The sequence below is a fragment of the Excalfactoria chinensis genome, chromosome 4, assembly GCF_039878825.1.
Source record: "Excalfactoria chinensis isolate bCotChi1 chromosome 4, bCotChi1.hap2, whole genome shotgun sequence".
NCBI classification, from domain to species: Eukaryota; Metazoa; Chordata; class Aves; order Galliformes; family Phasianidae; genus Excalfactoria; species Excalfactoria chinensis.
In genome coordinates, this window is record NC_092828.1 from 66203475 (window position 1) to 66275563 (window position 72089).

Here is a 72089-nt window from a genome sequence, read left to right on the forward strand (position 1 = left end):
AGCGTAGTTGTGTTTTTCTGTTTGCAGCATGCGAAGCCACCTAAGGTAGGTGCAAAACAAGGGGGTTACTTGATCTGCTCCTGAACAGCAGCCACAAGCACTTATACAGCTGTAGATGCTCTGGAGCCTTCCTGGCTTTATCTTCCCAGGAAAAGAAGAGCTGTAAGTCCAGAGAAAACAAGCAAGTACTTTAATTTTGGCTGTGGAGGGCCAATGCAACCATCTGCTACTATTATGTATGTGTGTCTTTCCACTTAAGAAAGTTTTTGTGTTTTTTTTTTTAATAATTTTTCCCTTCAGTGAGTCAACTAGAATATATGAAGTATTAGCAGATAAAGATTAAAGCTTAATTCTATGAAGCTGATTACAGTTCACGGTGGATGCTGTATGCTATTTGCATTTTATTGAGAAGAAAATGGCTTCTGCAGTCACCTGACCCTGAAACCCCTCCAGAAGGTTTAGCAACACAAAAAGTGCTGCAGCTGAGTAGAACATGTCAGCAGCACAAGCAGGTAGCTTTATCCAAATCAGAAACTGATATCGGATTGGTCCTGGTCAAAGACATCAGCCTTTACAGCCAGCTCCTGCCAGCATCATGCCTTTGAAATAGCCAGTCTGTTAATTAATGTTTCCCAATGTGACAGCCTTTGGGAGTCAAAGAAACAAACAAATGAATCTGAAAAAAGGAGCCTGCTTGACACGCTGATAAATCTGTTGTGACAACGTAGGGCTTATTAAACACTGAGAAATATATTTCCCAAGCCTCTGGGTCAAAATCAAGTTTGAAGGTTAATCAACATTTTTAAAAAGTCACATGAGCTACTTTTCCTGTATATTCTGCTTTGGACAAGAAACTCATGATCCAATACATTGAACTAGAAAATACAATGCATGCAGTGAGTTTTTACCCAAATAACACAACATTACATAATATTAGTTAAAGGGACATAGCTAAAATGACACGATGCAGCTGGCATTAAAATTTGAAAACCCAGGAAGCTTCTTGTCATCTGTCACCACTGAACTGTTCTTGAGCATCAGTTGGTGTGCTTTCATGGGCTCCATCAGGTTGACATGCAGATCATGTCATCATGAGATGCTGGTGGGACAGCAGAAGCATCTTGGTGAGGAAATAATGCTGGCTTGCTGAAAGGAAAACCTCGCAGAACAAAAAAGCTAAATGGTGCTGTTGATTATCACGATGCATGCTGCAGAGAAAGAAGAAACAAGGGGCTGCCTACACAAAGCTTTTCCTCTCAGTGGCAGCAGTTTCAGCAGGGATTCTTCCTGTCATTTGTACCATTAGGGGAGGATCTGTCCTAGTTAGACGGTCTTGCTGGAGGGCAGTGGAACAGCAGCTTGACCTGCTATACTCAAGAGGATTTCTTGGGCCCAAGAACCTCTTGACTTTGCTTTCCTAAGTGAAAAATGATTCCTTCTATGATGTTTATGGAGAGAAACAGGAATGCACAGATGCATATGAAAATAACTGATCTACTCCCACAGCCTGAAGGACTTAATCAGGTGGAAAACAGTTATCCATAACCCTATTCTTTCTATCTCACAGTTTTCATGCTTCCTTCTTTCAAAGCACATTATGTGGCTTATTGCCAGCTGGGGTTCATCAGGCTCAGCACTGCCACCAAGCAAAGAAAGGGACTGTCCCTTCTGCTCAGTGCTGTGCAGACTCACCTTGATCACCGTGTGCAGGTCTGGGTGCCCCAACATAAGGAGGACATAAAAATATTAGAAAGCATTCAAAGGAGGACTAAGAAGATGGAGAAAGATCTAGAGGGCAAGACAGATAAGGAGCAACTGAGGTCCTGTTGTTTTTTTCATCGCAGGGCAGAGGAGGTCAAGGGGAGGCCTGATGGTGGCTACAGCTCCTTACAGGGAGAGGACAGGCATGGAACAGGCTGCCCAGAGCAGTGGGAACAGACCCAAGCTGCTGGTGTTCATGGAGTATTTGAATACCACTTTCAGACACATGGTTTGGATTTTGGGTGGTCTGTGTGGAGCTGGGGGTTGGACTCTATGACCACTGGGGGTCCCTCCATCTTGGGATATTTTGTGATACTATGATTTTACGGTTATGATCCAACCATCATTACCAGTGTCAGTGCTATAAACAGAATGGATAGTCTGTATGATTAAGATGCAATGGACAATCTCCTTCATGCTCAGTTGGCCAAATCCCACTCACTCTTTTACACTTGCATTGTTTCGTTTTTCACACCACCAGTGAACACTTTTGTCAGAACATGAAGTTAAATATGACAGAAGAGCTTCATAACATCAAGACACACATTTTACAGCACCATCTCTCACATCACCAGTGGAAGAAAAGAATCCATCTCCATCCAATCATGTGCCATGTAGAATTCATCTATATTACACAGACATGAACTGGTGAACACCCCCATAATCTAACTTTAAGCCTGAGCGCAGTAGCCAGGGCAGCAGCAATCTGTGTGGGGGTTAACATCAAATTCTGATTGTTTTACCACACCAGCAGGTAAGCTTCCCTGCCTCTGCTCGTGTTGCCATGGCTGCATTGCTAGCAATCCCCAGACAGCAAGTTTAAAGTTAATTTGGGTAAGCCTGCATTAGCTGCAGACATTTCAGGGACTGCAGAGCAGATGTATTCATAGCAACGAAGGGTTTTCAGAAACATTTCAAAAGCACCACATGACTTTCTTCTCATGTCTACCACTGTCACTGAAGGAGTGAGGACAGGTTATGGGAGGTGCACAGGCTCAGTCAAAATGCAAGGGCATGCTGCAAGCAGCCCAGGTATTTTCTACAATGGTAGAGACACAACTGTAACAATGAGAATTAATGTGCTTAAGACTTAATTTTATTTCCCCTTTATTCCAGCATAGATCCTCCTATGGAAAGAACTAGGTTTTGTATCCTTCTGGCACCACAGATGAATTATTTTATTTTTTTAAGCAAATCTTTGCATTTTTATAAAAAAGAAGGCAACTGTTATAACCATATTATTACTACATCCAGCAAATTAAATTGTAGACACAAATAAAAGCATTATTTAATCTCTCTGTACCTGAATTTCTTGGCTTTTTTTTTTTTTTTTTTTTTTTCCTCAACTGTATCTTTAATCCCACAATTAGTACACCAAAGCATCAAGTAATGGTGTTCAATCATTCCCTTATCTGCTATATACCACATCTGTACTCATTTCAGCACTGAGTTATCTCTATAGCCTGACAAATCACTTGACACTGCATACACTCAGGTTACACTCTCTGGAAATAAATAATTTATTGTTATCTATTCTATAAATATCCTCAGCACAAGTTATTCAATAACTGCAGTGGTAAGCTGCTTGAATTGAAGAACAGACCAATGGTCTCAAGTGTATTATAAAGTCTCTGCATAAATTACCTAAATATTTATGGCAGATTTCTTAAGTAAATTATCTTCTCGCTCCAGGGTGAAATACTTTAAATTTAGGGTAACTACTATCCATATTTCCTTCAAAATGCTAATACAAACATATCAATCTTCGTGGGTCATGATCACTGCAACTGCCCCAAAAGGCAATGTTAGTACATTCTCTATAATGAATAATAGAGTTTAAATCAGTTTTTAGTTACAGTCTTCTATTACCAAGACCAAACTGATCCAAAGACTTAGAAGAATGAAACCTGCTTGGCAATGTTTCTAAGTGGTCAGTAAGTTGCACTTACAGAAATAAACTGATTTCTTCATTCCAAAGATACACTACTCACATACGCTATCGCAGACAGAATTAACAGAAGACTGTAAAAAAGGAAGTGACCAAAATCACTGGCAGAGCTGTTCTTACAAATGGATATCAAGTACAAGTCTCACCAGCACCACAGAATAAAGTATGGATTTCCACAGTTTGAGAATCAAATCAATTACTTCACACAGTCCCTTTCACACATCCTAGTAGAGTATCAATGCACAGTAGCTGATAATCTGTTCAGGTCACATCCTTACTTACTGCGTAGCTTCAATTTGTGGATGAAGTTAAGTAATGGATTAATTTGTATCTAAAGTAGCACTACCTGCTGAAGAGTTTTAGAAGTCTGACCAATGCTTCCAAGGTGATAACACTTTGAAGGAAAAGGTGCAACCTCCTGATGCTTTATTACCAAAAAATATTGAGGTTTATATTAAGGGTAGAACAGAAATTTGTAACTTGCCTAATAGTCAAGAGGAGAACGTAAAGCAAATGACAGCTGAAACACAGATGGTCTCTCCATTGGAAACAGATTTCTGAATCATGCAGTTTGTTCACACGTCATGACCAGATAATCCAGCTACTAACGCATTAGTACTGATCAAATGCCTTATTTTCTACATTTTTCAAACCATGAATGGCAGGATTCTGTAGCCATCCACTGATTTTAAGTCCATTCATTTTTAAATAATTAGCATTTGCTTTTCATAATATCAAGTAATATTCCATACCTTCTACACAGGTTAATACTTGCACCTCGTTCTGGAAATACTTCGACAGACAGAATTTTACAACTAGAGGGTGCTGGAGGACCATAATGCGATATGATATGCAAAGCTCAATGACCTTTAGAAGAAAGAAGCAAAATAAATCAATTATTACTGTTCAGTAGAAGTTAGTACATTCTGAGCTAATTCAAAAACGGCAGTATTATCTATATAAGTAAAAAATATTATTACTTTATAGTTGATAATTGTTTTTTTAAAAATTGCTATTAAGCTTTGCTTTTGTCCTTAAGTCTTTGTGCTGTAATGAATGAAAAGCCTTTATCTTAATAGTACGCATTCCTTTTGCTTCCTTTTGTTTGAGTTGGAAAGCAATTACAGTGAATTATTAATTTTTTTTTTTTGATAAAACACAAAACCCATCAGGTAAGCAGGAAAGCAAGAAGGAACAAAGATTAATTTAACAATAAAATCTGTAATTGTGATTATACAGATAAAATGTGGACATTAATTACAGATGAATCATTTAATAACATTTCTAACAAGAAAATTATCTTCCAAAAGTCATATAATTTCCAATACATATAATTGTTTTCTTGCCTTCCAATGCTGTAAGAAAAAGTACAAGTATGAGAATAAATAATGTCTATAAATATAGCACTCTGATATATGTATAAAAGATACTTCTCCCTTCCTCTCTCTCTTTGAGTTATCCTTATTGCTTCTTAAAGTCCCTAGCAATTCTGTAAATACTTTCCATGGACAACAACTCTGAAACTTTGCACTAGACCTTAATGATAACAGATTTTCCCCCAGTTCAACATTGGGGAATTCATTAATTTCTCTTCCATAACATTTTTTACTTCCTTTCCATTTCCTCTTTACCAGAAAGAAATCCAAAGGACAAACTCTAGCTGCCTAGTAAAGAAAATCTCCAGGAGAAAATGGCAAGGAAGCTGACTGAAAGCATGCATCCTTATTGTGAACAAAAGACCTCTTCTGCCCAAACATGAGTTGAAAATTTCAGACTCAGGAGTGAAAGACATCTGTAGCAGTTTGTATTACAAAAAGATGTTAGGCCAGTAATCATCAGTAACTTCTGAGATGGAAGACCAACCATGCTTGTTAGGTGGCAGTAGCATGGGTTTCACCTAAAACCAGGCTGTTGATTATGGAGTGGCAGGGGCTAGAAAACCATGGTTAACAGATCCACTAGGTGCCCAGTGAAGTCAGCGTGACTTAGTTCCCCCCTTTTATATTTCCACTTTCAACCTTCTGGTTACACAGGCTCGTATGTGCACAATGCTCTCGTGGCAGGGAGCAAAACAAGAATGACAGGAGAGTCCTTTGTCTTCCACTGGCTCAACCCATTCTGTAATAGAACTGCAGCATGACACGTGAATATATCTGTTTTTTACCTTATGGAATGTTTTGGGTATTTAATTCAGTCCCTTCCAATAATCTGTATTCCCTTTAATGATTGGCCAACCGATCAAGAACTGTCTTATTTTAATATTTTAACTACATTTTATGCCCCAGTTTTACAAGCATAAACATGTTTCTCTACAGTATGTTGTCAAGGGCAGAAGATGTAGTCTCTGTGTGCTCTCAGGAAACACACGCTACTTGGACTGTGTACATAAAAGAAGCGTTCATATGAACCTCTTTTACCTCATTACTTGCCCTTACAGAGTAGTGTACCATGGCACCAACAGAGACCATAGGTACCGATTCCTGCCCTATGCAACCTGGGGAATCCATTTTTCTGGTTTTCTCTGGAAAAATAAAATGCACAACAGTCCCTTGTCAAACCATTCCATGCACAGGATCTTAATTTCCAACAAGTAGCAGCCAAATAAATGAGTTGGGGAGGGTAGCCATCAATTAACACATAGGTGTAAGAATTCACGATGTATTTAATAGACTTAGATCCTTAGACTTCTAGCTAGCTAGATGTTAGCTCTGATCGTCTGTACAACAGAAGGCAAACAGAAAATAAATAACTAGAGTTAAAAAGGGATTTCATCATGAAAACAAAATGTTTCTTTGCTTTGTTTATCCTCTTGAAAGCCTGTAGTTTAAAATGAGTAAGACATATCATATTCAACAAAAAAATTAATTGTGACTTTTCACTGTAGGCTTGCAAGACACTAGAGATGAGCCAGAGAACAGACTAATGTAAAAATGCATAATATGAACAGATACCGAACAGCATCTTGAGGTGTTTCTCCAAAACTCCTGATACCCGCAGTCTAAAAATCAAACTGTTCAGCATATCTAGCTTGTGCCTAAGGACACAACAGTCAAAACTGGGCACAATGCTTAATAGTCAGCATATTCTAATACAGTTTTGAAGTGTGCTTGCTTGATGGATACAATTGCTTTTTTTTTTTTCCACCCCCTCTCCCCTAAATTTTACAAAATTGCTGATTTTGATTAAAAATACAGCAATTCTCTGATCTTCATTTTTCCACATAAATAGGATCAGCTTATTCAATCCTGCCTTCACTTATGACATCTAAATAACAGGATTCACAACTTAGCTTTTTCTTCAACAGTGCCATCTAAAATTATACAAGAACAAGATGTGTTGTTTTTTTTTCTCAGAAAGTCAGCAGAAAAGCTTTTAAATACTACATATACTAGAATACTGATTTTAATAATACTCAACGTGCACATCAGCTTGATTATCAGGAACACTTTAAATCTCTCTATGTTACTAGTAACTGAAGGGATTTATTCAGCTTTATAATGTAGTATGCATTATCTTTTATATATTCCTAAAGCAAGATGTACGCTGTACATTTATATACAACATTGGTAGAAGCACAGACATTGCAGTGTCATGCTTTCATTCAAATTTCAGATGCCATATTTTCAGTACAATCGCATGGCATCAAAATGCAACATATTGCTTTGCAAATGCAAATAATTTCACACATTGGCCTTCATGACAGGGAAGGGATATGAAATGGGATATATCTTACAGATGAAAAAAAGAATAATAAAAGATTTATCATAAATATATGGACCAGTATATGACGTTGAAGAACAAGAAGCAAAAAGGAAACAGTGCTCTCGCATAAAGATCAATTCTCTTTGCTGCTGATGGAATGACAGGCTTGGGAGGAGGAGGCTTCTTGTTGCTCTTGGCTTGAGACTTTCCGAGCCCATTGTTGACTTCAATGGGCTTCCCATAACAGTCATAATTTGATAATTCAAAATCTCTTGGCAAGCTTCCAACAATGCTGAAATCATTGGATCTCAGATCAGATTTCGAAGTGCAAACTTTTTTGCATCTGGTCTCACCAACCTATGAAATAAAGAGTGAGGGGAATCATGATCTACTCGCCATTTTTCATTAACAAACTTAATGCAGATGCTAGAGAACACTGCAAACAAACATATAGGAAATTACTTGTTGATAGGGATACATTACATCAGCCTAATTTGCTGAATGGTTGCATTATAAAGCACTTAAGGATCATCAGTCAATCACATAAACTAATCCAAACATTCCTAATTGAGTAATTTTTCATGCACAAGGTGTCTCATGCTGCTCAACCTGTTATAGTTAGACGCCTTCATTTTAAGATGACAGAAGAGGAGACAATATCTTAGTAGAGAATATTTTTGGAAATAGATCCTGTGCTGATGAACCTGCAGGAAAGACACTATTCAATGCTTACTTTTTTTTTATGATACCTGGATGTTCAGAATTAGCTCTAAAATTCAGATTTTGACCAAATTATTAAATCTGTTCTGATTTTACTTACTAGCCACCTCAAGATCGTTAATCTCATCCTGGGGTGATAGCCTTGTGAAGTGAAAACACACTTTCTTTGTATCTGCAGTCATTAACACCTCTCTAAAGAAGGTAGCAAAGATGTGACAGCATTCCAGGTACCTCCCACTGGTATACTGGAGAACAGTGTAATTGGGAAATGTAAACTAAGAACAGAATATATGTCTTTCCTACAGCTCCATCAGTGTTCCTGGGTTAAATTTCCCCCTCCTACAAACCAGACAATTCTATTAGCCATGTATGTATACACATATATTTATACACATAAAAAAGCATTTTTTGGGAAGAAAAAAAATATTCTAATCTTCCCTTCCTTGGATTTTTGAAAGATTTTATTTCAGATGCAACAAATCTCCATGAGGATTGCCTCATGCTGTTAGGTAGCCCAAAGGAATTTGAAGACTTCTTGCAAGGCTCTGTGCTATGTGATTTTGGTAAGTCTCTCACAACATTTCATTTTCTTTGCAGTACAAAAAGCAGCAAAAAAAAAAAAAAAAAAAAAAAAAAAAAAAAAAAAAGAAAAGAAGAGAAGAGAAAGGAAAAGGGAAAGGGAAAGGAGAAACGTAACATAATGGCATCATTAATAATATCATTTGTTCACATAAATAACCCAAGAGCTGAAAAACATACTGGTTCACCAACCAGGTGATACACACAAGCAAGTGACATTCAGATAACTGCTGGAGCTTCCTGGAATCACCGATCCACTAAATTCAGTTCTCCCAGAAGCTCCCCACTTATTGTTCCCAGCAGCCTCTCTCTCTACCACAAAGCCTTCAGGCATTCTACTCTCAGCTCCCTCCAACTCTGGTTTTCTGCAGTCTGATGGTTTGAGATATTTGCACTATCAGAATTCTTAAGTTATAAACATAATTATAACGGAATACAGTACCAGGCTTAGAAATGAATGACAAACATTTTGAAGAATTTAGCTTCTCTATGACAACTGGAAAGTTATCCTTGATTAGAAGAACTGTGATATTCCCATGTAAGGTGGAGGAGAAGCAAGGCAGAATTGCTTTAGCCAAGGGTGAACCACCTCAGGTTCCACATTTATCAGGAAAATAGTCCATTTCAAAAGCAATACACTAAAACCGAGGTGCAGGTTTCACAATAAAAACAAACTCATGGTTTATAAAAAAGAAAAGTAAGACTGCTATTCCATGATTGTACAGCAAAACTACCTATAAAAGTTGCTGAAGTTGTGTCCCTGTCTTCAAAGAGCTGACATCCAGCAGCAGTGCTCAGTACTGAAGTAAATGGGGCAAACTGCCTAGTAAGGTGGTGACTGAGACTTGTAAGACCACATTTATTTGTCACTCTGTAACATGGGGGACAGGACTGAGTGATATGAGAGACTGCCCATAGTCTTAGATTTGTGCAATCAAGCTATGAAGATGACTCTTGAGCAATGAAAGGGTAACTTGCAGGACTGGGCCACACATTAGCTCAAGAGTCACAAGAATGTCATTCCTTCATTACTTATTTATCATACTTTCTCATGGTCAAAACTGGTAACATTTAATAGGCTGCTATGAGAAACAGAATCGCATATGGAATTAGAGACTTCCTTTCAGATTTGCAAACTTACAGTCCATTCCTCACACTACCAGAGTAAAACAGTAAATCTCAGTGATGCTAATTGTTATCTCTGTGTTCTCATAAGACAACATGGAATATTCCTGTCCCACTCTAGTATCTAAGAAGTGCTCTGGTAGAGACTTTTACAAGTCAGTTCTCATTTGCTTGCAAGGAGAGCTGAGGGAACAGCTTCTAGGTCACCTCTTCCTCATAAGTGGAATATTGCTCACAACACATTCACACAGAGCCCTGCTTAGTTTAGTACCAGCTGTACCACTGATTTATCATGGTGACACAGTTTCTCTTGTAAGAGTAACCTGGCCCCAATTTTTCCTTTCTAAGCACATGCTTCTATTATTAAGGAAAAAATAACCACCAAAAACCTTTCATTTTCCCATCTTTACAAATTCAGTGTGATTCTGTTTTCTAATTCAATTGCTGCCTGGACATATTTTTTAATTTCTTCCCACACAACCCTTCATCTCTCTAATATTTCTGATATTTTCAGTGAAATCCTAAATCCTCTACAGCTCACACCCACAGCCTTCCTTAAACCAAGTGAAATAATATATGTATTGAGTGTAGCTTGACTGCATTTTATTAACCCTGTTTGTGCTAGAAGGTGTAATGATACTCATGACACCTACTAAAGATTACATGGATAGTATCTGTGGAATATGATAGCAGGGGACTTGAATGCGGAGTATCAAAAGACTTTACCAAAGATATGTGAAGAAAGTAAAATTAAAGACTTCCCACATCTGTTATAATCTTTCAATTTCATGCTGACACAGAATGTGGCCTTGGAAAGCATTTGCTATTGTTTTTCTTGCCCTACCTTGCGTAGGAGATACGTAGCATCTCCTTTTGCCACTAAAAAGAAAACAAATGTTTATAGCTGAGTTAGTTTTCAGTCACTGGAGGGTCTGTTTTCAATTGTTTTCTTCTGTTTTGTTTATAGGTAGTATATCTTTCCTTCTATTCTATAGCTGTTTCGAACATTCTCAGACAGCTCACCAGCATCATTCATATTTTTTTGTTTAAACTCTTCCAACTAGATGAGAAAAAAAATGCTTTTCAAATATGTAAAATCCGTCCTTTCACAGCACCAAAAATACTAGAACTCAACTAAATTTGTTTTGTGCAAATAGAATAAAGACTTTTCACTTGACTGCTCATTCCATGATCAAGTCTTCTTTCACTGTCAGAATGAAGCATAAATTGGTTTCAAGAATTTATGAGATAAGAAATTCACTGTCAAAGATTTCTGGCAAATCTTCAAACACGATATAGCAGCAGCAGTCTCTCAAGCTCAGCATGAGTCCTGAAAGTTGAAGTGCTTCCCCACTGTAGGAAAGCTTTCACTCCCTGCCCTATGCAGCATTTCTCCTCTGCCACAGAATTTTCTGTTGCACCCAACCTCTTTTGGCATGCACATCTGTCACTGGCCCTGCTTGTGCAAGAGTCCTCCATACCAGAATAGCTGCAACAAACTTAATCTTTCTTGCACTTGTAGACTGACCCCCTCTCTTGCTTATAGCATAATGATAGACTTAGATCACCAATAAAGTAAAGACTGTTCAGAATTAGTGGGTATTCAGATTGAGTGTGTTCTGTAGTATCATTACCAGGAACTTGCTATCACAATCCAATTACTGTACTATCTGCTAATTCTCATTACCCCACTAACAGAAAAGTAAAAATATCATAGAGTCACAGCCTAGATGAGGTTAGAAGAGACCTCTGGAGATCAACTAAGTCCAGCCCCCCTGCTCAAATTAGGGTCAGCGAGAGCAGATTGCTCAGGGCCTTTTTGCAGTCATGTTCTGAATTATCTCTAAGGATAGATACATGACTCACTAGAGCAGAAAGTACCTACCCTGTACCTGAAATGCTGTCAGCAACTATTAAAATAGACTGTAGCCTGTGGTTTTCCACACAATATAAAATGCAAACTGGGTTTATGGTATTTCTATGAGAAAAATCTGAGTCTAGAGTCCTACTTGAAGGGAAAACACAGAATATGAAGATCAGGTCACCACAGATCACCACCAATGGTACAGTATATTATAAATAAAACTCAATTAGAGATGAACAAGATGCATATTGGGTTTCAGAGCCTAGAGGCAGATCAGACAAGACAAGGCAAGCAATAGCATCACTTCCCTTAAAAAATAACTAGGTTTAGAGCTATTACCACCACTTGCACAGACCTATTCATCACCTGCCAGAGCTATTCTTTTAGCAAATGTTCGCTTCACTCATCAGTGCATTACCTGTGGGGGACAGCTTCTAGAAACAGGCTTGATGAAAATGTGACTTTTCAAGTGGAAAGGTGTTGTTACAGTTAACCATGTAATCGCTCCTTGTAATCGTGGCATCAGTGAAAGAAAAAAGAAACTGATTCATCTCCCAAACATTTCCCTTTTTGCTTGTTTTTCTCATCATGTATGATGTTGCATTGCTAGGAAACACACTCAAACTCCTACTGAATATTCCCAGTAAAAAAAAAACACTCCCAGCAGTTATCACCAGGTTGCATAATTTTCTCCTCTGCTTACAACTGCAGCTATGAGCAGTCTCTATGTACAAGGAGCCAAATAGCTCTCATGTCTTCTAGCCTGCAAATATAAAGCTTTTAAAGCTCCTAGCAAAACCAGCAGAACCGCTTACACTGAATTTTCTGTTTTTTTCCTACAGTTTCAGGGTGATCTTGCCAGAATGTACCCATTGACTTTACTCACACAGACACTGGTAAACCTCTGGGGTTAAAATGGATCTGACCTTCGAAAGGCTCTTGCTGGGCAGGAGTCATGAGTCACAAAGTCCATGGACTTTGGAGCTTGGTGTATGTTTGCAATACACAACTTTACTTCAGCCAGTACCCAGGACTTGGTAGAGACGAAAACAAACTATGCTTCCATAGAGGACTTTCTCCTTCATTGGTCGATTCTCAAATTGTGAACATTGTTTTCACCCTGCCTCTTTATTGCTGCTGATGAACATCAGTCACTATCACTGACTCTCTTGACATGACTCACTGCTGGAAGAGCTTTCACCTGAGAATCTGCAGGGGGATATCACCAGGCTCTGTTACAAGGGACCTCTTCTCCTTTCCTTCTATTACAAATGGCATCAGGCTTCAAATTTTTAGGATGTACAGAAAAATTCCTAGCGATTAAAAAGTATTTAAGTATGATCTTTGCTTTGACTTGTCTTAAATAATATGAAACATGGGCATATCGTGAAGTGAAATAAAGATATATATATATATTTTAAACTTGATTCCCCTCTAGCAACTTTTGGCTATGTTATAGCAACTCTTCATTAATACCTCATAACAAAGTGCTTCATTTGGGCAATGCAATTATTAATGCTTTCTGTTTTTCCCCATTACAAGTCTTGTGTTTCCAGGTCTTTCCTGTTGGCTCTATCTTTGAGCCTCATTCAATTTCAGATCCAGCTATAATGAAATTTACAGCTATGCTCTCTCTTTTTCCTTATTATCACCTGGGTTTCATGACTTGCTGCATTCAGATTTCTATATACCTCTTGTGAGGAAAGAATTAGAACATCCTCAAATATTTCTGCTCTTTCCAGATATTTATCACAGTATGAGTTCTCTCCTTCAAACACAATCATGATGAGAAACAGCTCCTGACGTTCTGGGACAGCACTCCGGCTTTCTTATTATTTATGCCTTTCAATATACAGTTTTTTCCATTACCTGTGCCTTTAATATTTCCCTCCCTTACATATTTGCCATATGACAAATGCATTCCTTAGTTGATCATTGCTAGCTCTGTATGGGAGACAGCCAAATGTTGTGGGGCAGGCCTAGATTTGGATTAAAAATCAGAGGTACTGAAAGATTTAGACCTATTTTGATTTAGAAGAGTAGTATAGCCTTCCAGTGGTAAGAAGTGTCAAAGTACTCCTAAGCAGTAGCTAGGTCAGAGAGGGAGCTTTCAGCTGAGAATATTTATAGTGCTCAAATATATAGGATAATGTGCATCTACAGAAGCGCATATGGGCTTAAAGTCATTTTTATCTATTTAAATTTATAACTTGTTTGAAAAATGTTAAGTATCCTAGATGCTTGAATATCCTAGGGATGACCAAAATCTAAAAGTAATTCTACTTATTTATAACATCCAAATATAGACTTAGTGATCCGAACACTTAATGGTGAGAAATGTGTCATATCTTTATCTTATCGAAATAAAATGCATTGCTTTGGGGAAGTGTTTGACAAATGTTTTGCATGTGGTTCTGAGCCATTTATCATAACTGGGCTTTTCCTCAAAGCTTAGAAATAAACTGTGCACCCAAACCTACCTTCTTGGAATAAAAGATTAAAATATGACAGGATATCATAGATGACAAAAGTCATCATTTTATACTCCTGGATAGGACAAGTTCCCATGCTGCTTGCTGCTAGGGAATTACTTGTGACTCAAGTCAAAGCAGACACAGGATAGCTTTAAGCTGAATTTAGTTGCCTGCCAAAACAGTTCTTAGGAGGCTCTATCAGATGAGAATCATGGTAGTCAAGTGCACTGCTCTGTGCTATCAGCAGCTTCTCTGAACTGGGGGTAATTAGTCATGAGGCAATGCCAGCTTTACACTAGGGCTGGGTTTCTGCTACCCTGGCACAAAATAGTCACTCCTTAAAGATGTTTTAAAGTCACATCGTACAGTACTGATAATGTCATTTGGATCTGGTCAAATACCTTTATTTTATACATCTAAATTGTAGAGCTATAGAAAACTATAAGACATCTTCATATTCCATACTCTGTGGCATTAATGTATTTTCTTCTGCAGAACTGAGGTAGATGGCCTGGGACGTCTGATAAATCTTGGGTTATATGGAAAACTTTGGCGTAAGCTAAGATGCACAACTAATCTTTATTCACAGAATGAGCTCTGATCAATTTACCCATACTCCATCTGGCAACACAAGAAATGCAGGAACTGTTTGACAGACAAACAGACCTGTCTTTTGTTTACAAATGCCAAGACTTCTGAATCCCTGGCTGTAGAGATTCTTTACATGCAATGCAGTGCAGCTGTGGCTGTTCCAAGAAAAGCAATGAGATGCTGATACTTGAGTATGCTCTCAACAAACACTGACTGAAAGTCTTGTCCTCTCAATAGTTACAGTTTGACAGCTGCTATTTTTTATTAAAAGAAAAAGAGCAACTGTCAATCTGCTTGCTTCTTTATTTACCTAAGGCTCAGCAACAAGTACAGTACTAAGGTATTAAAAATAAATAAACATTTCATTTAGCACATCTGACACCGAATCATTAGGGACCATTTGCTTAGATGTCCAGCCATTAATTACCAGCATGTTCTTAGCATCTTGGCCACCTCTAAGCTTAAAACTATTATAGCAGCATCTTTCTGGAACTACATTAATATAGGATAATGCTGATTTTGCATACACAGCTTGACAGCTCTTACCTGTAAAGTGCTGATGTGGACAGGAGTCCCTGTGCCGTTCACAGTGTTCTTTTTAGCAGAGCTTCCACCCTTTCCTTCAGCTTGTTCTGCCTTGGCAATCTTGGCTTTTTCAGCTTCAATTCTCTTTGGGTTGTTTAGCATTACCTGAACCACTGCATACTCCACCAACGACGCAAACCCAAACAGAAGGCAAACAATCAACCATACATCTAAGGCCTTCACATAAGACACTTTGGGAAGTTCAGCAGCAAGAGTAGTACATTCAGATGCCAAGCTGAGCACTGAGAAGATACCTACAGAAGAAAAAATACAGTATTAATTAAAGAAAACTTAGCCTTATCAACACCTGCTGTGCTCCTCTTCTGAAACAGACAACACTGAATGATGAGTTGTAACAGCAAATGGAACTTGACAAGGTGGTAGGTATATTCTGCAACAGATAAACAATGTGTACATGCCTGCAGTTAATGAACAAGTTAAATTTAATACTTACATAGGATATTGTTAGTGATGGATTATTAATAATGAGTAGCTTTGTTTTATAAATGGAGAAATAAAGAAAGCTAAACTAGTTGCTGTCATTTTCCTGCCACAACACTCATCATACAATGGGAAATGGGTTTTCCAGAGACTTAACTTACAGTGTGCATCTAATTCTGGGAAGATAGAAGAGAAATATATGGCATCTAAATCAAAAAACTCCAAGTCCTTTAAATTAGATTTGAAGAATCACTGCTGTCCCAGAAATCTGCACTGTGCTACAGCAGGAGGCATTTCTGAATGATCCATCCACAAGCGTAACATTTAAACCTGACGGGGTACTGTTTTTAAAGTGCACCTTAAAAAGCCTGTGTTCACAACTTACTGTGAAGATGAAAACACTGAGTTGACCAGAGGTCTACGAACATCCCTGCTTGAGCTTTCAGTATACAGAGGAAGCTTTCTAGATAAAGAGCTTTTGAGGAAGCCCTTATTGTAATAAAAAAGTACATCTGCAAAGGCTACTGAAAGGTCACATGCGGTAAAGCCAGGTTTCAATAAGCACTGCTCCTTACAAAGCTTCCAAACATCACTATTAACACAGGACTCACATCACAGGAAACAAAACACAAGTGTGATCTCAAAGAAAAAAGGGGAAACTTATTTCCACCCAGATCAGAAGTTTTTTTTCTGAATGCTAATGATGAAAATCATTTTCAATTATAAGCAGGCAGCTTCATGAAATGTAACTGACATCCATAGAAAGAGATGCACAAGAGCAGATACTCAGTGAGCCTTAATGATGTTTCTTATAAGGGTCACATGTGCTATACAAAGCATTACAAGAATTATTTTATAGATCTTTTTCTTGAGATCCATATAAAGTAAGTGAAAATGTAAGAATACTAATGAAGCTGAAAATATTTATATAGTCTTAAATTCTAGCTGGTCATAAATAACAAACATCCTTTTGTTACTGTTCCACTTTGGAATTCAATCAGATTAATAACTTACTTTGATATGGATCTCAAACAGGACACTTATTAGCTTCTAAGACACTGAAAAGAAAGTATAAATAAGTAGCTATATGATTTTAAACACAAAATTTTATGGTGTTTCATTTAAAAATGTGTGATGTCAATAAACAATTGCTAAGCTAGATTGTTTTTTTGTCCATTGTGATTAACAAAGATGTTTTCTGTTGAATCAGAATGACAAGGCAAATACTGAACAAATACACTTTATCGTCTACTCTGGCTTATACTACTCTATCAAGGGAAAAAAATATATCATAAGGACAAGAAGAAAGAAAAGTATAGTTCACTTTTTATTTATTTATTTATTCATTTTCAATGACCAACACCAGCTGGTTTTGGCAGGCTGAACACTAATTACTGATCATTATGAAATGTAATAAAAAGCATATTGTCTTTTAACATACAAAAGACACTTCTTCCTGTCTTCATCTCTCTGAGGCTAATTCCCATTTGTTGGAAGGATGAAACCTTCATTCTCTGAGCTAGAGAAACCAAAGAAAATCTTCTAGGTTTTTGAGACAACACAGAAGTAAAAAAGAAATATTCAATCAAGCAGCCATTTTGCTGCCAGATCAGAGCTGGTCTTGCCTCAGAGAGACTTTGCACCAGAGCTACTAAGTTGCACTTCTGACAGTACCTATTGAATAGGGCTCAAACACTACAGCTCCAACGTAGCTGAGGAGAATGAATAAATAAGCTTCAAGATAACCTGCAAAAATAATTTTTAAAATGAGAGTGGTGTGTCAGGGAGGAAATCTCCATTTTCTTCTTAGGGACAAAAAGGAGAAGGGACCTCAGTTCTTTGGTACAAACTTGGGAATGCTGGTCTTTCTAAGAAACAAGTCTGCTTTTTTCTTTTTTCCCTAGAGCGTGATCCCTCTTGATCACAAAGTATATCCATCTGCCAGCTTTGCACAGAGACAAGAACTACATGCTTTTTCTTTCATTTAATAGGTCACTTACACCCAGTCTTCAGTCATCTCAAATATAACCAAACAGTTTAAGTTTACAAGGTCTGCAGTACAAGATCTGACCCACTGCCAACATGCTATTCACATTTCAGTGATGTAATAACCTAATAACTAATTTATCCACACACAGAAATTTCTTCTTCATCCCTATTATGAAGGGTAGTTAGCTCACTGCCTAAAGCATGATTGCGTAGAGCTCCTGTTTTAAAAACACTAACAAAGGTTACATGTGCATAATATCACTAAAGCACTTCAGCATATACTGCCAGATAAATAAATCTCCCTTTTTCAAATCCATCAGGCTCAACTAGCCTCAGCACTATCTCCTGGCAATGAATTACAAAGGTTAATTTTATGCTGTACAAAATAGCATTTTCTGTTTTATATTACTGCTTTAAAAATGTCTGGCTCCATCTCAAATATAATATTCCATCCTTCTTTCCTCATACTTTGTTATCTATAATACATTCACTTCTCTCATTACACTTTGTAAACTAGAAGACATAATCTTGCCAGTCTTAATACTACGCTATTCAAATACATCTCAACATCTGTCCTTTGAGACCCTATATTTGCTGCAGTTTCTTAAAATGCAATGAGTTGAACTAAGATAGAGCTGATTGCAGGCATGATGGAGGGCATGTTTGTCTGTTACATAAGGGGAATATGTCACCCATCACTTCTCCAAGCTTTCAGTTCTCTATAGTATCCCAAGTATGCTTTCATAGGAGACAGTGTGTGGTGTGTGACTCCATTACTTCAGGCTACTGTGGTTGGTTGGAAGCCTGAAGTCCCTTAGATGCCTACAGCCTCAGGGAACACTTTACTCCCTTTGGGCGTTAGGTGGCACTGAAGGAAAGAGAGGAATTTTTTGAACAGATGCTGTCACACTTTCCACCTGTAAAAAACTGGAGAATCCTCCATAGGCCTCATTAAAACACAAGCATTTATTTAGAAAGAAGCATTTGATCACTCCATCTTTAAATCACTTAGCCAGAGCTCTCCAGATACGTGTCCTTTGTGGAATTCCCTACCACCATATCATCTAATTGAATTCAATATTATAGGTATAAAAAAAATCTTGCAACTTACTTAGTTCCTAGATGGATACAACCTTTTTCTTTGAAGAAAAAAAAAAAAAAAAAAAAAAAAAAAAAAAAAAAAAAAAACACCTTTTCCCAGAAAATTAACCAATCTACAAAATAATATTGAGCTTTCTAGTTCTCGCATTTCTAAATCAGCTAGAAACATCTGAGATTCCTAGGCATGGCTAACAGTAGTCCACTATACTTAATTCTAAGGACAACTATATTAGGATACTCACATGTAGACCTGAAGTAGCTTCTCACCTAATAAGATATCTTACCAACCACTGTAATATTAATGACAACTGGTAACACTTTCTTGTGAGTAGATATTCACTTGACACAGAAATGTTTATCCTGTTAGATTTCAAGATCAACTCTCTTTAAGGATGTGGAGAGAAGAGTTAGTTTGTTGTCCTCTTGCAAACTGGAGAAACATAAATCTTAACACAACCATGGTGCTATCAACTTGCATTACTGAATACTGACTCATGACTAAAGGATGGTCAGATTTAGTGTTTGTTGCTTCTCTGGGGATTCAGGAAAAGTTACACAGCCAGGCCAATGGTAGGAATCTTTGAAAATGCATTATATCATGGTAATATATAAAAGGAGCCAAAAAAAACTTAAAACACATAAAAACAGATAAACAGGCAAATAAATAAGCATGCGTGTTTAGTTATAAACACATCCATGCTACATAAATCATCACTATACTTCCTACAGATGTAACATATAATTGATAAACCTGACTGATCAGCTATTTGAAAACCAGGATTATAAATACTGAGAAATACTTTTATAATGATAAAGCTTTGATCATACTGGATCTCAATAAAACTCCAGTTCTTGATTCTATTTTTTAATTTAAGACATGACATAGTTTCTCCAGAATGATTTTTTCTTCTTTCTTGAAACATCTTATGTTTTGTGCTATGGGAATCATCCTTACTAGTTTTCCACCTATTTGTTACTTGCTATCAAACTAATATGGATTGTGACTCCTCCTCAAGAACCAATAGTATTTTTAAAGATCAAGAAAAATAAAGTTGTTTTGTATTCTGAAACAGTTCCCTGTAAAAGAGATAGATACAATAAATATAATGAAACATGTTTTCATTATGTTTAGGTTGAGGAAGGTAGCCAACTGTGGCAGAGAAACCAAAAGCAGCATTTCAGTCTTGGTTCTCCAGATCTTGAGCAGCTCTTTGTTTATCTTAGCTATCACATCCATGGAGAAGAAAGAGATGTGGTACACATCTTGAAAATGAAGCAGCACAGCTCAGAGCAAGGCATCTACAGGGACATTTATACTTAACAAGCTTGGCAAAAATCTTTCCTGTTCCAAGAGATTTCAGACTCTACTGATCAATCTGTGATGGCGACAGGGCAGGCTCTGTTCCTTAGGATCTCTAGTGCTCTTCAGCATTTGCTCATGCACATGAGGCTGCATAGGACTTGGATCCAGTTGGGATGTGGGTGGGAGGCTTCTCAGTAAGTCAGAGCCTAGAGAGATGCTTAAACTGCACCTTTGAGGGATGGGAAAACAGTTGAATTATGTCTCCTGGGAACATGGAGAAGACTTGGAAAATAAGGGGTATGGAGGTGGGAAAGACAGGGAAAGGTGGGGACAAGGAGTTACAGACCTGAGAAAAGAGTGGTTGTGGTAGGCATGGGGATAGGAAAGGATTACATGTAGCAGTGTCAAGATGCAAGAGCCTGGCTCCACATTTCACTGAGCTCTTGTGATCTGCAGGCTGGCCCATCCCAGAGCCAGAATCCCATGCACAATTAAACAGGGAAGATAAGATACTATTGTTTTGATTAACTCCATGTCCTACAATCCCATAATAAATGAAGAGCCTGCCTATTGTGTTGTGCTGAGCAGCACAACAGGCTGAAATAGTTCATTAACTGAGTTTCTAATGAAATCAAGGATGTTAATTCTTTTCTAAACATCATTTGGTTTCTATTAATCTTCAGAAAACTTGCTACAAGAGATAGCTATTTAGATTCTTAGTCATCATCCTGCTTCCTTATTTCAAGGGTTCTTCAAATGCTCAAATTCCTATACACTATGTATTGCCCCAGTGTCTGCAACAACACCCACAAATAAGATTTGATAAGATCAGATTTGTCCTAGTACAGAGAAGCAGAGGGAGTGTCCTCATCATATTAGCACTGGAATCATTAACAAGCAAAGCTTCAATATGGGGGTGGATTTTACACGGCCAGGAATGAGGAGGTTTCAGTGAAAATGATGAGTGGATATGGAAGTTGCTTTCAGTGTCCAGTGTCATGCTGTCAAAGCAACTGAGAATGGCTTGATGGTGTTGAGTGGACTGTAACAGCATATGTGAAGGCAGGTTACCCAGTGGGACTCTTGCAGCACTTGCATCAGGATTGATCCAAAATGATAGCCAGGACAGAACAACAATTAGCAGTGTAGGAGCATAAACACCCATCATGTAAAATCCAACTTGTCTTCTTAAAGTGAAGATTACTTCTACACAAGTGTAATAACCTTTAAAGAAATAAATGCATATTAAAGTTTAATGTGCTTTGCAGGTCAGCTTCTTCAGATTACCATCCTCTACTCACTTTTCTGCTTAAGAGCACAGGTTCATTGATTTGAATTTCCTTAAAAAGGCAAATAATTCAATTTGAAATATGTTCAAAACACAAATCAATGTAACCTGCAGGTGAGAGCTGGCACGTGGTTCTCTCTGTGATCTATAAGCACCCTCTGCCTTTTCACAGCATCTCAATAACCAGCAGCTGACATGAGCCTTATCTTCAGTCTGGCTTCAACATGCAGGCCAATTACAAACAATGGGATCTGGCAGTCATACCAGCTTAAGCTAGTATGAGCTTAAGCTCATACAAAAGTTATACTTAGCATTAATTTGCAAATAAGATGGAAGAAAAAAATATTTATTTAGAAAGGTTAGAATGGAAAGAGATGACCCAAAAGTGACCCTAAGAGAGATTCTCCCAATACTGAAAGCCGATATAGGTAACTCCTAAAATTGGTACAGATTTTTTACACAAGGCTCTAAAACACGCTAAATTTTGAGATGGAATATTGCATCAAAGCTTTTAAAATGAAAAGCTCAAACATACAAACACTTCAATAAAATATTTAATAAGATGAATTAAACAACAGCAACAACAAAAAAATAAACCTGCAAATACTAGGAATTTGGTGGAGATAACAGAAGGATACATCATAAACTACTCTATAACAAGAAGGCATTCCTGAATTACATTAGAACAATACCAAAACTCAAGTCACTAACTGTAAAAAAAAGAATTGGTGTACACCTCATTTAGAATGTAGAATCTACTTATCTTGTGTATTTTATAAAACAGGTATCCTAGAATGATCAGTCATTTCAAAATATCGGTGAGCCTACAATAATCAAAACAACAACAACAAACAGAAATACTCCTTTGCTGTGTAGAAGACTGTAAATGGTATTTTGCAGCCTTCTATCATTGCCAATGTTCTCTAGTCGTACAACTTCTGAATAATTTCTAGGAATTTTAGGTTTTACATTCAAACACGGGGAGACTGTAAATATTGTTACTTATTTGCTTTCTCCCAGAAATGCATTCTGTGTGTACTTTCATCACACAGAGATTATCTGTTGCTCTCATCATTGTGTTTCTGAAGACGCTTTTGGATTTGTCATACATTTTGGTCAATAAGAAATAGGCAATCTGCAACTTAAAAACTTAAGTGCTCAGATTATTGTTATAGTCACTCCAAATTTACTCTCTACTTAGACAGGCATGATAAAATATCAGTTGGTGTAAATGGTCATAAGATTAAGTTCTCTGTAGTTAGCAACAATTTCCTGCATAGGCCATACCTTAGAAAACTTGCTTGTACTTGTAACATTGCCTCTTGTTTGCTTTATAAAATCCTTACTAGAATTAATTTTAATTACGTGCACAACATCTGCACTGTAAAATGTCTTCAATATAAGAATTAAAGGTACACCAAACAGCTGCTGATTCCTGAAAGCAGCCTCTAAATACTTCATCATACTTACCTATTCAATTCACGTTAATGAAGTACTAATTCCAGATTTGATTATAAGCTAATCACGGATGATTTTCGTCTTTAAACAAAAAGGACTAGCAATAAAAAAATTATGTGAACTTTCTTAAATTTAATGTTGCAATTCAACTGAATCTGATGGCTCTTCTAATGATCTTTTCATTAATGGTCACATCGCGCACACACACACAAAAATGTGACCATTTTGCCAAGCACTTTGCAAAGTGTCATTTTAATTTATGGTCACAAGATGTTGCAACTTCAAAGAGTAATGCTAACAGTTTAATTGTAAAGCATGTAATGATTAAGTCTTAGATTTTTCTTTAAGATTCTAGAAACCCTAAAAATACCTGAGATACCCAAATTTCAATTTTGTAGATGTTTAACCTTAGATTTATGACAAAACATAAAATTATTACACTAACTTTGACAACACAATTACAAGAGTAGCCTACCCAGGGAGGTGGTGGAGTCACCATCCCTAGCAGTGTTTAAGAAGCGTCTGGATGGGGAGCTAGGAGATATGGTTTGGGGGTTTTCTTTAGGTATGGTAAAGGGAAGATGGTTGGACTAGATGACCTTATAGGTCCTTTCCAACCTTGTGATTCTATGATTCCATGATTCTATGATTCTATAAGACAGCAATTTGGAGTAAGCGTTCCTTTCTGCCCTTGAATGAAATGGAAGTCTCTTTGTATTATATCCAGTTTTCCCATGTTTATGAGTTTTACTTGGGAATTGCAAAATCAATCTATTTAATTTTCCATGACTTCATAGCCTAATTTTTCAGTAAACTCATTACTTATTTAAGAATAAAATACATTTCTCACTGCTAAGAAACCTTTTATCATTTCCAAATTTGGATTTAAACGTCAGCTGTTGGTTGTGCTTTCATCTATACAGCATTATTCTGAGGAGAGGTAATTTCACACTATTTTCAAAAGTAAATAATCTGAGATACAGAATTATGTACTTAGTAAGTGAAAAACTCATTAATTTTGCAGATAAAAAATAACATTCAATTTCAGTTATCTCCTTCAAACTAAATTCCTTAACTCCAAGCTATATAAAGGTTACCTGAGATCTCTTCACGCTTGGGATCTAGCTCAAAAACAACTGTAAGTAACAGACCCTCAACAGCAGCTGAATAGTCAGGAAGAAACTTGAAAAAAACATTGCAGAAAAGCTTCAGTGCCACAGCTGTCTTCATTTTAATGGGAGACTAGTGTATATGATGTAATAGCACTGACTAAAACACAACCTGCTGACTTCAGTTGTTATGAAAAGTCTTGCGGTTGCCACAGTATGTGAGTAGTTTGGATAAAATTATATGCAGAAATTAATCAAAGCAGAAATGATAAATCGTTAGAAGCCAGAAAGCATTGCAGAATTTTTTTGTCCACACAAATACAATCTCAAGACTGAATCAATACAGAGCTAAGGACTGCAAACAGCTTTCTGTGGTGACACATCTCAAGAGCACTTAAAGAAAAGAAGAGCCTGCAGGAAGAAACATTTAAAGTTGCACTCTAATACTATCAATTTTTGGAACAAACGTTAAAACAGAAAACCTGAATTACCCTACTTTGCTGCAGGTAGCACAATTCTACATGAATCGCCCATAAGAAAAGTGCTTTCAAGAACAGAAAACTAACCAGATTATAGAAACAAAATGGCAAGATCAGGGACACATAAGCCAAATCAAGAAAAATATTTAATTTCATCTAATTTTCAATCTAGTCTTTAAGTATTGGCATTAGTTTGCAGTAATTATATGTGATTGTTACAATGATATGTACTACGGGTTAGCTAAAAATAATCCATTTCCTCCCATGAAATGTAAGACGTACTGGAGTATAAATCATTATCTACAAATTGCAACAGAAGGAAGCTTAAAGTTTTTACCATGAAAACCACTTATATCACCTACCTGTGCCTTTGTAATACTTGGTACAGTTACCATATTCGATATCCTCCTTTTTAATATCAAACTGAGGCAGAGCAATTTTCTCCAACTGTACAGGATCTCCAGACTGCCAGATAAAGCGTAAGTCATCAGTTGTGTAACCAACTAGAAGAACAAAATAATAATTATTATTTAATGTCCCATCTTACTCAAAGTAAATTCAACAATAAAATCTAGCATGTATTTACCACATTTCTTTCTTTCTTTCTCACTTTCTTTTTATTTTTCACTTTTTTTATTTCCTATTCAAAGAATCAGAAAAAAATTAGATAATTCACAACTGAATTTGTATGTAGTTCTATATTAAGACTTCGCAGGTGGAACGTTATATTATTGGCAATATTACAATGATTGAGAGGTGTTTGTTACAGAAATCATGGTCTAAACAAACAAAGCAAAGCTCCATATTCCACGGCTCTAAACTTTGTGTAATCATTCATACTCCATTTCAGTAAAGCATGAAAAACATACTGAATTTCAACTACATTCACAAGTCCTAGTAACTACAACAGAAATTAACACTGCACCTACTTAATAATTACTTGATTATCTAATTATTTAGCTTTTGTGTGAAATAACCTTTCTACTTAGTTGTTCAGACTAAAAGCCCTGATTCATTAAATCATTGTGCTTTAGGAAATACATAACAAGAAATTTAAGTAGGTATGTAGCCCTGTTGAAATCAAGTCAGTACGTCAGCACCATCATAATCTCCTGAAGACAGAGAGACCCTAGCATATATCTAAAGCATGACTTTACATCATGACTTACATCACCACTATGTGAGAGGTAGTGGTAGTATCCCCTTTGTAAGATCAGATCCCCAGATGACCAAAACAGGATTAGCAGGGGAGAGATGTCTGCACACATCCATAACAAATCTTGAAACCATTTTGAAAAGGTTTCATACAAAATGCTCTCAAATACTGGCATCAAATAATCTTCTTTTGTTACAGTAGCTCAGGAGTTACAAATAACACAGTGCATCATCACTGCAAAGGGATAAAATGGACCCTGACACTGTACAAAAAACAGAGGTTATGGAAGTTAAAACCACCAGGGGAAACCATGGATTCTTTTTTTCCAAATGATATGTGTTTCCATTCTACTAAGCTTATTGCAATTACTTTTGTAATACCAATCAGTTGTCATTAAGTTTAATAGCGAAAGCTCGAATCAGAGTGCATGGTGACATAACCATAAGAAACATTTTTCATGGGGAAATTTATGTTGGTGGGAATATTCACTTCAAGATTCATTACAAAATGTGTTTTTATGCAAAGATGAATTTACATACAGCTTTCCAATTGCATCTTGCAGCGCTGTGTATCCATAGGAAATAAGGTCAAGTCCAAAGGGCATGACAGAGTAATAGACAATCTAAAAATACAGAAACAGAATACAGAAATAGGGTGAGCTGTCATGTAAGGAGCAGATTGCACTGAGAAAAATAAATAAATAAAAATCCTAGGTATTTGACTCACAGTTTCTAAAAGAGTAGGAAAAACAATAACATAAGTTATAATAAATAGCAGTTCAAAACTTGGGTATCTACCAGAAATTTAAGTACCTCTAGTAGTCTAATAATGCAGTGTTGAACATACAGAATTTCACAATCTTGAGGACTACTAGTGCATGGCAAAAGACTTAATTTTTAGACACAACCAAACCAAAGGTCCACACCGAAATCTGTCTCCAGCAGTGGTCAGTGGCAGACCGCTGAAGAAGAATATAAGACCAGAGCATTGAGGAAATGACACTTCCCCAGATTTCCAGCAGCCTCCTTTAGGTTGTGCCTCACGGGCTTCCTAAACCAGAAGTGAGTGATGCTTCCTTATTTAAGAGAGCTCAACAGAATTTTTTTCCTTCTAGAAGCCTCCTGTTGCTTTCTTGAATTTACGTAGACTTCAGTAATACAAAGCATCTGCAACAAGGAGCACACTATCCTTCAGACACTCTAATAGTCTCCTTCCATCTGCCCTGGCCTTGGTTTCCTGATTATTTTACTGGAAAAGAAGGTAAATAATCAGTGTCCATCCGCTTTTTATGTGCCATTCAAGATCCCCGAGACACCACCTCAACTAACATTTTTCCCTAGCATGAAAAGTTCCAATTTGCCTAGCTGTTCTAAATGGCTACAACCTGGAAAAATATGTATCTGAAAGCAGTTTCAACTATTAAGTTTTACTATTTAAAATCAAAGCCACTTTTGTAGCTGAAAGTGATTTTCTATTTTGAAGTATGAATTTCTACAGACTTCAAAATCTGCTAGATAAACAACTGTAACCAGAACAGGACCTTCAGAATGAGTCAAATGAAGTGCTTGGATTGTCCAATTCATTTTGATTCTATGATTCCTTTTCTGACCTCCATCTGCAAAAGTCTTGATATTTAATTTTCAAATCCTGATTTAGAATGAGCAAAAACAAACACAGACTCTCCTACCTTCTTCTTTCTAACCACTTCCACTCTTGAAATAAAAATCTCATGTATTCATAATTTCAAAAGTTGTCCCCTCTTAATGGTAAAGCTACAATGTATTTGGGAAATCCCTTTTTCCTCCATTTGGGTGGTATGTTTCAGTTTATGCAGAAAAAAAACATTACTCACTGTTACAAACCGAACCTAATCTCTGCAAATCATTGCATTTATGGGCTCTCCGGATCTGTAAATCTTCATTATATTCCTTTTAATTAAAAAATTGGCTGTTTACAATAAATGGTTGCTTTTATGGCATAGAGTTCTGTCACTACGATAAACAAAGCAAAACCACAAAAAAGTATGCATTAATTGCAATGAAACTAAAAATTTTTGGGAGTCCTTTGAAAAATCTCTATCCAGTAAAGCACAGTTCTTAACTGGAATTACGTTCTAGTACTTTTACAAAATATTTATATTTACTTTTTAAATTTCAGTCTTTTTTTAACCCAATAGGAGGTAATCCTTATTTGCATTAGTTATCACAGAAATTCAGGTGGTGAGAAAATTATGTTACTTTGCTGAAGAATTCCTTCAGATAGCACAGAATCACAGGAGTTGGAAGGGACCTCGAGATCAATTGGTCTAACTGCTCTGCTAAAAAATAATGGGGATGGTCTACGTCCCTAATCATCTTTGTGGCCCTCTGCTGGATTCTCTCTATAGGTTCCCTGTCTTTCTTGAATTGGGGAGCCCAGAGCTGGATACAGATGCAGCCTCATTAATGCTGAGGGGAAGAATCACCTTCAACCTGCTGGCCACGCTCTTTTTAGTGCACTCCAGTTGGCCTTCTTGGCCTCAAGGGCATGCCGCTGGATCATGGTCAACCTGCTGTCCACCAGGACACCCAGCTTTTTCTCTGCAGAGCTCCTCCCCAGCAGGTCAGCCCCTAAACTGTACTGACACATGTGGTTATTCCTCCTCAGGTGTAGAACTCTGCACTTGCCCTTGTTGAACCCCGTAAGTTTCTCCTCCGTCCAACTCTCCAACCTGTGTAGATCTTGTTAAACGACAGCACAACTTTCTCCCATTCCATTAGGCTTCCAGAAAATAGGTAACTATATAAAAGGTTTAAATGTTGTTACTAGTACTAGCTTACTTAACATGTTACTTTAACATGATATATTAACATACATACGTTTCAAATTCTAGCACATCCTGTGCTACCAACCTACATGTTTTGAAACATCTCCTGATTCATTTTCATACATCTAATTTATGCCAGCATTGTTTAAAAATTGCCACATATGTTTAAATGTTAATCAAAAACAGTGTTACTAAGGCTAACAGTATATGTATCTCCTATCAAGTCATGAATTGACTAAAGTCAGGAAGAGTATGAATTTATCAACAAAATACCTCATGCTGACTAGGACATCTCCATCCCGAAATATAAAAAGAAGGATATTTTCTTGAGTGACGTCATGGAAGTTAGCATTTTTTTCATTTGCAAAGAACAAATCTGGCTTCCAAAGACACTTAAACATTGTTGGGTCCACCGTCAGAGTGTCTGAACCCCTCCAGTCATTGGGCAGTTTGAGTCTGGGGTCATTCCACTTCTGCCTTAGAAAGATGTTCACTCTGTAATCCTGATGGGAAGAACACGTAAGAATTAGACCAGACAAAAGCCTAGCCAAAAAGCAATCATGGAGAAAGAACACCATTCTATCAGACTCACAGAAGAAAAGCAGTTTATGCCTTAATTTTTCTATCACAAATGTAGGTATGAACCATTATTCAAATAGCATTAGTACGTTCTAATTTTAATGCAATCTAATAACAGGTAGACTATATGTCAGATTTGAATAATTTTATTATTATTATTATTCCTTATAAAGAAAGGACCAAATTTTCCTCGCAGGATTCTTTCTGCATCCCCTCTGACAGTAGCCATGTTACACAGGCATAAAGAAAAGTAGGCAGCAGCACAGAGACAGCCATAGTTTGACTGCACTGATTTACTGCAGCTGCTAGCACAGCGTCACTTCTACCAGTGAATCCTGGAAGTATAAACTCCTGTTTGTTATACAGTTGGTTAAGTAGCATGCTGATGGCAATATAACACCTTATAAAAGCATTGTCCAGTTCATTAAATGGCACAGTGATGGCAATATGCCATACCATAAAAACAGAAAACAGACCAGGAAGATAGCAGACTTTAAACTACAAAAACAGATTACAGCTTTGGGACCTCTAATAGTGATCTGGGGCTATTTCAGTAGGAAAATTGGTGGCTGTACAACATAAGCCCTGAGGCAGCACGTGTGGAAACAGGCACAGAACAGGTCACAAAAATTAAAACAAAATCAAGACATCACATAGAGGAAACTTTCATCCGAATTCAGCAGGAGTTTTAGTCAAGGATGGACAGTATTAGAACCATGCTCAATAAGATCCAAATCTGCCATTGGGAATTGGAGTAGCATGTGTCTCAGGGCAGAATGAAACCCACATGAGCACTGTCCTCAGTGAAAGCTGTGTGCATCCAAAGGAAAAATCTGATCTTGTACGTCAGTTACGATTTTTCAGTCTTACATCTAAGTCTTTTTGCTTTTCAGATTTACATTTAATCAAATGCCTCTTTTTTTATGCAAATGTAAATCAGGCAGATCACATACTGAGAAAGGAACAGAGGTATTGTTAAATCAAAGAAAAAAAATAATAAAAGCAGATTCTATAATTAAAGTAAATCTCTCTGTAGTCCTCCTAGCTGTATTTTACAGTGAGTTTTTTTGTAATAATTATTTATTAGGCACAAAGCATCCTGAGATTACAGCTGCTAGCACTTCACAATTATTTTTAAAAAGGGAGATATCTGGTAGTGATGGTTCACGACACATTTCTTATTTGTCAATTAATTCAACATAAAAAAAATAAAGCGTAGTGTACATGCTAGTATCTTCTTAACCATTTTTCTGTTGTTATGTTGTAAATTTTCTTCCGCAATACTAGGTATAAGCTATAAATTTTCAGTCCAAAGCAAGTGCCATGTTGAGTTACTTATGCTAATTCTTGATTAAGATCTCATGCAGAGTAGTTTACCCTACTGATTCCCTCTGTTAATCCCCTTTGCTCACGTTCCCGTGTCCAGCCCAGGTATTTCTTTACAACAGACTGTGTAATGTTTCTCCCCACTGCATTATAACTAAAACCAAAGCATCAAAACTAAACAGAAAGATCTGAGGCAACATTTATTAATTTGCATAGTTCTGAGAGAACTGGTACTTTTTGGCTGTCTATAAGGAAGAAAAGAAAAAAGAAAAAAAATAGATGTAGTGTGATTTTTATTTGTTCAAAGACCTATATTGTTCCATCAAAGAAAAGAAGTAGCATAAAATAGTAGTTAATAAATAGAGACTTAGAGTTGGAAGGCTTCCATACAGAAGCTTCAGAACATGAGGGAATTTAGGTCATTATCTCAGAATGATTGATATAACTGAAAATTTACTTGTTTGTTTCTGAAGTTCCCATTCCATATGGACTTCGTGTCCAAGTGAAAACAATTAGTTTAAACTATATAAAACCCGCATACTGTTCATGCTTACAAGCATTACTGAAAAATCAATTTTCTCATGAACAAGTGCATTATCCTTGTTTTAACAAAATAAAAAGTATTCTCACAGCCACAAGCAAATGATAAGCACTCTCCAATGCTTGCCTTCAGTTTACCCATTCAGAAGAGGTTTAAATCACTGAAAATCAAAATCAACTGTTAAAATAGGAATTGGTAGTAAGATCAGGTGGCCACTACTTTACTTCCTTCTTTTTTTCTATCACAAAGGAAGACAAATAAACCAAATGACTAGATTAGTGACAGTTTAAGATGTTGACTCTGTCCCCATTTCAGCCAGTGGAAGAGAATTCCCATTAACCTAAAACAAGTAGGTTCAGGCCTACACAAATGACTGGAAACCTCTCACAAGAGTGCACACCTAGGGAGGATGGCAACCACATACTTGAGATAGTATGAAGAACGTGTAATTCAGCAAAGAGATGTCAAGAGACTAAACTGTATCTACAGAAAATAATATGCAAAGAGTTTTTATTTAGCAGAATACAAACTATTACAGCATGTGACAGAAGCATAGGCTATGATCTGGTATAAATTGAATTGGACTGGTAACAGTTTTTTTCCCAAATGGAGTAATGAATTTTCAGATTCAGAACTTATACTGCAATTAGGTTCAACATGAGCTTGAAAAAGTGGTCTGGATGAGCCACATGGTCTCCCTCCAATACATTTTACAGATGTTTTTTGGATATTGCAAAATGATCAATATTTTAAAGCAAAAGGGAGTCAAATAACCATTCAAAAGCCTGACTATAGGGGGAAAAAGAGCTGTTCATTACCATTAGGACAAGAAGAACAGCGGAGGCAAAAACAATCACTGAAGTGTTCTACAGAGCTTTTCTTTCCCATAAAACTCCAACAGAAGGCAAGCTGTTTTCAAGGGAAGTTGAAAGGGGAGGACTTCTAGGAAATATTTCAAATGCAACCTACTAAACAGTGGGCATGTGGCCAGAAAAACTCCTCAGGCCAGAAGCTAGGCATAGCCAATACTTCTCTCTCTGAAAACTGGAGCACACAGTAGCATCATGAAAGGCTTTTTCTACATGACCTACAATGATACAAAGAAAGCATAACAGCACTCTCTTTAAACAGAGTAGTCGTAGAGTGCTGTCTTTCAACAGATCAGTAAAGTAGAAAATTGCATTCATATGATTGAAAGAAGAAAAGTTAAATAAAAGCATGTACATTAAGAAGACTTTTCTGTAAGTTTTTAAATTAAAGGAGAAGGAAGTGGATTTTGAGTTAGAAAAGAAAGGTTATGCTGCAAATATAGACCTTAAGAATGAATAGCCATTGTAGACAGAAGGTCAGATCCTTAGTACAGCTAAAACATTATAGCCTTATGGATATTTATAAAATAAAGGATTTATCCCTAGAAATCACTGACTTGTCTATAACAGTTCCCAAGTGCAACATAATCCCTATATTACCCTACAAATCTGTACTCTAAAACAATCCCTGAAAAATTGGAAGAGTTAGCATGAGGATCCCAGACAAGTACTCTCAAAAGCCAAAAGACAACAAGATACAGGAGTTCAGGCAAAGGGAGCTTATTGGAAAGTAGCAGTTCTGATATGAGCCATCCTCTATTTTAGCTGTAAAAATTCTTATTCACTCTGTACTTGCTATTTATTTATTTGTTTGCTTATTTCCCCAGTTAACTTGTTTGATATGTGTGGGAACGTGAAAATTCTCTCTAGTACTCAACAATACAACATGAACTCTACTTTTGCTAGAAACTGAGCAATCATTTGCCCTTTGTTTTTTGCACAAGTTTGATTAAAACTGTATAAAATGGGCATAGGATCAATGCTATGCCTCCACCAATCTTGCTTCTAACCTGTTAACACTTTTCTACAACAAAACCCTTTCTCTCCTAAAGCAGACTCTGCCTCAGTAGGCAGTCAACCACTCTATTTTGTTGGTGAAGAGCAAACTGCTCTGAGAACGTCAATAGTTATGGGACAATAAAGACAGAAAGCAAAAATAATTGATTCTCACCAAAGGAGCCAAATAGTGAATTTGACATTAAATCATAAAATTAATTCCCATGTCCTTGGACAGTCGAAGGCCATTGACACTGACAAAGCAGTCTGGTACACCACCTGACAACCCTTCATGCCTACAGGGGACAGGCTTGCAGAGTTCTGGTCCCAGTAATGTATCTGCCTGCCTTCCTTACTCTCAGTCTAGCCACAGTTTTATTCCCCATTTTAACCCTGAATGAATAACGTGCCTGTCTCAGCACCCACCTCTGCCTCCTGCTCCATCTCTGTTTTGATATATTCACTTTCATGCTATGATCCTCCTGTTTTCAGCTGAAACAGACTGTGCAACTTGTCCAAGCAAGTAGTCTTTTGCAGAATGAGTCATACTCTTGATGTGTGAGATTCCCCATCAAACTCAGATGATGGAGAAACATTATTATTACATGAGATAAGGAAGGAAAATATGAAGTTCAGACAAAAAAGCTAGCCCTCATGAACCAAGGCATCACAATGATTGGCTGGACATAGACATTTAAATAAAAGCATAACATGAGGATGATGTCTGAAGCTCTAAAATACGAAGGAGAGCATGACTATCTTACACAACATACTACTAAATCTGTGAATGACTAGTCAGGAATTCACAGGCAGGCATATATGCATTGCTGTAGAGAGGAAACTATTTTTTTGAGAGATGCACACGCCTTATGTCCATGTTTTGTTACTATTAGGATATGGTTAATTGTAAAAAAGCCTCTGTAAAAGTCACTTTTTAAAGCATGTAGTAAATCTCAAAAACTTGAAAGGGCCATCTGGTTTAATATACCTGCCATTTTAGATACTCATTTCACTCCTTCTTTCCTGCTTTTCCTCCCTGCTCCTTTAAACTCCAGTCCTCTTTTTGTTTTCAGGAAATAAATCTCAAAATATCTTCATCTTACATTCTTTGTTTTAATATCACTTCCTGCTAATGCCATTAGCTGACTTACTATCATTTCCAATCAACTCTAAATCCCTTATTCACTCCTAGCAATGAAACAGGAATTTCTGGCCAAGCTGCTCAAAAGCTATTTCAGCCATTGCATCTGTTTAACTTTGAGCAACTCCACAGCCTCACTGAAATGTCATTAAGAGTAACACATGAGCTGGTTCTGAATTTTAAGAAGGTACTGACTTTGATGCGCAACAAAAGGTGTTTTATTATTTATTAGCTGTACTCCTTACCCCTCAGAAACCTATAGAACACAGAACATACGTGCTTGAGATCTTTGCATGTATGTTCACTTTGCACATTTTGCAGATTTTTCACACACATCAGACTCTAAAAGCTATGACAACCTGTGACAAAAAAAGAATTAAACAGATTCACAGATTTACAGCAAAAGGCACAGTCTATCACTAGTCCCATTACCTCTCAGTCTGTGCCGCCAAAACAATCACGTACAGTTTATGTTTTGTAATCCTCAGTCTGAATTTTTATTGAATAAGAAAATCTGCATGTGTGCTACATTCAGTGCATTTCAGTCTTACCATAGTTGTCTCTTGAATTGACCCAAAGCTGTTAATGAAGATATTGACTGCCACATCAACTGGAATTCCTTTAAAAAGAAAAGAAAAAGAAATGATTTCTAGTCATTTGCACAATCCAGTAAAGGTACATTATCTTTCCTTTGTGGCTCCCTCTGAGTGGTATCACAATGTGAAATATTTTTTATAACTCTGTTTTCAAAGGCTACAGCATAATCTGTTTGCATTGAAGCCATGAGAATCGTTTTCATAAGAAAACAGAAAAAAAAACCCTCCTTCCAGAGCACTAAACTTACAGCATTTCACTGACCATTAAGTCAATGAGCCATTTTCAAATTCCATGATTTTCTGCTATCATAGAATGCACCATCCAGTATTACTTTTACATGCAGTGCAATCGACAGGCAATTCACATCTCTAGTGGTAGACACATTCAACTGGCAGACATATAACATTGATCTATCATCCCAAATAACTGTTCATGACTTATGATGACACATTTACTTAAACTGTAAGAGGATACTACTTCATGCAAGTCAAGTGTATAAATGTACCAGAGTACATAGAGGGGATAAAAACTGTTTCATGCAGCTTTCACAGCTACCCAACTTGAGGGGGAGAGAAGCAAAAGGCTGCTCCATTTTACAATGATTATCAATTTGGCAAGAAAAATTTTGAGAAGCCAGCAGCTGTGAAGATGTCAAGATGGACTGGATTTTTTGTCTCTTTTCCACAGCCAGGATTACTATAGCTGAAGAGGGCTGGTGTGACAGCTGCTACATCTGCCCTCTGTCACCCTGCGGGAATGGATAGGCAGTCATCTATCTGGTGTTAACAGAGGGTTATCATGAAGTGGGGGTAGTGGCCTGATGGTTATGAGAATTATGGTTCACTAGTTTTATTTAGCACCTGTATGTTGAGAGAGTCAGTACACACACTAGATACATGCATCTGTTGTCACACTACTGCAACTGCTTAGCTCAGTGGAATTCTTTCTATTTTCAGAAACAAAAAAGATGTAAGAGTATAAGACTATCTGGACAGAGAGAATAACTACATTACAAAATAATGTCTTGTTTAATCGTTGGCTCATCTACATACAATATTCCAGAGTACATATAAAACATAAATTCAAACATAATCAGTTCTCATGGCTCACCAGAAAATCACTAAAGATAAAATTTCATTTTTTCAGTGAACTAGTTTGTTTTTTGTCAACCAGATCAGTTAAGTGTGGTTCTTTCAGTTATTCACTCAGTGGAATATAGCATTTAACACCTTACACCAGTGACAGAAAACCCATTGCACCACTAGTAGTCAGGAGTCCCTACCAGATTTGAATAGGAACTGCAGCCCAAGGAAGCCAGTCATGTGTGAAAAACGTTTTAACATGGGCAAATCACTTGTCAGAAAATGTTCTTTTTTTCCACTTCTCCGTAAGCTAACATTAAATGTCCTCTCTTTTTCTTCAGACTCAATTCTTATCAGAGTGCCATCTGGGATATCAGAAATACAAATCAATCTGCAAAATGCTCAACCAGTGACTACAAGCCTGTTATGCCAAGGAGCAGGTAGAACAGAGGATAGACATTTATTTTTTGTAGCAAAATTCAGTGCTGAAAACAAATAAATGTGATTCTACAGAGAATAAGGAAGAAACAGGAAACCTGATGAGAATTGAGTTTAATGCAGTTTTGAAGCTTGGTCAAATAGAATCCAAAATCTGATACTGGTCTCTTCAAAAGCACAATAAAGATTACAGACTTCCAAAGTTCTCATGCTATTGCTATGTGTTACAGTAACTCCTAACCTAAGTACAATTAAGCTGTACAAAGAACTGATTTATGTAAACTTCAGTGTGTGTAATATAATAAAATTCCTGTCTTTTTTCCAGCAGGGAAATAATCTAGTTTCTGAAAAGTACAATTTGAAGCTGTATGACCACTACAGGTTTTGCAGAGTATATGTATTTCAGCCTTTTCTGTATATGAAAGAAAAATCACATTTGCCTACATGGAACATTCCTACAACAGTTGCCTACACCAAGGTTATCTCAGAATCACGTGCTTAAATTCATCATCTATTTGAAATCCCAAACCTCGTATCATTAACATAGCTTCAAAACTGTATTTTGCGTGATTTCCAAACAGTGAAACTGCCGATCTCAAATTTTATCTTAAAGGATCCCTATAGGGAAGTTTAGTGGTTTAAAATACTGTAAAGCAAGGATACTACTAAAGCCTAATTAAAATGGAGCGATAAAGACATATATTAAAAATGCATTCTACAAAATCTAATTCAACTTAAAAAACATCTGTCAGAAAAATTTAATAATAATAATAATAATATGATCTTGAAATCCCAATATATTATATTTCAGCTAAAAAAAGAACTGGAAATGTCTCCTATAGTTAAAGCTTGTAGCAAAATCTTCATCTTTCTTAGAAATAAATATAGTTGTGAATATTACTTCTATATAAAATTTCTGTACATGAAAAGAACAGAAGTTAAATTACAAGGGCCAAATAAAAAGGCAGAAATATCTGACCAACCTTTGAAATTAGGTCTTATCCTGGGATCATAGCTGAGTAATAGCCTATTCAAGATATTGCTGGTAGAATTAGCAGGTACTCTTGCAAGGTCTTCAGCTGATTGCTGGCTGTAGAAAGAAATGCATTAGTTACTACTAAGACAGTGTGCTTAAAGTTAACTCATTTTCAAGCCGTGCTGGCTCACAAGCAATGCAGTTTCATCACACACTTGCTCGTGATGTTTCCCTGCTATTCAAGAAGCTGTGACAAACATGACAGCTCTCTAACATACAGTAGCTGTAAACTTAAGAAAGACAACAGATAATAAGTACTGTAAATAAGTAAGAATTTCACTAACTGCTCCCTTCCCTCAGAACATGTATCCAGAAGGACATGATAACTTCATCAGAAGAAAACAGCCACCTGAACTATTTATAGTGACTGTCAGATTAGGAACACAAGTAAACTGACAGGCACTTCTTAGGTGCCAAACTACACAAAGGCTTTGGCAGCTCCCGACTTACAGCTGCCAGCACCAGTGAGCCCTACAAGACCTCAAACAAGTAGTAATGAAAGCTTTGTTATGGAAAGCAAGGCTTTGCACGCAGGTTGTTTTTCAGAGTAATCTTAAACATCTTCGTTTACCTTGTTATTATATTGGGTCTTAAATTAAAACCATCACTAAAGTTAAGAAGGACTTATGACAGGGAAATACAGCTACAAGAGAAACAGAACAATGAGTGGAATAAAAAGCAAGAGTAAGATGCACAGATCTCCATCCCATCAACAGCAGGCTGCTAATACCCTGTAAATGAACATGTATGCTGTCTGTAGAATATGTTCAGTAGTGATTTCAAATTTTGAACTGTTGTAATCAGCTTTCCAGCCATTTTTTGAGTACTTTGCTGACTCTGTCATTAGAATAACCAACATGCCACATAAAAATGTCAGTAGTATGTCCTCACTGTATGTACAATAACCCTGTGAGAATTTAATGTTGTAGCAATCAAATAACAGCAGGGTTTCTAACCTCTTCAAATAACTGATAAATTTACCTTCAAATCATTTTCCTAAAGTTGTGTTTACAGCTTTTCTTATTTGACTTGAATTTGAATCATCACATACGTAAAAGAACTGATTTATTTCTGTCCCCTCACAGTTTTTGTTCAATGTTCAGTGATAGCCTTTACCAATGAAGATGTTGTCAGAGAAATACCATGAACCAGCTCCGTACGTTATCCTTGCAGATACCACTAACTGGACAACATGAAGACATAAAGCTAATTGTTAACTTTATTGTAACATGAACAAGATTGAAAAGAATATTAATTTAACTGGAAAAAAGGTAGGCAAGCACTTCATACACTCTATCTAATGCAGAAAGATTTGTGGCTTTGCTTCCTCGCAAGTCACACATCTTAACACCTAACACACCTACATCACATGCCTACTGAAATAGTATTTATAAAGCACAAGCTATAGAGTTTGTTTCTAAATCATATATACCCAGTATTCATGAAGTATCAAACCAAAACTAATGAACAGACTTAAATCCCAGTCTGTTTTATATTTCTGAAATGCATTATTCAAAGAAGTTCATGAAATAGTAATGATGGCAATAGTCATTAAATAGTGATGATCTGAACCATGTGGAACAATATGAACACATAAACTAAATACAGATGCTTGTAAAACACAAGGAGGAAATGAGAAAAAAAGCCTGAGAAATAAAATGAGTGAGCATCAAACAGCAAAAGAAAGCTAAATACAGCTGATAGTCTGACAGGTTTACTTGTCTCTTCAATTAAGAGGAATGAAGCTGTAATTTTGTGAGATCTGAATCTCACTGCAGAAGCATGTTAATACAGGGTTCTGCTCAGGTTGTTTGCTCAGAGGTCATCTGCGAAGTCAGCAAAGGTTGTTTCCTGCACAGAGAAGCCAGTGATGTGATGAAGACAGGATGGCAGTACTGCTGTCTGGTAAAGATACCATGGTCACATTTGCTGCAAGGTTGTGTTTTAAAGTTAAGTGTCACGTGCACACATTTTTTCTCATTTATATAAGAACCAAGTGACACAAGAGCATCAGCTGCTTTGAATTAGGGAAAGAAAGAAGCCCAGAGTCAGTCATCATTGCTTTGTTAAAGGTGACTTTGAGTGAAGCGGCTAGAATAGCCACTGGAAAAAAGCTCTGTGGAGCCCAGTCATACTTTCACTGTGATCTTTCATAGTAACTTGTCATTGAGCTACTCAATGAGCAGCATCTGTGCTACCAAATATTTCAGAAAAAAACCTCGCTGATGAAACATACCTTGATTTCACTTGCACATCAATAAAACAGAGGTGCAGTTTTTGGCAAGCTCAAATACTATGTCTCTTGCAGACTGACAGATTAGCCAAATGACTTCATTAACCGCAGCAGGCACACAGAGCAACTGGCTGGGACAACTCAAGTCACTGATGTTCCAGCTGAAAACACTACCACCCCTGCTCAACTGGCCATTCTGGAATTCATGACAAAGGTGTAAACTATACTAGAAAGAAAGAATTTGAGCTGAAATCTTCCTTCCCCAAAGAAGCAACACTCCCATTTTATAAAGACCGATTCTCATACAACACCACTCACATTAACTGAAATGCTACCTACCATCTCTTCTTATCTGTCCTGGAATTTTTATGTGAAAAGCTCCTAAATAGCCAAAGGTTTCCCTTAAATCTCCACCAGTTACCACACATTTTTAATATGTTTACCTAAGCTTGCATGCAATGCATGCATAGCTGCTGAGAAACATAAGGAAATGGAAACGTAACAATATTTCTCAAAGTAATTTAGCAGTTCTAGCTAAGACACAGTGAATACCAGGCAAAGGCTAATGCAACTGAAGTCTCACCATTGCCGTAAGGGGAATTTAGAAATATAACAACAGTGATAGTAAAGCTAGAAATGCCTTAGTGAGAATTTTCCCTAAGCAACAATTCTGGGGGGAAGGGACAAAAAATAACACCAAAAAAACACAAAATGTCTTCTCATTTCTTACAAGACATAAGAAGGCAGTGTTCTCACTTTACAAACGGTGTCTGCAAAATCAAGAAGGAAAACAAGTACTCTGAGTTTGTCAGCATGAAATATCTGTGGGCAATGACTGGCCTCTCTCCAGTCTGCTTCCGGTATCACTGATGAATAAAAGAATGACTGTAAATAGTGTACTGCATAGGACACACAGTGAGGTGTCCATCTCCTCTTCTTCCACTGCAGCTGTACATATTTTATAGCTGCCTTTGTAGAACATGATGAATATTTTAAACTGATACAATAGATGATTACCTTAATAATTCATTAATCAACATCCAGAAGTTTAGATGAGTAGGTATGCATGGCAAAAATGAATCATACTCTTGGTTTGAAATTTATATAACTTCGCTACATTTGTGCCAAGCAAATATGTCAGAAGACATTACATCTCTCTCTGTTGGTTTATCATGACATCTACTCCCAGAACTCACAGAAGTTACAAGAAGACCTTATTACAGGCAGTGCCTCATGAGAATAACTGGAGAAAGGAATGCCAACAATATATTCTAAACAAGGGGAACTTTAGTTGTTTTCATTCACATATTGTCCTGATCCCCATTCTTAAGATCCCATTACCATTTTAGGAGAAATGAATAGTTTTTACTAATGTCATGACAATGAGGGAAAAAAATAAGCATGTGTCAAAGGGAAACTAATTCACAATCCATCTTACAATACACTGCAGACCAAAGAGTCACACTGCATGTTTTTTCCACTGTCAGCATTCACTTAGAGCTCATAAATTGGATAAGTTAATGTCAAGCTTTGCCTTTGCATAGATTACTGCCTGACAGAAAAATACACATTCCAACTACTGTTATCTCCCACAAAATTTCCTACGTAACGCTGAAACAACAGATTTAATATAGTTAATCTAATATATGTGATGGAAACTGTCATTTTAGTCACATAACGCGGCAGTAGATATCTGAAAATGATAAAAATAAGTTCTGGGAAACACAGCACTTCCCAGACACAAACTATCAATGTTCTGCTTTGCAGGTGTTAGGTTTTCTAAGCATAGTAACTCAAAGCATAAAAACAGTTCAACACCAAACAAATAAACACTGTATAATTCATTTGAATAATCTTTATGAACTCTAGCGTGCTTAATAGTTACATTATCAAACTGTACAGCCTGACTTCTCTACTATGGGGGAGAAAAATCACAGTCCCTCCAATGCAAAGTCAAACTGCTTGAATTATATTAAAACCATGAATCTCAAAGTAACAGTTTATGAATGCTCACAAATGCAGTTGACAGCTAAACATTAAAGATCAGATGTGCAACTTCAGTCCTTGAATCTGGAGGTAAACCAGTACAGTGAACAAAATTTCCTTGATTGTGCAACATGAAACATCAATCCTGCTGGGGTACCCTGAATCATGGTCTGAAATAGTGCCTTTTCATCTTGTTTTAGCCTGAAGCATTATCAGCAGCCAGAAGTTTAAGCAGAACTACAGACATCTGTCCACACCTGCCCCCACATCCCAATCTTTTTCTAGATGTGTGAACACCAAGAAGATCAATGCACACATCCTGAAAGGAGCACCATCTTGGTTAGAAAGCATAAATGGAGAGACATTTGAGATAATCTGCCTTTCAGAGATTTACATGGTGGTAATGAGAATAGAATGTAGTCCTATGGTTCTCCTCAGCCTTAGTTTTAAGCTAGTTTCATGAGCAGACCTGAGAGCTTTCTGTCTGGAAGCTCTTTCTGTATGAAGTACAAGGCTCACGTATGTAACTTTTCTGCACAATCCCATTGCCTCATCACTGTAATGCTCAGAACAGAGTGAGAATTTCTCACCAGGGAGGGAGGATTACTGAAAGAGATTCAGCCTACCACAGTTAATTACTGTTTTACAAGAGAACTTACGTTTTGCTTATATAGCCTTATCTTCTACTCCCCAGCACACTTATCCATTCTGAATACAAATTCCCAGACCTCCTGGAATGTGGCCCTGTCTGTCTGGAACCATGTCTTTCCATGAGGGCTACATGTTACAGGATAATTAAACCACTGGCCAGTTGCTATTACCACAGGGCAGAAGAATTTTTACAGGAATCAGAAATGGGCTCTGCAATGTCTTTATTTTCAGAGTGACCGAAACGTAACTGTCTCCACAAATAAATTCAGGCTGCTGTTTCTGCTCCATTCCATCTTCTCCCACAAGCTGCATCAACTCTCCCATCACATCTACAAATTAAATTGCTCACAGACTATCAATAGTGTCTTCCACAAGATAGGAGGGAACGCTGACAGAGATTATTCCACTTTTCACCACTTGCATTTGAGGGTTGATCACATACTACTGATAGAGAGACCACATAGACCCAAGCACTTGGACAGAAGAAAAGTCCAAGTTCACAGGAGGATGGAGAGGATCTAAGGTAGAATACTTTTTACTTCAGCCTTTATGGAAAGAGCTTGTCAGAAGCTGGCAGTTAACCATGTACATGATATACAGAGCAGTCTTTCACACAGATCTATGCTTTAAACACAAGCAAAGCTTTTTTTCCCCCTCAGTCCTGCAATCTCATTTTTTTTTTAAATAAGCTGTTTATTGAACCTTGGCATCTGTGACCTTTCTAAGCTTCTACCCTGGCAGATGGCATAAGCCATGTTTTCTGGAGGGCTTTGAGGGCCATTTCACAGCTTTACTGTGATATGCTTTACTGAATACAACCCAAAACACAATTTGTATTCCTGTTCTGTGGGTAAAAAGTCTTTACAGGTATCGTGCATTTAATCACCCATGTGTGTATAAACCTTTATGTGGGAAAATGCAAATAGGTGGGAAGGGATGCTACATAAAAGCCTAGTCTTGAGATCAAGAAGAATGAGATTCAGAGACCAAGGCAATACTGTGATGGTTAGACTCTCTGGGGGACCATCAGCAACTAAATGTGCGCAGGTGAACAGCTGAGTCACACTAAAACTGTAATTAATGGGGATAGCTGTGACTGTGAGCACAGTGCTAACTGATTTTATTAGCTGCTATTTGACACATATCTCTGTGCCTTCTGTAACCAAACTTCCCTCTGCTTATAATTTAATTTGAGTAGAGATCGTGCAAGGGGCTTTGAGGGAGACCTTCTGGGTTACCAAGGACCGTGGGATAACAGCAACAGCTGCAACACTGTAACATAACTGAAGTATTATGACACACACACACACACACACACACACACACAAAAGGAAAAATGCTCTTTAGCAGTGCTCTTATAGAAAGTCACAGCTGCACGTCCAGCATGTTTACCAGGAACAGGTATTATGAGAAATTATGGAGAAGTTACGCTAAGGGAAAGCGGCAACATTAGATAAAATCTGTTTTGCCCACATCTTCCATCCTAAACGTGTCTGTCTATACATCTTATTCCCAATATCAGTCCTCACCGTGACTAAAAGGCGGCAGCTCCTTAAACCTCCTCTGCCATCTGGCAACATTTTCAAAACAACGCCAGTACTGGAAGGGAAGTCACAAGTGCCTGCTCAAAAGGCTGTCTCTGCCTGGGGCAATTCAAACAAAATAGCCACGTTTATCTGATCAAAACTGCCTGAATTGTTCACATAGGCTTAACTCACATTAAGGAGAAATGTAAAGCAGTCACACTTGTGTTTAACCTTCGTGGCACGCTCTCACAAAGAGTCATAGTGCAATCACCCATTCCATATTCTTTTTTAGACTTTAAACCTGTAACACTCCTTCGCTGTTTCCTACAATGCCACTTCACGGCTCCTATTTTCCATTCTGCAGGGACCCTGCAGACACACAACAACTTGCAGGAACACAGCAACATAAAGTAGCCTCCAAATGGAAAATAACAGAGGAAATACAGCTGGTGGACAGTCTATGACTAAGAAATAGACTGAGTGACTAAATCCACCTGTGCCCAATACCAAGCCATCTGTATTCACTATAGTGAATTTCATAATAAGCTCTGTAACCTAATAAGGCTGTAATCTATAGTATTCTTAAAGGATTTTCTTCAAGAGCTCAACCTGTTTCTTTTTCCCTTTTTTTCTTTTTAAATGTTTTCCATAGAGAGAAAAGGCTTGAGTTTTGTATCATCAAAGCTTCATATTGAACTATGCATCTCAGTAATTGGCTTCCCAGATTTATGTGAAAAACCACCTATTGCAAACTTTTAGGTCCAATATATCAATTTGTTTGTTAATCAACAAACATCTGAGACTCACACAAGTATGATTACTCTCCGTTTCATTCTAAAAGCCTGAGGTAAGAAAGAAAATGCTCTAAACTTTAATGTGATACCTTATATCTGTCTGAGAAAGTACTAGATTATAATAAAAACAAGAGATTAAGCATCAGCTTCATGAAACCCCTCTAAAGCAAAAGCTGGGGAAAAAACAGTTCCAGAAACAAATAAAAATAAGATGGCTATTCGAGCCACTATCACACAACGTACATAGAAGTATGGCATTATCACAGAATTATAATCACAAGTGAGAGTTGTTCCCAGATACAAAATAGTGTTTTCCTAAATGAAGGAAGCAATCTGCATATGAGACAATAATGAACTTTTTATGAGATTTCTAACCAGCTTGTTTTCAGCTTATTCTCATAGTTAATTTCATGCCAGAGGTGCAAATTTAGCTACAGCTCATGTGCTGGATATAAATTAAAGTTCAGGTGTGCTCATTTCTCATATAAACATGCTAAAGTCCAATAGCTAAACCAGCCCTAACAGCACCCATTTCTGAACATCAAAGTGCAGAACTCAAGCAGTATTATCACATTTGACACAAATATTTTCTTGAAAAAATATTTGCATATATTTGAATTTCCTAAATGTAAAGTTTGTTTCTTATATAACTACTAGTGATTTTTATTTTTTTGAGGAGGTAGAATTTAGATTTTTTTGCATGTTGAAAATAGACAAGAGACATTATTTTTTACAATAAAGCTTGAAACTGTATTGTGCTAGTAACCAACATAAAATAAAGGCAGATTAAAATTTTAACTTAAAAATTCCTTAGGAATTTGTACCATTCAATCACACAAATGATGCAGAATTCCTTTGTGCTTTACTAGGGAACTTTTCACTCAACCATTTCCTCTGAGACTCTTTTTGGTCTCATTACTGAATTCCCACTGCACTACCGCATCATATTTTGGTTTGTTTCTGAAGAAAGACTTGTCCCTTTCTTTGTCCACAGGAAAAACGCATTCAGAGTAAGCCATCTCTTTTACGATTCACATTGTCATCAACTACAGGTTGTGTGAAATGTTATTAGAACACGTGAATGGCTGAGAGCTTGTCATCAACAGCCTGAGTTAGGAGAGCAGGACAGAGCTCACCTGGACTGTCCACTCACTCACTTAAGGGTTTCACTGCCAGTCACAGACCCAGCAGTCCTGCAGTTTCACTACCACAAGTGACTGCGTCTCAAGCACTGAACTTCAGCCAAGTGAGACACCAACAACTTGTTCATTACTCAGAAAATGACAGAGTTCACCACTATGGCAATTAATTCTAACAAGCAGCACTGTACATGTGGATACATCAATCAAACATGGGAACCTGCTAGGATTTTCAGAGAAAGCTTTCACTGTCTAGAATGTAAAAATACTGCCTAAAAGATTATAGCATTTATTCACCTCAAATAGTGGTGACAAATGATGTCACATTCATACATTTCAAAACTAACTGGTATCAAGAACAGAGTACCAGGAAGTTCTGTGCTTCCATGTTCTGAACTGTAATTAAGATCATGCTACAAGCAGAGGGAAGTGCTGGCTGCTTTCACAAGACCATGGCAGGTCTGGTTTCTGCTTCCAGCTGTATAACTTGCTATCCTATGACCCCAGTGCTTGTGCCCATCTGGGGAACCATGACATTTCTCCCATTGCCAGAAGTCCTTACATTAACTCGAGCAGAATGCTCTGTACAGAGCTCAACTATTCAAAGGAAACAGAGTGGATATGGGTCATTTCAAATGAGTCATGTCACATTTGAGACATGTATGGTAATGTTTTCAAATCCAAAGATACATCTCATCTTTAGAGTTGATATAACAAAAAATAAGAACACTCATATGTAGAAATTATCTAAAAAAATCCATTACAGATAAACATCGATACCAGCCATAAAAACTGTAAATTACCAATGGAAGCTGTTAAGAAATTAGTTCTATTCAGCACATGGTAAAAGTAGGACAAGCTTAGCTCCTTTACAAAGACAAGCAAACCAGAAACTGAACTTCAGTACAACAGTTTCGTATCTTCTTAGTATACTCACAATATGATGCTAGACAGCAAAGTGTTACAGTACTACACTATTTTGTGCCCATAAATATCAAGATGCAGAGTGGGAATCCCCTGCAAACATTTTTAATCATTGTTAAGAATCTGTTTACTATTGCTTAGACTTTTCATTAAAATAAATTACTTGCTGTAGAAGAAACAAATTAATTGATAGAACTCAGCTATGTCACCTGCCAAACATTCATCCTCTCATTCCTACTCCCCATAATTGTTCTGTCAAAATAAACCATCACCTTCTTTGCCATCTGCCCTTTCATTTTCAGTGTTTATATATAGCAGAATTATGATCAAGCAAGAATATAAAGGAAACATGGAACGTACGATGGACAGAGGTATTGCTTCTTTTTTCCCTTTCCTTTCTTTGAAGACTTCTCTTTGGAATAGACTTCTTCCACCCATAAGGAGAACGAGACAAAGAAGAAAATCGCTAGCAGGAACTTCATCTTGAAGATTAAAGTTCAGAGAAACGTTTGGTCTATGGGAAAAGAAAATTAATAGGTTTATGTAAGTAGGGTCATATAGGGCAAACGAGAACACAAGTACAGAAGGTAAGCAAGTATTTCATTAACAAAAAAGTTTATATATATATATATGTATATCTATTTGGTCTTAGCTGTCATGGGAGAGAGTCTGTTGAGATGTGAATCTGTTATTAAACTAATTTAGGTAATTTTCTGAGCATCAGATAGTTTCCCAAAGTTAAGAGAATCACAACCAGAAACAGATTTAAGTGCCAGACAGCTTCAGTGTATTTAAAACATAAACGAGATGATCTTCAAAGGGTACCCAACTCAAAATCCTCAGAAATCTGGTATGAGAATTCCTCTCCAAAAACACCATGTATTAACTGCATTAAATACTGTTAAATGTGACCAATCAGTCATTTACCAAGACAGAACTGAGAGCACTCTATGTGCTGGGCACACGTTAAAAAAAGTAACTATTTCAATGTATCAGAAAGGGCCACACATTCAGTCTTACAGATGGAAATGTAAACATCAGTGACTATTTTGCAAGGACTCTAGACGCAGAGTCAGCACTAAACGGGAAGCGTAAAGACGCCTTTAGCACAATGCGGAGGGTTCCGCGTTATCCCACCCCTTTCGATTCGCCTGGGACGCACCTGGCCCCAGGCCGGAAGCTCGGCCCGCGTGGGGCCGGTCAGGCCCACCTGCCCAGGGCCGCAGCCACACGGTACCCTGGCTGTGTTATATTTTCCATTCTACAGCTGCTTCCCACTCCACCTCTCCTTAGGCCGGCGGAGACCTCACGGATTCTCCAGCACCAGCTGCACTTCCCACTTATTCAATTACCTGTAAGACTGCCTCTCCCGCACCTTCCGGAGGGTCATTTCTATCCCCTCGTAAAGCCCCAAGCCCACCCGGAGCACCGACGGAGGGGCTCCGCCGCACACAACCGAGCCCGGTGCCCGCCTCGGGCAGCCCCTACCCCCAGCTACCCGCCCGGCCCCGCCGCCGCCGAGCGCTGGCCGAGGTGCTGACAGGGCCGCCGCGCCCGCCCCACCCGAGGAGCCTCCACCGGCGGGGCCCACGCGGCCGCAGCCCCGCGCTCACCGCCACGCACGATCGCGTCCGGGCCGGAGCCGAGCGGAGCCGAGCCGCCGCCGGTACTCCGCTCTCAGGGCCGGCAGCAGTCGGAGAGCCGGCGGCGAGGCATGGCGCGGCGCGGAGCGGAAGAGTGGCTCCGGCCAGCGAGCCCTACCTCCGGCGATGCTCCGCGGCCAGTGAGCATGTGCGGAGCCACGGCGCGGCGGCCTCGCAGTGAGCATGTCTCGCCGCCCGCACATGGGCACTGAGCGGCCGGGCTCGGGAGGGAGGGGAAAGGGTGGTGTGCTATCAATAGTAGATAGTCTTGTTCTGCTACTGCTCAGGATGGGCGGCAGCAGGACGGTGATGATGTAGAGGGGCATGGAATCACAGAACAGCTTGGGTTGGAAGGGATCTCAAAGCCCACCCAGTCCCAACCCCTGCTGCGGGCAGGGCTGCTCTCCACCAGCTCAGCTGCCCAGGGTTCTATCCAGCCTGACCTTGGGTGCCTCCAGGGAAGCAACACTTCTCTGGGCAGCTGTACCAGGGCCTCACCTCTGCATGAAAGCTTTCCTTCTAAAATCTAATCTGAATCTCCCCTCTTTTAGCTTAAAAACATTCCGTTTTTTCTTATGACTGTCTGCCCATGTTCATCCTTGCTGACTTTGTGTTCTGTGAAGCAGGAGCTGTGCTTATGCTTCATGCTTGTATTACAGATAGCCGTTTGGCCTAAATTTTCAAGCAGGCAGAGATTGCTGCACAGTTAAGTAGCCCTAGGTCATCAAATGTCCACCCCACACTGTAGTTCAAAGGCATAATCTCCATCTGTCTCACATTCCTTTTAGCAACCAAGCCACATAAAACTGTCTGTTCCCAGGTCCGACACTGCCACTATATGCAGCCAGAGCTGCTATCCATGCTATAATGAAAGAACAGCACAACCTGAAGATGTACAAAAGCATTTCCTATTTTTCAAAACAGGTGCAGTGATTGATAAATACCTCAGCACATGCTTTCTGTAATGTTCTGTGATCCATGCCATACTTCTCTGAAGCCTCACTTCACTTTGGAGCATAATAACAAGAAGTGGAAGCAATCACAAGTCTTGCAAATAGAAATAAGTGGGCAAATGACCTGATCTGTGTGCCATGCCAGGCGCTGAGCAGTGTGTAGGTTTGGTAATACCCACATGTTGGGCTCCTTCAGCTTCACTTTTCCATAGAGTCACAGAATCACAGAACATCCTGAGTGGGAGGGGACCCACAGAGACAACCCAAAATCCAAACCCTGTGTCTGAGAGCAGTCACCTTGAACTCCAGCAGCTTGTGGCTGTACCCACTGCTCTCCGCCAAAGAGCCTTTTCCTAACCACTCCTAACCATCCCTTGATGCAGCTCCATGCCATTCCCTCAGGCCCTGCCACTGTCACAGAGAGCAGAGCTTGGAGCTGCATCCACCATGAGTCCTCCCCTCAGTCCTCTCTTCTCTGGGCTGAACAAACCAATGGGACCTTGGCCACTCCTCATACACCTTGCCTTCCAGACCCTTCACCATCTTTATTGCCCTCCTTTGGATGCTCTGCAATACTTTAAGTTCTTCTTATGTTGCAGCAACCAAACCTATACACAGTGCTCAAGGTGGGACCACCCAGGCACACTGCTGACTCAAGTTAATACTCAGATGATAATTCCATGGGCGTCTGAATTGGCTGCTGTAAAGTATACTTATAGTGCCACAGATGTGTGTACGTGTGTGTATCAACATATGTGCATGCAGATGGGAAAACGCTGTCATAGTCAGGTCACCTGAAGGTCACAGGTCTCTCAAGATGTAGTTTTTGAGCTCAAACACAGGAACTTGCAAAATTAAACAAAGCAAAGTTGTTTCCCGAAACAGCAAAACCCAGAGGCTTCTTACAACACTCTCCGCAAGCAGAAATAAAAGGTAGAGGAAGCTTATTTTTAAAAGCCCTTCTGAAGTTTATCTCAGGAATAGAAACCAAGGTGTTACAGCTGCTCTATGACTGGCATTAAGCACGTTTGGGACTGGGTACCTACAGATTACTGTTTCCATTTTTCTGCATTTTAATTATGTTACTGGAGATAGGGACATAAAAAATAAGAAAGAGATCTGCTTCAGACATGAGGATGAATGTGGTTTGCATTAAGAAAGCATTACTATGGAAGAGAAGCATAAGCACCTCCAGCATGCGGTAGTAGCAGTGGCAGAGCAACAAATCACTCTGAGCACTACTGCAGCAGGGCAGGCTCTCTGCACCGTGCATCTTGCAGCACTGAGCTTTGCAGCTCATTCTGCACACAGAGTGTGAAACTACCTTCATTGGGCTTACTGCAAACCCTCTGGTGTTTGCAAGCGTGTCCTTCTGCAGCCATAGGTACATAACTAAGGGTGAGTGATAACTCACCAGGACAAAGGATAACATAGAAATTAATGCCATCCACCCCCTGGAGTTGTAGAAAATAAGAGTATATGACTGATGTCTTCCTGTGGCTAATAAAACTGGGATATATGAATGCTTTGTTAAGTTATCTATGTACGCAATATCCTTGTGTCCCACACCTCACAAATAACAGCAAATATTGCAAGAGATATTTCAATAACTCATTGTTTTTAAATGCACCTAAATGAAATAGGTGTCAGTTCTGCCCACTCTACTGCCTCACTCAGAGCTGCCAGAAGAAGCTGGCGCTCTCACTCACAAGATTCTGAAGGACAGCCCATGTTTCATTCTGGTGTTGCACTGCAATGCCAGCAGAAATCTTATTAAAGATAAATGACATTAGTAAATAAAAGTTCTACTATTAAATGAATGTATAAGGGCAAAGCCAGCCCTCTCTCCGCATTTGTTGCATTATTAAAATAGAGGAGTGGACCTAGGAATCTTTCCTCTGTGTACAACTGCTGCTGCATTTGCTGTTGGGAAAATCTGACTGTGCTTATTTCTCAAATTCAGAAGTGATTTCCAGACATTCCTGATCTTACACATTATCCTTACCTCTAGAAAACAGTTCTAAGCCATAGGTAAAATATAGCAATATCTTCCCTATTGACCAGCCCAAGGCTATTAGGAAGCCTTTATTTTGCAGTAGTGGAACTCAGAGATCTAGAAATCCAGTTGTCTGTTATTTCAATGCTAAAAAATAATGCCATGGCTGTATAAGAATTTCTTTGTTCTTTCAGGCTACTTTATTAAGATAATGAGTTTTGTATTGTCATATTCTCTATGCACAAGTGTTTCAAATGGTTTGTTGCAAACTTTAGATTTTGTTCAACTGATCGGTATCACATATTTAGATAAAAAAAAAAAAAAACAAAACACCATAGAAAAGAACTCAGAGGTACTAAATCCTGAATGATTTCTAAATCTGAAAAGAGAGATTCACCTAATGTCTCTACTGAAGGAAATAAGGAGGAAGAAAGCAGACTGGCACTAGCAATTGCTAGACACCATAAAATCTCCTGGGAGAAAGGTAGTGTAATCTCTTTAAACACAAACATGCCTAATTCATAAAGTATCTGCTTTACTAGAGGAGAAATCATGACTAAAAAACAGAGCTTTTAACACCAAGTAACAAACAAAATGTTATTAAAGCATTTATCAAGCCTTTTTTCAGGAAACTAAAACTGTGTTTTTAAATTCCTACCAACAGAAGAACCCATATTGTAGCTTTCAGATTAATTCACTTAAAAAAAACCAGTCAGCCACAAGACCCATATGGATAGTAAATCAGGTTTCATTAGCTTTGGTGAACACAAAAGTTGTCTTGGTTCATTGTATAGTTGGAACAGTACATATATAGTTGGAAATAAAGAGCCAGAGGGTGACTAAGGAAAAGGACTCACCAACTCTGAGGCCTTCAAGATAGGGGCTTGCCAATGTCAAAGCTCACCACAAGAACTCCACAAAGGACCAATCTTCAAAAAGAGATGCTACCTTAGTGGTGGTCAGCCCTTAAATGGGATCTGGGAGAGGTGGAGTCAAGCTTCACCCCTTCTGGGAGCACAGCTGAATTACCTTCACCTGTGCTCCTGCAGCTGACTCATTGCTTGCCTCAGATGGTTAATCAGAGGTTCAGGCTGTGATCAACAGTTTCCCTTACAGTTTGCACAATTAGAAAATATAGTTTTATGAAGCACTTCATGTTCTGCAACCTTTGCAGTTGTGAGTGTTTTTATTTCAATATCACTTCTTCAGCATCACAGAATACTGAAGGCTGCTGGGATCTCTTCTGCTTTCTTTTTATATAAATATGTATATGTCTTTTACATTAAAAAGTACATATCTTTATGGCCTAGTAAGATCTAAGAAATACAGGCAAAATAGGAATTCGGTATCAGTGACCAGGACTGCAAAAGATATGTGATATCTGAAAATACTGGTGATTTTAATTCCATTTTGAAAAACAGACACTTTAAGCAGCAATCCCAACTTTGAACAAAATAACAGACAAATAAGCAGACGAAGGATGATATAATCTGTCCTCCTTCATGTTCCAGTTCCTCATCTCTCTTTGTTACAGACAGTGAGCATGACAGATAATTCTTACAGGGTGGATCTGAATGCTGGCAAATTCAAACTGCTATGCTTTGGTGCTCTAAAATGAGGAGTTCTCATTTTAGGGAGAGCTGTGTGTGCACTCTTAAAATTGATTACATATTGATTACAATAGACATAATCGTACTAATGCTTGTTTTTTACAGGAAGCGACCACATGTCTTATCGCTATTGTGAGTATCTAGAAAATTGGGTCAAATAAGATGCCCAAAACACATGTTCCTTGCAGGCATATTCATTTTATTACTTGAATTTCCAAGGTAGCTAGCTATGCCTTTGCTGACAGATCACCACATGCCAAGCACTGTTTAACTGTGTGTGTTACCCAAACTCCTCTGCTCTGTTATTGATAAAAATGAATGTACTGTAGCAGAGCGACCCCAATGCTGAGGAAAAAAAATCACCAATGAAAGAACAGAGTACATGTCCTGTAATCACTGGAAGGACTGCTCAACAACAAAAGCAGAAGTAAATTAGCCTACGAGTGTCCATGGGTCACATGGACAATTGAAACTGGAAGATGTGAGTAGTTAGTAGCTGTTGATTCCAGGGTTTTGTAGTATAGTCACCTAAGACATTAAAATTTAATCACTGGAGCTAATAAGATTTTCATTACTCATAGCAGTGGGTTAGAAAAAAATAAATATATAGATTTCAGTGTAATAAGCCATCTCCAAAGAGATTAATTTCATAGTTCCAATTGTGCAAATAAATCTAGGAACTAGTACTAATTATATTGCTATGGGAAGTTCTGCACGTTTCTAAATCTCAGCTTCATCAGCATGAGAAATTTATTAACTGTCAAAAAACACCTCTCTTTGCGTTGGAACTATACTAGTGGCACTGAAGTAACTTTAACCTTTTATGCCTTATAGCACCCATAGTACTGTGGGAAAAAGAAAGACATCATGAACAAAAGACCTGGCAGATGACCAAACAAGCTTGGTAGCTACTTGCACCAGATGCAAACAGGCACAAGGTGACTGGCTCCTACACGTGACCAAGGGGTTGTTGCTTGGGTATAAAAGGTTGTAAACACCTACAATAAACGTCTTCGTCCTGCACCAGCAAGGGAGCCTTTGTCTCTCTCACCACACAGTGCCTTAAAACAAAAGCTTTTCACACAATCATCTACTCACTGAAAGACCAGCAAAGTCTCTCTTTAGAGCTATTAAGGCTCATTTTCTGCATTCAAGATAGTCTTTTGGAAAATCCAGAAAGATTGTCACACCGGTCTTGGGCAAAAGTTTTAATAAATAATAAATAAAAATACCTGTTTGTATGCAACCACATTCGCGTTTTTCAGTAAAACTGTTTAGCTGTGTAATTAATTGGCTGAACACGCTTTATGCCAACTTCTTTCATGGATTATACGGTCATTTAATAATTGAGATGCAAGTCAGCGGGAAGAAGGATTAGTCTGTCAGCTTTAAAGTACTTAGAATGAGTGTTTGTTCATGCACAAATGGTAGACGTAAATGACTTGTGAGGAGTTAATGCATGAATAATAATTGTTATCAACATGCTACAGGCATGAACTGCATGAATAACTGTACTGCACCTATGTGTGCACAAGTCAGTGGAAGAATTGAAAAGAATCTTGAACAGGAAGACAGGTATTATTGAAATGTCATTCAACACTGCTATGTATTTTCTGCAACACAAACACTTTCTATGGGCACTTACTGCATACATTGTGCTACACAGGATTAAGTATCCATCATTATTTTCTCTGCATATTATATCAAAAGAAAGAAGAGGCATACACCCGAGAATGCAAGTTCAGGCAATTACAGCTAGCAGGAGTTTGAAGTGTGATTTAGGATTCCTCCTGGCTGACTATGTTGGGAAGATGTTCCCGAGGATGGAACTGAGCATCCTACAGTGTAACATGTAAATTTGCTTTTCACCAACCACAGTGCATGCATACTGCCTAAATCACACTCCTGATGTGCTTTACCATATTACTCTAAACTTAAATTCTTCTTGATTTGCACTCAGTCTGAACAGCTGTCAGCTACCTGCTAAACATATGGTGCCAATGGCCTCAGGGCAAATTTCTTACAATCCATGAGATGCTCAGTTGCAGTCTCTGTAACACTTCTAGCACACTGTCACTGTCTTACAAGGAACGATTTCTAGCTGAGGCTTCAATTCCAAACTAGACTTAAGCCCCCCAAATTCATCATGTATCTGCTACCTAAAGCAAATGGATATTTTTTGTTTCCATTCAGATAGCTGTTTCAGCAGAATCTCAGTATAAAGGGCATAGTTTGATTCTTTGTCTAAAAAACTGGAATTCTCAACATCTGTGTTATAGTCAGGCATAACTTAGGATATGTTTCCTCATCCAGATTTAGGAATTCATGGAAGGTACACATGATAATAAACACAGTTTATAAGTGAATGTCTGTGCTTTCACACTTAACACCAGTGTGAAGGATTCATATTGATTAAAGGACCTCCCTTAGTAAATCTTCAAAGATGCTGTTAAATGTACTCTGAAATTAAATATCTGTGTGGTTTTTTTTTTTCCCTTTATTTGTTTCCAGAAAACTCAGAGAGCTGATGATACCAGATTGCCAGGTCTCTGGACAAGTAGCAAAGCTAAGACTATGATATGTAGAGGCTCTGCTATTCATCCATCAGGAGGTGTCCTGAATACATTTCTCAAGAACAGCTGGCTGAGGCACCAATGCAGGTATGTGACACAATATTTAAAGAGATATCTTTCAAGAAGATAGAAAGTTGGAGAAAATCAGGGGTTGGAGAAATCACCATTACATTAAACCTCTAGACCGAGCGTGCTTCTGAGTGATCTGAATATAATTAAATACACAAGAAAGGTCATGTCATCTTAGTTTGAAAAACAAACTTCAGAGCGCTGATTATGAATATTGGTACCTAGCTATTACACTGCATTTTATTACTCTACATTGTTCTACCAATGATTAGTAATTTCCGAAATGGATACTACTAAAAATATCTTACCCAGAAATCTCTGGAGAAATCCACTCATCCTCCAATGACAGCTTAATATAGAAGCAAATATTTTATACATTACATCCCAAATATGCACTGTAAATGATACACCTCACAGCAAAATTAATTCCCATTAAAAATAAAGTTCAAGGAGCTGTGGCGAAAGCTCTTGTACTTCTATTTGTATGGCTAACCATAAACAGAGATAACAGAAGTTTTAGTATTTGTGGTCACTCAGTGTTAAAGAATGTACTAACCTTTTGCTACATTCTATTGTGATTTTCTCCTCTAAAACATTGCCCTTCTTGTCTTGAGCTAGGAGACTTGTACATGATAATGGATCTGACATCAGTGTTGCTAGAAAGAACTTTTTTAGGCTGGAAGCAAACTGATTGTTGAAGTACCCCAGAGCATTTTGCGTATCAGTTTGCCATTCAGAGGGAAAGATAACACTGTTCACATGTCACGAGAAGTCCCTCTTTTTCCCTTTCTGTTTGTCTCTGTGGCATGTGCGCTCCCCAGCTGTCTCACCTTCAGCATTAGCGTAAGGCCTTCAGTTTTTGGGCACTCCCTCTCTCATTTTATTTCATTTACCATCTTCAGTTCAATTATATTGTATTATATTGTGTTATCTTGCATTCTTCTATAATATTTAGTAAATCAGTTTTCCTCATTAAATCATTGCCACTGTTTTGTTTTTTTAGGACCACCTCCCTACCCTTTCCCCATTTCCCTTTTTCCCAGGTTTGCGTCCTTGGGTCCCACTCCATTAGTCACAGAAATGGGCCAAACCAACTTGGTAAATCATTGACACAGTAATTAAATATTTGATGAAGATTGTCAAACGTGCGTGTAAAAGAAGCCATAAAACTTCAGATCACTGAAGCCCATAGTACAGTACTATCAGCAGCAAGGACCACAGGCAGACATGTATAACTGAGTATGATCAGGACAAGGAAATGTACTTTACACAAATGCCTTCTGCAGCTATTTCTACACCTCCACATCTCAGGCACATCTCCTCTTGCATTATGCCTTGCTCCATCTGAGACCAGATTGTTTGGACCTTGTCTACTGCACAAACCGTCCTCATTTAGGCTCTAGTTTCAACAGTGTCAGACCAATATTCCTCACTGAATGCTTATTAAGGAGTTTCCAGCCCAGACTCTCTGTACCCATTCAAATCTAATCTGAACAACCCTGTCAGCCTGTTCTCCCTCTCCCCACTGACAGTGAGGTGCAGACACTAACACAGAACATGTAGGACACATCAGGCCTCTCACACTGGGATATGATTCCAAATGACCTGGGTGGGCTCATCAGCAGAGGCTTGGTTTGAATCAAGGAGCTCTGGAGAATGATAGTTTTTTGGCAAATGGCATAAAGGAGATGAGTACCAACTTTTGGGTCAGATAGTCAAGCTGACCCTCCAACTTAGGGACCTTTCCTCCTACCTGAGTAGCGAATAGATTTTGAAGGGCACCTAGTGTCAGGAATATGGCCTAAGGGAGAAGGAACAAATTGCAGCTATAATTATACTAAGCTAAAAGCCAATGATAAGAAAGCTAAATCAGCACTAACCAGGTTTAAACTATACCACAATTCCTTATTTGTTTATGCGTAGATAGCTAACAAAGTCTAGCCTTGCTAAAGTCACACCTTTTTTTCACACCTACTTTATTCACTTGCAGAGTAGATGGGCTGCTTTGTCAAAAAAGGTTTGATTTGGTGTGTTTTTACAAGCTCACACTGTGTACTTCTTAGCACCTCATCTTTTGGGTGTAGGTACACAGCGGTGAAAGGGATGACTCCTATTTTATTATGATGATAGATGTCAAAGGCAGATGGTGGTAGGATGGTAGTTGGGGTTGAACCTTCCCACCAATTTGCCATTACATTTCATTACCGTGTGACAGATGGCAGCAGAGAAGCAGTCTGGCAAAATGGCATCTGACATGGAAATGCGTATGGAGCAAAGGTGTATCCTTGAGTTCCTCCATATGGAAAAAAATGGCATCCATTGACATACATCAACACTTGCTGAACAAGTGTCCAAACAGCTTTGTTGCCAGCCAGCTATTTACAGCACATGTTCAGAGCAGCAGTTTTGTTATTAAAGCAGTGGTAAATAAACAAATGTAGACATAGAACTGTAACAAAGTGTAGGCATAATCTCTCATTAGATTAGCTAGAAATTAGGCCACATATAAAAGATCTTTGTTTTAAAAAATGTATTTTTTTGCTTACAGCTTGCCACTGATAATGTACTAATGATTCAATTCCAATATAAGCTGCTTTGGTTGACACAACAACCAAGCTGACCTGTACTTTGATCTGCTTGGACTACATGACAATCACAGGGAAGAAGATCCAGCCAGCTCTGTTTGTTTGTTGATGATTTCTAGTAAAGGATGATTCCTAGCTCTGGAAAATTGATTCAAACTGGAACCATTCTTTAGATATATTCTTCACTGGCTGGAGATCTGATCTTAAGGGACACAGTTGCACTTACATTATTGACTGAAGCAGAGCACAAAGAAAGAAGCATGCCATTAATGTGTTCTAATTAGATACAGTTCTAGGACTATACATGCACATTAGTGTCCCAGCCAAAAAATTATGTTTGTGCTAATATGTGACCATAGGCATGCAGTATATGTGCATGAAGAGGTAACAGCATCTCATCTTGTAAGTGGGATAAGTCAGTGGCACACCAATGAATGACTTCAGTTTTGGTTCCATCTGAGGAGAAACAATTTCCCAGCACATAAGCTGTACACAGTGGTCATCCTGCAAGACTCTAATGGTGAGTGCAAGGCAAATTCAACACCTCAGGTGCAGTAACTCACAAATGTGCAGCCATTCTTCCCCAGGTCAATAGTCAACTTGAGTTAACTTCATGTAAGCCACTTAGTTTCAGTAGAAGAAAATAACAGTTCTTTATCTGTTTCTCCCTAGACTGTGGGATAGGACTAATCTGTTAGAAGTTGACCACAGCTAATTGTTTTCTCTTCCAAGTTAGTGCAGCTACTGTGACTGATATGTTGGCAATGTAATCCCAGTCTTTGTGAACACTTTTATTTTTCTCTTGATGGATAACTAAGAGACACATTATGCTTTTCCAGCAGTGTTAGTCAGTAAGAAAAACATAAACATGCACAGACACTACCTCCATTTTGAATTAATTTTCAACGGATTTGTTTGTTTGGAATTCATATTAAAGTTGTGAGAGTCTGTATTTCTGCTCTGTAAGATTTTATCCTTTCCAGTTTATACAGAAACTGTTACTACCCTAACACCAAATTCATTTTTCTTAATGGGCTCAATCCACTGTCAGTGAAATCAATTAAGTGCATTTTTCATCAGTCTTAATGGGATCTGGACAAGGGCCTATGTTTCTAAATAAAGCTAAATACTGGTCAGATTCTGTCTTCAGTTATACCCATGTAAACTGGAAATCAGCCAGTTGTCAATTTCTTTTTTCTTTCTTTCATTTTCTTTTGTATTTTGTAGTAGAAAAAAAAATCTCACTTCATTAGGGTGAAAAGGGTAGAATAGCAAGATTACAGGGATGAAAGTTGCAGTCCTCTTTTCAAGTGATGTTACACTTGATCTATATGCCATAGCTCAAAAGGAACTTTATAAATTATCCTGAGTTCGGCATCTTGAATAATTTACAGCAGCCTTAGGCTTGATATGACTTAAATTCAGCTGCCCACATATTAGAAGAGACTTCTCTGTTACTAACTATTGACTAAGTATAACAACATTCAAACTATACGTCTTACGTGGCACCTATATAGGCGGCAGGGAATGTGAAGTAAAGCTATCACATCTGTTCTGTTCACCCCTTACCCTCAGGGATTTCCCTTCATTTATTTGCTTTGGCAAAGTAAAGACATTTTCACAGTCTCTGGCATCTTTATATATCTGAAGATATAACACAATCCCTGATTTTGACTTACAGGTGGATTATGACAATGTCTTCTACAGCAGACAGCTTTAAAAGCAAGAATGACAATATGTTTAATTTTCAAATAGTGGCAGTTTTCTATGCAACTCTTTACACATACAAATGACAGGAATATATATATATATAAACTTTGATTGAGAACACATTGACAGTCACCTCACTCCAGCTACCTCCAAAAACTGCAAAAAGGCCTAGTGAAATTTCTTTCCTCCTTTATTTACTGCCAAAATTGCTTCTCATCTTTTGCAAACGTTTAGTTCTCCCATATTGCATCTAGAAAGCCTGATAGTAGGTTTTCTCCCTTTATGAAATTTACTCAATAAGATTAAATTGTTAGCAATAGAGTGATAAAGTATAGTTTCATTAACTCTCCTCCATCCTTTGCATTCTTCATTGAAAAATGATGGCTGTCATAAAAAATCTTAACATCTCACAGGAAAATTATGGCATTTATGCACTCCATATTGTTAACCCTTTCCAATATATGCAGACACAAAGATCACTTTTGACTGTCTCCTGCATAATGTGCAGCTTACAAATAGGAAAAGATTAAGATTTTAAAGAAATGACTGCTTACATGAAAGAGGATATAATAGAAATTGCATTTAAGGTGAAAACTGGTGTAGGAGATGGGAGAAAGAGAGAAGGAGGCCTCCCAGGCTGGCAGGGACTGATTAATCCTGTAATCCTTCCACTCAGCAGAGAGAAATACATTTTACTACCCTTAAGACCCCTATCTCTCATAGCAGATTCTCTCTGTATTGTTCTGCATTTATCCATTAAAGTGGTCACAAAGCACAATATGCTAAGGAACCTTTTTTTTTCTTTTTTTTTTTTCCTTTTTTTTTTCTTTCTTATTTTTTTTCTTCTTTTTTTTTCCAAACAGGGCTAAACAAAGTAAGATAACAATTAGCCCCTGAAGTATTCCCTTGTTGCACAGTTCCCTGCTCCTGAGCTCACAGGGAACTGCTGTTGGTTTCCATGGAGGTTGTAATCATTGGTGGAGCAGTCAGAAATAGCAGACACAGAGGAAATGACCTTTTCTTCACCACTTTCTGCAGCTTGAGTCCTTCCTATGTGCACAGACACCCATCTGGTTACAGGCTCAAAGCTGTGCCTGCCCTAACCTCCACTTGGCCCCACTCAATGCCAGTACCCAGCACCGCCACATGCCCCTGGCACTGCCCAGGGAAGGGCTTCATTCTAATCTGCCTGGTACCAGAAGACCAGGTTCTGACATTTTGGCAGCAAACACAACCTTATTTTAATTATTTGAAGAGGGGGCTGCACAAGGGACTCTGCTGCAACGCTTACTGGTGACTTAGAAATGTGACAGCATGTTTGACAAAGATCCTGGTTTTCAGTTGAGTTTCAAAGGATTATAACAATAAAAAAGTGACAGAAACATCAGCATGAAAAAAAAAAAAAAATCAGTCTTTTTTCCCCCTCGGGTATCAATCACTATTTAGATAAACCCTGAGCAATAAAAAAATAGATACTTTTCCCAGTAAAAGAATGAGAAAAAGTTTTGACAAAAGTATGTTCTAGAAATACTTCCTGAAATATCTAACTACAGGGCTGCAGGCTGAGAAAGATCTTTTCCAGCAGTTGTCACAATGGTGATGAGTTATGTCATTGACATACAGAATGGGAGTTTACCAGTTCAAGTTACTGAACTGTCTAACTTCTGTCTTGCATAGAATTCAAGGAGAAACTAGGTTCCATTGAGAAATAAGTCATATTCAGGCAAAAAGCATTATTGCTTGGACTGTCATCCAGGCTGATAGATTTTCCCACTTGCAAGATCTGTTTTTCATCAGCTAGCTTAATTCTGTGTATTCTATGCATTAATCTATGTATTTGAGGCATTAAGCTCACCCCTTCTTCCTATTCAAAACAACAATTTTTACTTCTTTTTGTTTTCCACAGGAAAAAAAAAGTGATGAATGATGCAAGACCCCACAAGTGACAAAGCTTTTCCATACGGAAATTCTATCTCATGCTAGTGCTTTCTAGTCTGTAACATTTTCACCGCCACATGATTTAGCTACACACTTTCCCTGTTTTGTAAGGTAAAAATGGCCTTGAAAAAATGACAGTGATGGGCATATCCATTATGAAACCTAATTTCATGTATCATTACTTATTCTCTTTATTCAAAAGCTCACACAATCAGGAGAACAGCTTCAGGTGACAGGAAAATCTGAAGAATCTGTTTTCCCTATATTTTACTGACTATCTTTAACTTAGATCACATCACTAGTAATTATTTTAAAGAAATCAGTTGCAAAAGTACATGGTGAAAGGACTAAGGCGTGAGAAAAACAAAAAACACTAGCCAAATTCACATCACTACCAACTAAAATCACATGTACCCTTGATAACCATGCGCATGAATACTCTACACTTCCCTGCTTTTACTACTGAATTCCTACAACGCTATGCTTATAAAAGTCTTTATTGTTTACTTTCAAGTTGTAAAAGAAGAAAGAATTAAAAAACAAAACAAAACAAAAAGCAAAAAAAAATCACCCAGCCATGTTTTGCCCCTGCAGAAGAAACACCAACCACGTAAAGCCTCATGAAAGGTCATCATAAAAGCTAAGAAAAAAACCCCAAACCAACAAGGATTACTCGAAAATGTAATTGCTTAGCCTGCCCAGAACTGCCAGCAGCAGTTTCCTCTTTAGGCAATTGACTTACCCAACCCTTCAGAAATTTCCTGGTCCACAAGATTTTTCGGAAGCTTTGTGGAAAAAGAAAGAACAACAAAAAAGCATTGGCTTTAGTCAGTTTCCTTAAGACTGAATCACTTCACAAGAACTCAGACTAAACAACTGTAAATGTTACTAAAAGTGAATTGGTTTATCCCTGAAGAGTAATAAAAACAAACAACCAGACAGGAAAACTTGTTGGAAACAACCTCTTAGATTTTCAACCCAAGGGGAGATTCAGATATCAGCTGAATATGTTTCTATTAGTAGAAATGGCACTGCAGAACCTTTATTTATAGATTCTTCTTATAGATTTAAGTTTCAGAGATCCTCAGCAGTATAAAATCTTTCAAGAATTCCTTTTCTAAATTGAATATTATATTTACAATTGTGATCATTTAGATTTTTAAGTATTTTTGTGACTAGAAGTATAAATTGTGTTTTTTAACAGGGTTTTAAAATTAACACACAAAAGAGAGGGAAGGTATTCTGTGAGACTACACTGACTCTACATTTACTGCTGTGAGTATATGCCCATCCTCAGGGATGACCTTGGTGGTATTTACATGAACGAGCTCAGATAGACATTAGCACTGGAGGACTATGTGTTTACAACAAACAGAGCTGGATCACATATCTATTTATAGGAAGTAATTCATATTTGAAGGGAAGATGTAACTTAACAAGTAAGTATCCAAAGAGTTGCAAAGGGTTAGATGTGAGAGATGGGCTCCCATCACAGTAAGGGCGCTCTCACTCATTTACTTACACAGCAACATTTATAATTGGCCAGGCTGTAATCTATTTTGGAACTTTAGAGCACACAGTATAAATCACATCCATAGTATCAGACCATCAGACCTAAGTCATATGAGACTAATGTTATGAGGTTCAATAAAGAGGTCTATAGGGAATAAGACACAGGAATTACCTTTCATTTAAAACATTAAATTAGTTTTAGACATTCCTGAATAAGTGATTGGAAACTAGTCGTTCATATTTCAAGAACTCTGAAATTCTTCTTAGTTTTCAAGCCTGTAAACATGAACAACTGAAATGTCCCTTTTATTAAAAGTTGCAGAAAAATTGCCATTGAAAATGTTTGTAGCCCAGAACGTCTAAAAGAGCATTATTTTCACTCAGCAGAGACTTAAAGACCTCCAGGCATGGAAGAAGCCTCCACAGTGCTGCGTAACAAGAAAATAACAGAACGTAACAGAAAAGGCACTGTCCTACAGCACTTGAAGCCTAATAAACACCAAGGATCGTTTTCAGTCTTTTATTATTTTATCAAGTTTTTGAAAATATCGCAGATGAGCAAATAGCTTTCCTTCATAAAGAGCTGAGGGAGATGACACACACCTTCCTTCTCTGGAGGGTTAGCTTTGTGGCAGCCAACAGAAAGCAATATTAGGTATGACCTTAGCTCTGTGCTTAGACATAAACATATGCAGAAACATTTGCTTTCAACTGTGTGCTCCCAAGTGGCTTTTGTTGTTTCTTTCATTACTGCCATTTGCTACCTCCTATACTATTGAAAAGACGTTAGGTTGTATTTATGCTAATAAAATTATAATAAATGAGACAATATCCTGCCAGCAGCTTGTGAACATAACTAAAGCTAAACTTTATATTTCCATTGAAAGTGCCTTATTCTGATTTGAGTCTGTCAAGTACAACCTGTTAAATATGTCTGTAGCACTTTAAAAGAAATCAATTGGGAGAGACAAGTCTGGTGCTATATTATATGTAGGATTTTCATTTTAACAAATTTTTGACTTTGTGGTTTGAAAACACAAAGCATTTCATGCTGGCATTTTGCATGACAGATTTAGCTAATCTCTCCTTCTGACTTTTCATTCTCCTCCCCAGGGCTGCAGAGCCATCAGCAGATGATGGTTGGTTGAGCTGTAGTAGGTGCTGCTCCTTAAAAAGCATTTTGAATAAATTTTGTTTTTCGTTAAACTTCAAGGTCTTTTCTTGCTTCTCGTGCTTTAAAAGCCTATTGCAGACTTCCTGTCTACCTGCCACAGGCATTTGATTATAGCTTTTCCACCCATCTGAAGTATAATAAAATTCCTGCTCTGAGAGTCCCCGGTTGTGAAACGAAGGAAGAAAACAAGCTATTGTTCAACCTGGAAGTGGCTGGGGCCAAGAACAACAAAGATTCCTCTGCTGCCATTTCTGTCACCCACATTCACGCTCTTTCCTATTCTACTTTGCAATCATATTTGGAATGCAGGTCTCCAAAACACATAAATAGAGATAAAATTGGAGGGCCAGCACTGACAGACGGAGGTCAGGGAAAGCTCTCTTGGCAGACAAGGCAGAATGGGAACAAATAAGGGTAAACAGATTACATAACAACAGTTTTTCCTAAAGTCATTATAGCAGCACAAGGAAGAGCTGTGGCAGTTCTGAGACGTTTAATCAGTCAGGCTTTCTATAAACAAATAGGTAGTTTAATTTTAAATGCCATTTCTTCCCATGGTTCAGTTTTAGGTGGCTATCACACAGACCACCCGAGAAAGACTGTTTTTCTCAATCCCTCTTCTTCTTTTATTTATTTATTTATTTTTATTGTTTTCCTGGCTCAAAGTTCACTTTGAGAGGCCTTTTTGGTGATAAGACTCTAACTGACAACTATCTATGTGACAGTTATCTATGGGGGTGAGTGATGGGTGTCACCGTGCCACAGTACCTCTGCTTATGATTGTAAAGATAAGCAGAAACTTGGGGGGTGCAGCTTGAAGGAGCTGATCACTGCAAAAGGCGATAATGTTTGTGCATGGCAACCAAGGCACCACTCCCTGCTGGCTTATCTGTTGGGCAGGTATGTCACACTAACTGAGAGAAAAGAAGAAAAACTGAGAAACGGGGGATAATGGGCCCTCACTAAACTAAGGACTTTGGAGAAGAACTCTCAAAGAAAAGAAACATTTCAGTGGAAGAATTCCCTGAGGGGAAAAAGCCTCTTAGGAAGAATGCTCCCCCCAGTCCCCTGGCCCTACTTGATGTGAAGCTTCCTGGCCTCTTCCCATCCCCCGCGGTGTTTGGATAAGTTCCTGAGATCAGTGCACATAATACGAACCTCGCTGGACCCACAGTGGTGACTCTCTCTGTTGGTTTCTTCAAAGACTCCCTGCTTTTATTTCCTATCTTTTTTTCTATCTCCTATTTTCCCTTCCCCATATCACTAAGCAACTGGGATTTGTGATAAACTGGTCAGGCTAACATTTGACCCACTGTGTCTTAATCTCACTGTCGGGTATACATATATTAAAAGAACTTCTTCTCCCTCCTATTAATTGGAGCAAGACACCTCCTCCTCAGGAAGAGGAGTTCAAGGAACATTTCTGAATGCAAGAAGAGTGAAAGAGTAAAAAAAAGTTCACCTAATCCTCTAAAGTAGTCTGGTTTGAAATAGTGAGCTATGAGCAAGAGAAGGACCGGGACTTCCTTTTTAATAGCAATGTACTGAACAAGGCTAGTACCAGAGCCAGATAAGCTATGTCCCATATAACTCTTGATTCACCAGGAAATGTATATTTTGTAGTCTTATATTTTTCTATTACAGACTCAAAAATCTGAGGATTTGAATTACATAAGCTGGAAGTGTGTGATAAAACACTGCAACTTGTATAAAATATCTTCACATACAGTACAACAAATTCAGGATTAGAAGCTGAGGAGCCAGTATCCTTCTCCCTGTATGCAGAACAAGCCTATTTCTACTGAGGCATTTTCATCTCACAGGCCTAGCATTAGAAATAAAAGACTTTGTACTGATAACAGCCTTCTCCTTTTTCTTACTATTTAGGGGCATCACAAAGGGAGAAAAAACAAATGTATTGGAGAGAAAAATAGTTTGGTTTCTTCAGACAACAATGTAAGATTATCTGTTGCATCACAAGGATATCCATTATTCCTTTACTTGACTTCTGGAATAACTCTCTTGGGGCAACTAAAATCAGGACACCAAAACTTACATCTGAACCCAACACCTTTAGGGTCAGTAGGCAGTTTGTCTCCATGCATGGCACCCAGATGAAATCATCTCCAGAAGCTTTCCCCATGCATAGGTTAAGTTATTCCCTGATATAATGCAACTTTTTAACCAGACACAGCTAGAAAATAATAGACAGATTACAAATCCAGCTACATGAAAACATTAGGAAAGGCACCTGGGAACTCACTTATAAATTTATGCTCAAGTTCACTAAATTACATGAAGACTGCCACTGTGTCTCAGTACAATTGGTTTTCAGGCACAATTCCATCATGTCCCAAAGAGAAGCAAATGCATTCTCTGGGCATTTTACCATCTTGAGGCAAGAAGGTAAAAAAAAATAATAATAAAAAAAAAAATCTGCCTATCACATCTATTAGTACTGTCTTTTTACGTTTTGATACCATTAGTGTGTTTCATATGACCTCATTCTTATCCAAGGGGTCAGCACATAGCTGCAATTATATTTTATGGCTTCTCTGGATACACACTGACTTCCTTATTGATTCTTTTGGCAAAGTTAGCACACATACAGACAGAATTTAAGAACACTATAGTTGGGTATACAGCCATGGATGGAAAGGGAGTAAGTTATTACACATGCTAAATTGTTGCGAGTGCAGTACTCCAACTGTAGTCATGCTTGATTTGGAGCATAGCAGATTAGAAGTCATACCCCTGGATATTGGTCAGTGCAATTAATACCTTCAAACAAAGGATTGTGTTGTATTACTTTCCAGGATAAGTTTTTCTATGCAACTCTAAGGAGGCTCAAAGTTTACAAGTTAGATAACTGAGTGTATTGAAGTTTACCTACATAAGTCAAACACCATGCACACTGATGCAGGCTGGAAACCAGTAGGATTAACCTTTACTCCTCTCTCCAGCATTTATACCACATTTATCTGCCACGATTACAGTATCTATTCCTTTAGATTTTTTTTTTTTTTTCAGGATAACAAATTATGTTTTCATCCAAAGTGCAGAAGTAGAATAAGGTACAAAAAGTATGCTAAAAACAGATTTGTAATCCCAATTTTGTCTGTCTATAATCTAAAAGAGTCATAAAATTGGACCCATTGAGTTTGAAGATGTATTCTCATGAATAATCAGAATTAAGAAAAACAAACAAACAAACAAAAAAAAAACCCACATCTATTTTTCTATGTTAATCTGGCTGGTACTACAGGCAAATCTGAGAAAAAATAACTAGATTATCCTTTGATCTGTATCTTCCAGCTAATTTAGCTGCATCACCACGCTTACAAATAATCTAAACTTGGAGATATTATTCTTTTGTGCTCTACTGGTGTTGCCTTATCCAGGAATACCACTTGACCCAAGTTTTGATGGGATCCATTGGTAGAACTAATGGGAAAATTGCCATATTAGTATTGCATGTGAAGCCACTGACAGAGCACTTCACTGTCAGATTTTGATTCAGGTTTCCAGTTTTGCATAATCCTCAGCATGTCAGAACCATTCTTGCTGAGTGTTGCCCTTTAGTTCATTTACTAGAATCTTCCTGAGCTAGAAATATGAGCTCAACCATAAACAGTGCTTTGTTCTCAATGTAGGACAAAATGTACAGACATTCAACAGTGCATTATAATGAAACCCATATATTTTTACTGTAAATTGGTCATATAAGCAAGTCATTTATATTTTACACGTAGAAAACAGTGACTATATATGCAATTCAAATTTGCCAGGTGTTTCCAATTTCAAAATGCTAAAGAAACATGCATCAAAATCAAGATTTTTCTTGTAATATAGATGCGTTGTCTTAGAGTACTTCTGTCCAAAATGAATTCATGATTCTTAGGAAACCTATGATGGAAAAAGGCAGATTTTGCTACTTTGAGTCAGCCACAGGTTTTTTAAAGTGTGAAGTACCAGAGCTACAGAGCTACTTTTCTTTCGGAAAAGACCTATCTTAGAAAGATGTTGAATTAATAACAACCAAATAAAATTACACATTTTTAAAAGCCTTTAATACTTATTTTATTCTCAGTCTCTCTCCTCATTCTGTTTAGTATTTTATTCTGAACAGGCCTGCAGATAATTGTTGTAGATCAAGATGCAATTAATGGTAATACTTCTCTTAATACACCTCTAAAGACTAAATATCAGATTCCTTTTAAATGTGAGAGGGTCTTTTTCCCCAAAGGGAGCAAAAAGCTGGGCCAGGTTGTATTAGTTACGATTCCATTCTGGCAAGTTAAACCATTTCACTCTGGATGTCTCTTTCTAGCCCAAGTATTAAAGACAGGTCTGGAAATCCAATTACCATCTCTTGTCTGAAATTTTTAAAGGACTCACCGAGAGAGAGAGAGAGAGAGAGAGAGAGAGACTTGGAAAGCATATTTAAGAGGTCTTGTTTTTAAAAGTTATTCTTGTATTGTTACCATTTGGGGTTCATATTTTAAGTGATGTAATTACCAGTGTAAATACACTATATTTTAGAACTGCAAAGCCAGTTACTGACTTAGATTTTTTTCTGGCTGCAGCACCAGAGAAAAAAATTTACAGGTTTTCTGCACCTCTTCCTGCATTTCTTTGCATCTCAGACTGAATGAGAATAGAAACATTCTGCGTATACTTAGAAGAAAGCAAAAGGCTGCTCTTCTCTGCCTTTTCTTAATCTTATTTTCACCATATTAGTTTTGGCCATACATCTTAGGGAGAATGAAATCAAAAGGGATATATGAGAGTGAAGGTGTGTGACAAGAACAGGTGTGGAAATCCAGGTTTTGAAAATAGGTCTGGAAGGCCAGTTTCAATTCACAGCAGGAAAAAATAAGTCCTTGCTCAGTCAAAACAAAGAGGCACATTTTAAACAAAGTATTTATAGTAACAGTTTCATACATGACCTCAACAAAAGATCTCTGGATAAATAAACTTAAAGAAGTATACTGTGCACAGAAAGTATGGGAAAAAAAAAAAAAAAAAAACACAAATGAAGGAAAAATCATTTCACGGATGGTAAATTTTACTACATTGAACATCTTTAAGAGCAGAACTCTCAAAAATGGTAGCAGGACTGATATTACATGACTACAAAACCAGAGAATAAGAGAGCTAGGACTCTAAGAAGTAGTAGGTGATCTAACAGTAACATGGTATATGCCCATGAGGTAATAGCATTTCCAGAGTTAGCCTGGTCAAAAGTGTCAAATGGATCTTCCCATGAAGCCTGAAACATCATTTATTTTCCACCTCCAGGTCTACATGTTGCATTTTTATGGGGATTTTTTTTTTTTTTTTTTTTTTTGGAGTCATCTTTTATTAGAAAACAGTGAAAAATTACTTTCTCTCTAACTGCAAGTTACTTTTGATATCTTCATTTGACTCAGAATGTGAGTCAGATTAGGAATTTGCAGTGTTTTTTGACTTTGATTTCCTTACAGTGATCTACAACCAGAAATTCCAGGAAAGTTCCCTATTGGAAACTATGCTTGTGGTGTTTGAAACGCCCTGTGTGGTGAGCCAGCTGGACTCCCTCAGCTTTTGGTTCCCTGACTTGAAGGCCACGTGCAGGTTCAGGCTTTCAGAATGGTTGCTCATGGAGGGAGTTGGTGGAGTCATCACATTTTTCCTTCTCCTAGTGAGTCTATCAATTGCTGAGGAACTGACCCATATGCAGAACTACTACAGCTGAAAACAAAGCTATACCTACCTTCTTGATTTACCAGTGTGGTAAATCAGTGGTAACAGAGTGGTAAACTTCTTTACTAAAAAGTTAGGAAAATTTCTTCATTTTTGTGAGAAAATACCAATATCTTGAGCAAATGTTAAGTACCCTACTCACACTTGCATTTCTCCTCAAAATACTGGATAAAATAAGATTTGTTCACTCAAAATTGCCCAGTTCCTTCAACTCCCCCTAAACACCTTTTCAGTGGAACACAAGCAGCGAGTTGATGCTTAGGAAGATGAGTTCATTATTGGCTTGGCCTGTTAAGAATGACTGTATCAAGCAGTAGTTATGACACTCCTTTTTCAGACTTCTGGAAAATCCAGCTTTGCTCCCTATTAAATTGTGAGAACATTAGGAGCAACAATTTTTTTTTCCTTCTGTATTTGTTCAGCTATGCATGATTTTAACATAAAACTGTTAATGTAGAGATGTTAATTATCTATAGCTCATTTAACAATTCCAAGATATAGTTGTAACCAATCTGATCACATCCAGCCCATAACTACAACATAATCAGGTAAGTGACGAAAAGTGAAAAAGATAATTATTTGCCCTACACTGTCTCATGGGTATGTGCTTCAGTCAGGTTGTTTTCTGAGATTGCTTAAGGAAAATGTTCATTTTCCTAATGCCTTCAGCTATATGTTAGCAAAACTTGCTGATGAAGTTGGGGGAAATTACTAGGAAAGGACAGAATAACTTATTATATCTGAAGAATAACTGTGAGGCTTAGAAAAATAATAAAGGAAAAAATAGTAAGAAACTCAGAGTCTGTTAGGATGAGGCATATTAGGAGATCTGAATAGTGGCATAGAGGACTAGCTTCTTACAAGGTTAAAAACCAAAATTAACATTTTAAGCAGTGACAGAAAAGCATTAATAAAAGAAACAAAAGATTTCTCTGGAACACTGTAGTTTATGTTCCAGAAAATTAATACTAAAATATATCTGTCAGATCAGGGAGGTCCTGATGATGCAGGAAGCCTCTTCCAGGTATATATTTCTATGGCTCTTGGCAAACTTTACTGAATAACTTAATTATTTAATAAAAGCTTGTCCAGAAAAACAAGGCAAAATGGATTTAGCCTTCTGACAGGAGTTAGAGAGCAGGCAACACTGATGTTAAAATAACTCTATTTTTCTTACACGCCTGTTAGCATATCTAAGAAAAAAATTTGTTTTCTGAGTTTTGTAAACACATTTAAGCTAATTAAGTACTCATCTATCTGGATGATGAATCAAGCACACTTTGCTCTGTCTTCATCTGATGTCAAAACTCATGAATGAGAAACATTACAACTAAAGTAAACAATAACAGCTAGCTTTAAACTAGGTACTAGCAGTACTTAAACTTACAATAGTTTCCTTTAATGAATTCTACAGGTACTCCAGGTGCCCTAGGGCACAGCTTCTGTCTGTTACCATTCTGGACTAAGCATATTGCTGTCTCACAGAAGAGACTAAATGCTTCTCCTGAAAACCCCTCACAAGGAGCCCAGTTTGAAGGATAGTGTCAGTCATTGGAAGCAGTGAAATTGCTTCTGGTACTTTTCTTGTGATACCAAGCAAAACTTCATTAAGAACATCAAAAATCATATATAGGAAAAAGTTGAATCACCTGATTGGTCACGGTATTCCTAGGTATAGAATGCGTCTCCTCAGGAAACAACCTTCATCCAGAAGAGGTTTTCTTGTTGGAGGTTAGCCCCTAAATGAGCCCAGTGAGGGGGCGGACCCACAGACAACTTGGGAAGCACAGGTGAAATGCTTGCACCTGTGCTTCCTGGGCCAATCACCAGTTCAGGCCCTGACATAACTCACAGATGGTTTTAGGGGATTCTTGGTCTACATCTGCAGTATGGGGGAGGGGGGGGGGGAGGGAGAAGAAAGATGAAATGAAATGGATTATTATTTACTTGTTAGGGCAATGAAGAGAGAAAATGGAGTTGGGAAATTCTAGTTTGATATTCATTCTCCTCTAATTTGTAGCAGGAAATATGCAGTCCTAGTAAGAATGTGGGTTTAGTATTCCCTTGTCCATACTAAGAAATGTGAACTAGACTGAGGGAGCCGGAGCTTCCTTCTTCTCATCCGGTGAAACTGGGATTTGTTACTTAGTGCTGTTGTCGCTTTAGAAGGCAGTGTAGAGAATATTCTCATCCTCATAGCCTGTCCAATGGGGAGATGTGATTAGGACACCATCACCTTGAGAA

At 37.9% G+C, this 72089-nt stretch overlaps 1 protein-coding gene across 3 annotated transcripts; it reads right to left on the reverse strand.

Annotated features, from left to right (window-relative positions):
• Nucleotides 1-4118: 4118 nt before the first annotated feature.
• On the reverse strand, nucleotides 4119-48288 carry GLRB (glycine receptor beta). 3 transcript variants are annotated; one of them, XM_072334168.1, is made up of 10 exons: nucleotides 48099-48288; nucleotides 46698-46851; nucleotides 37032-37138; nucleotides 34483-34550; nucleotides 28753-28982; nucleotides 26213-26295; nucleotides 24880-25020; nucleotides 21255-21407; nucleotides 15311-15603; nucleotides 4119-7768 (listed from the first exon to the last, which is right to left on the reverse strand). In XM_072334168.1, the coding sequence occupies exons 2-10, from the start codon at nucleotides 46817-46819 to the stop codon at nucleotides 7472-7474; spliced, it is 1494 nt and encodes a 497-aa protein (XP_072190269.1). In that variant the 5' UTR covers nucleotides 46820-46851; nucleotides 48099-48288; the 3' UTR covers nucleotides 4119-7471. The 3 variants fall into 3 exon arrangements, with proteins under 3 accessions (XP_072190269.1, XP_072190267.1, XP_072190270.1); XM_072334166.1 differs by having other exon boundaries at nucleotides 47951-48140; XM_072334169.1 differs by lacking the exons at nucleotides 21255-21407; nucleotides 48099-48288 and adding an exon at nucleotides 47951-48092.
• Nucleotides 48289-72089: the final 23801 nt, after the last annotated feature.

Bases quoted from the DNA above. Each gene is read 5' to 3' on its own strand.
- GLRB (XM_072334168.1), bottom strand. From the start codon at position 46,819: ATGAAGTTCCTGCTAGCGATTTTCTTCTTTGTCTCGTTCTCCTTATGG. The intron at 37,139-46,697 runs GTACGTTCCATG...TTCTTTCTACAG, and splicing joins AAGCAATACCTCTGTCCATC to CCAGCAATCAGCTGAAGACC. The intron at 26,296-28,752 runs GTATTTTGTTGA...CTGTATTTTTAG, and splicing joins GATGTCCTAGTCAGCATGAG to ATTGTCTATTACTCTGTCAT.